Source organism: Larus michahellis, chromosome 2, assembly GCF_964199755.1.
Source record: "Larus michahellis chromosome 2, bLarMic1.1, whole genome shotgun sequence".
NCBI classification, from domain to species: domain Eukaryota; kingdom Metazoa; phylum Chordata; class Aves; order Charadriiformes; family Laridae; genus Larus; species Larus michahellis.
In genome coordinates this window covers 88,440,637-88,512,725 of record NC_133897.1, presented here as the reverse complement: position 1 = coordinate 88,512,725, position 72,089 = coordinate 88,440,637, and the positions used below count along the sequence as shown (strand labels likewise).

General features: G+C 40.6%; 1 protein-coding gene and 1 long non-coding RNA gene across 2 annotated transcripts in view; one reads left to right on the top strand and one right to left on the bottom strand.

The window, feature by feature from the left end:
* The window catches only part of LOC141738350 (uncharacterized), a 5,226-nt gene extending 1,799 nt beyond the window's left edge, over positions 1-3,427 (top strand). Inside the window, exons 2-3 of the long non-coding RNA XR_012585372.1 lie at positions 2,408-2,476; positions 2,843-3,427. This is a non-coding gene — a long non-coding RNA (uncharacterized LOC141738350). The remainder of the gene's footprint in view (positions 1-2,407; positions 2,477-2,842) is intronic.
* Positions 3,428-14,448: 11,021 nt separating this feature from the next.
* MARCHF11 (membrane associated ring-CH-type finger 11) lies at positions 14,449-46,612 on the bottom strand. The gene is made up of 4 exons (XM_074573546.1): positions 46,141-46,612; positions 44,832-44,987; positions 22,183-22,375; positions 14,449-15,167 (listed from the first exon to the last, which is right to left on the bottom strand). Exons 1-4 carry the CDS (start codon positions 46,432-46,434, stop codon positions 14,845-14,847), a joined length of 966 nt encoding a protein of 321 aa, XP_074429647.1. The 5' UTR covers positions 46,435-46,612; the 3' UTR covers positions 14,449-14,844.
* Between the last annotated feature and the right edge of the window lie 25,477 nt (positions 46,613-72,089).

The window sequence follows — 72,089 nt, the reverse complement described above, 5'->3', positions numbered from 1 at the left end:
GCAAAGCTCATATTTACACTACCTAGCGTTCAAATGTCTATTTAAAATAGCTGGTTTATGGAGGCAGGGGAGGAAGGCTGCAGCACATCTACTCTTAGGACATTGTTCTCTCTTGCTGTCTACTAGTTCCTCTCTTCCTCTGCTGAAACTCAAGCTTGGTAGGGACAAATCAGCCTCTGAGCATGAAAGGACAATAGACTTTCAATGCCAGAACAGCAATTACAGTTTAGGTCTAATAAATTTGATTTCTAGAAAAGTACTGTAAGTAGCCTAAAAAGTATAGTATAGTATAGTTGATGTAGCACAAGTATTTCACTGTCCCAAAGTAGCTGGTATACAGGTGGCTGGATTTTTACAATTGTTGCTTGGTAAAAGTCATTAAGGCCTGAGCTCATCGCCACAGGGGCAGCTGGTGCCCTCTCTGATGCTTAGAGATGACTGACGGGGTTTTTACCAAATAAGCCAGACAGGAGCATTTTCTGGGTTAAATAAACCAGAGCTGTACCCTGCATAGCAGACTTCTGCTCTGTGGGTTGTAGCATTCTCAGTGCTCTGGGTTAAAATAACGCTATTGCCTGCTTTTGTACAACAGCAGCATCCTCAGCTTTAGCTCTGCAGAGGAAACATCTCCATCACTGCCGGTGCTGAGATGGTAAATACCCTGTAAGTCTAAGACTTGTAGCCGAGAGCAAGCGTGACTGTAGAGAAACAATGTACTAAAGCAGAGGAGGAAAGGTTGCATGGAAGAGCCGAAGTGCTAATGTTTCTATGATTAATAATCACCTACTGCCTGTTCCACTTTACCAAATGCTACTGTAAATAACAGTGTACCTTCAGCATAACGAATTTCCCCCAGCTCATCTGAAAATCTCTTTATCTGGGTATTTTGGCTTTCCTCCATTTTGGCTGAGTAGAACTGTTTCGTCACTGTGAAACCACTTGAGAATTTCAGTTGAACAGGACAAAAGGAAAAAACAAAAATCTGAAAGAGCAAATGGCAGCTCAGTTTGAAAGAGACTTCATGTAAGCAGAGAGGCCCAGGCTGGCAAAAGCTAAAACGTGACAGGGTCTTAAGTTTCTTTGTACAGTCTGGATGACCATTTTTTCAGAAATATGCCTTTTCTTTTGTAAAGGAAGGCTCTATAAAAATGTTGAGGGCTTTCTGCTTACCTAATCTGGCCTCGAAATCTTACTCACTGGCTTTATTATTTTCTTTTTAAAACTTTGTATAGAGCCAGGGTTTATATAGCAGGGAAATATATTCAAACCTAAAACCATACTAAGATGAGTTAAGGTTTTGGGTTGACTCTAGTGGTCTGTAAACTTGTGATTCTAGCCAAAGCTCCATCCTCACCTCATCCTACTCTGCTCAAGCACCTGACTTGTTTGGTTTTGCCCTGCCATTTTTCTGCGCCTTCGTTCCCAAGAGATATAGGAGAGAGGTCATGGGCTGTCACACAGGTCTGAGCTCTCGCACCGTGCCTGGCCAAGCTCTGGTGGGCACTGGGACCGCACTGGTGGTGGGCTGCCTGGCTGGCAGCTTTGGTACGCGCACACACACCCCTACGATTTTCCCCCTCCATCACAGTGATGGTGTGTGAATGCATGCAGTAGAACCAGAGTTTTGGTACTCCCATGTGTTTCTGTAAATGTTTTCCTAGAAACAGTAAGTCTGTGTTCCTGAGTCTGCATATGTTTTTCTACACTCTGTCTTTACTTATCAAATCAATTGAATTCAAGCCAGCATCAAATACTGGATTCATATTTAGTACAGATTTAATATTATCCTGGAAATTTAGAGTGAGGATACTGTTATATTATAAAAGGCCCTGTGGAGAGCAGAGGCTCCTTGTGATCTGCTGTGCATGATATACAGCAAGGAAGCTGTATATTAAAATAAAAAAATCTAAGAAACTAAAATCTAATCTATCTACATAAAGGGTGAGGGGGATCCAGGCACGGAGAAGTAAAGCAAGTAAAAATCCATCAGCAGAACTGGGTTGAAAACCTAGGACCCTGTTTGCCAGTGTCCCTTTCCATCAGTAACTTTGCTTGTCCTGTACTACCTTGGCCACTTACCAACAGAAGAGTCTTTGGGCTTTATTTGTGATTTTTTTCAACGAGTTAATGATTCACACCGTCAACGTGCTTGAGTTCTTTTGGTAAATACGCAAATACCAACCTTACTGGAAAGTTAACGATGGAATGATTTTATTTTTTTTTTTTAAGAGTAATCAGATGATGAGCATCAAATTACTTTCAGATACAAATGGAAGTACATCCTAAAGGAACTGTAGCCAAAAAGAATGAAACCCAGAAAAGGCATTCTTGTATTTTTTCAAGGAAAGACTGGCACTGATAAAAATCCATCACCCAGTAATTTTCTGTTTTCTTTCATCTGATTCAGATTTAGGGTGAAGGAAGCTTCTGAGTTCTGGTGAGGATAACCAAGAAGATAAACCTTATCATCCCTCTTGTAAGTGGGGGAGATTTTTGCATGGGTAGAACATAGCATCCTGTACACTTGGGACTTAAGAGTTTTCACATGCTTTCTTGCATCATATCCAGAAGGTATTGGATAAGCTCTATTATGGAACATGGTGAAAACTGTGCACGTGGCAACATGAAGTTGTTGGTTATAAATGAATGCAACAATGACACAGGGATATTGCCTCTAAAAACTGCCCCGGTTTTATATGTACTGAAGTATTCAAGAAGATACACCATAATAGGCTTAAATATTAATATTTCACTTCACCATAAATACATTTTCTAAAACTGTGTGCTCCTCATCCCAGGTGTCTATTTTAAATTGTGTACTGTCAATGTATTTTTCACTCAGGTTCTACTTTTGGAAGTGGTTTCCAGCTCTGTGGTGTTGAGATCTGCGAACCTTTGTAACAATACCTATAAATACACGAAATCGATAATGTCGTTCTTCTGGGTAATGTTCTTACCTAGAAAGATGTGTAGGGAGTATTACTCACCATGCAGTTAGTGCGTGTTTCTCAGCTGCAAACACAATCGGGGTAAAGAGATCATCAGCAACAAAAACTAAGTTACAACTGGACCTGAAGATGGATCACCCTGTCTTCCAAAGGATTAATTTTATCATACATGAAGAGGAAACAAAGAAAATGGGAAAGGGAAAAAAAACCAGCAATACAGAAATATAAAAAGTAAATATAAAAGGACTAGGAATCTCACAACTTTGGCCTGCCTTATACCCCACTCAAAAAAAAACTCTGCGTCTTTCAGGTAGCTCTGTATACATACTACACATTGGAGGGCTAGGGCCACACAATAAATCAGGTTTGTAGCCTGCTAGTTCATGGAAAACCCTATTTCAAAATAAATTTTCCTGGGTGTGATTTGGTAGCTTGCATCTGTTTCCCATGGAAAAATCTTTTTATAATGGAATACCTAACAAAGCTTCATTTCCTTGCTGAGAGCATACTCAAAACTACACAAGGAATTGTTTCTTACAGTGTTAAGGTAGCAATGAATTGGAGAATCCATAGAAAAAAACTCCTTACATATCTGGATTAGTTTCACAATAAATAGTTGTTCAAAAGATCTGTCACGACATTGGGGGTTTCTTGTGGCTGAATACTGGGATGGGTGCACGAGTTGCACGCATCCTTTTCATGGCCTTAGCACCTCCGGGGCAAAGAAGGACAGCTTTGCGGCATGTTGTCATGGAGCTGCTGTCTCCGAGAGGTGATGCAAAAGGACATAAAAGGGTGTTTGCGGAGGTGGGAGGGGAAAAGCTCATCCCCAGCTGCCCGCCAGGTTGCCCAGGGAAGCGGTTGAGGCACCATCCCTGGAGGTAATTAAAAGACGGGTAGACACAGTGCCTAGAGATATGCTTTAGTGATGGTTTTTGTCAGAGTTAGGTTGATGGTTGGACTCGATGATCTGAAAGGTCCCTTCCAACACAGGCAGTTCTATGTTCAAGACTTCTCAGCGAAAGAAGGAATTGAATCCCAGCCTCCTGTGGCGCGGAGTTGTCAGCTAACGACGGAGCTGCTGGCTATCTCACCCTTTCCTGGGTTTTCCATCATGCTCAATCTGGCAGAGAGACTTTGAGAGTATTTACTTCACTCAGCCCTGCATGTGAGGGAGGGAGAAGAACAGCGACCTGCAGTCTGTGGTGGGAATTATGGATAAGCTTTTGCTGTCTTGCTGCTGTTATGTGATGCGATTTGGGCAGCTCGCAGTGTGTAAAGGGACCTCCCTGGAACTGACCGAGGTGGCTCATGACCCTCCTATGGTGGCTGAACAGAGACATTTTAGACTTGTATTAAAACAACAGTAAGGACTTACCTACCCACTGTGACAGTATTTAGGCACCTGAGATAATTAGTAGATTCTCTCAAAGCTCATTATGAGCAAATCAGGTTACCTTCACCGTGGATGAGGCTCAAGATTTAGCACTAAGACCAGGGACTCTCCTACAAACCCGAACACCACAACAGGCAAACTCTTCGCTGTGGGGGTGCACTGTCCCTCGGGCCAGGCAGCCACCAAATCTGGGATGAATCTGAAAAATTGAAAGGTTCTTGTAAGTGGAAGAGAGACATGAGGAAAGTAGGCTTGTGCTGGCTGTTAGGAAGTTGCATGTGAGCAGTAGTGGAGAAAACAGAAGAGGAGATGATACATAAGAACAATATACTAGGTAGAGAAAAAGAAACAGTTATAAAAGATAACATGACGTAGCAAATGCAATGTACACAGCTAGAAAGCCAAAATAGGTTCTTAGGATCAAAACCGCTGTCTCAGACCACGTCCATTTCCCACCTGTGTAGGGTTCATTTACTATGGCCCACCCAAACAGACCCTGTTGAAGTGTTGGCTGCTCTGTATACAGAGGACAATGAATGGTCAGGAATGGTCTGGCTTGATCCTGATTCTCCCAGTTCTCCTCATGGTGATGATTCAGATGATCCAGGACATCGGGAGGCCACTGTGATGACCACGTGCATGGGCCACCCCTGGGAGGCCCTATAGACTCGACGCCTCTGCTCTTGTCCTTGGTGTAAAGGCAATCGCTACCTGTAGGGTCAGGAAGGAAATTTCCCCAAGTCACAGTGGCTGGGACAAGGCAGACTTTTTCCACCATCTTTTGCAGCACGGAGCACCAACTGCCTGCCACCATCATTTGTGTCCATCTTCATCCAGTGACCTCTCACGTAGGTGGTCTCCTTGTGCCCTGCTCCCATCTTGCCTCTCCACACCTCCCACATCTGCCTGGGAAGAGACTTTTCTCTTTTTTATATCGTAGTTTTATCTCAATAAAAATAGTTTTAAATTTGATTTGAACTGTATCAGTTAAGAGTTTTTACATTCTAGGAGGTATGCACTGTCAATATAAAACAGTGTCAGAGCTTAGACATAAGAATGCGGCTGGTAGTGCCAAAATGTCATATGTCCTTGCAAGCATTACCACCGGGGGTGGAGGGAGCTGCTGAAGCTTTCCCTCGCTTAAGGGAAGAGCTACCACGAATGTCAGGAGAATTAATTTCTTGCCCTCTGATGCCAGAGGAGAAGGGTGGGAGCACCATAAACCCGTGCGCCATAAGGGTAGCGGCATGGAGCTCCTCAGGAGAGCCTCTGCCGTCTCACTGCAGGTAGGGAGGGGGTTGAGCCCAAGGTTAGGAGGTTGGGTGTCAAGTAGGACTGTCTGCTAGGTTCATCAGGGCCCACCTCATTCAGCCCTTTTCCTGGCAATCAGGAGGCTTCAAACAATGGGAGAATTCATGTCATCCCATGGGTCGCTGGCAGAGGCTTGTTCCCGCTTCCTTACACATTTTCCTTTCAATAAAGGAATGGAAGATAAATCAAGTTTTCCAGTTTGGACAGCTGGAGGATGTCTTTTCCAGGAAGCAATCCTGTATTTGAGAACACCTTGCACGCAGCAATGCCTTTTGCTCTTGCCAGGTTTATCTCCATGGGATAAAAGTTCCCTTGAACTTGAGGAGGGAAATGGTCAGTGAACAGCAAAAGATCCTAGCGCTATGCCTATGCTGAGTACCCAAAGGTCTCCATCTGATGACTGGCAGCTCCGCGTCCTTCAGCATTTTTGAGCCCTCAGAGCTGGCATTGGGAGGGAGAAAGAAAATATAACAGGGGTTAGCAGGACAGCGTTGGGGACAGACAGTGTCTGCGCAGTGAGCTGTAGCTTAGAGGTGATGCCAGGCCTGTGTTCCCATGTTACACTGAACACACAGTTCATCCTATGCTGGATGCTGGACGGTGCTTTCCCCACCCAGAAGTGAAGGAAAGGGCAGGCAGCACCCGAGACCCACCAGCGAAGGCGCTGGGGAGATGGTTGTGACGCTTTGCAAACAGCTTCGAAGAGAATAGCTGATCAATGCCGTTTCACCGCCTGTTTCCACTCGGGACTAATCCCAATCTACTGCATGCAGCCTTGTCTGAAGCGGCTTCTGCTGGGATTACTTCATGTCCCTCCTGCTGTCCTCCTGCCTCTGCCTGCCCAGACGTGGCCTCTCCTTCTCTGCACACAGACTCATTTCCAGGTAGGAGTTTGGGAAGTGACACCTGTGTTTCCTGGAAAGCTGCACTAGAAGAAGAGGGCGAAGCTCTTTCCCGTCCTGTTGGAGAAAGCCACCGGGCTCAGCCGACCGCCGTGCCCCAGAGCAGGGCAGCAAGGTGTGAGGAGGTCCCTGGCACCAGGGGGAAGGCCAGCAGCAGAGGAGCTGGCCTGTGTGGGGAGGGACCAAGGGAATATTTGGGCATCCTCAGGCTTGGAGTCTGTAACAAGGTTAAGAAGCAGTCTGTCCGCTGCCAGGGAGCTCAGTTTGTCCTTCCTGGCAGGACATGCCTGGCTCCAGCTGGTGGTGGTGGTGGTGCAATCAGATCCAGCGATGTGCCAAGGGCTGGGCTTTAGATGCAGCCCTTTTCCTGAGGAGCATCATCCTCACAGGCGGGTTTTCTGAGTGCAGCAGTAAAAGGATGCTAAAGCGCAGTATCTCATGAAGAGCCAGGACAGGGGAGGGAACAACCTCAACCTCCAGAAAATCTGGTTACAAGTAACTTCCCTTTTTCCTTCTAGCGAGCCTACTGCATTTTTCCACCCGTGGGGCAAGACGAACAAGGTGTATCGCTGAGAAGAGAAAGGCAGAATGGGGAGACTTAGCAAAAGACCAGAGGCCTGTTCAGCTGAATTGTGCAGCGGCTGGTCATGTTTTCCGTGCACGTAACGGGAGAGCTGCTGGCCTCCGGTGGTGTTCACAGGGCACAGTGTGTCTCGGCTCTTGAGGTCGCTGTGGCATGAGCAGAGCCCGTGTCAGCTGGGAAAACAGGGGCAAATGCTGACATGCAGCTCCTTGACGACAGCATTTATCCCATCTGGGTGATGTTTGGGAAGAGGCTGACTGACCTCTCCCCCTTCCACCAACAGGGGGAAGGCGCAAGAGCTGAATGCTAGTTTGACCTCAGTGATGAGTTTAAAGCTGTCCTACCATGCGGAGCAAACACCTTTCAGTGTGCGAGGCATGGTGTGTCTGGGGCTTTTCTTGAGTGATGGGTTAGAAACTGACACAAAAACCCATGAGAATTTGGGAAGAGGACAGGAAAATCAATTTATCTTTATGAATGACTGGAAATAGTGGATTGGTCATTAGGGGTTGTTACTTACCATGAGATTGTGTTTGCATTTTTTAAAAAGTGTTTTAATTAATAAACAACATGAAGCACACTTTTCTCTACTGCAGTAAATGGGTGTTTTATTAAATATGTAAAACCCAAATTAATGTCTTATGAACATGATAAACACTCGATGTGAGGGTAAATGTTGAACAGGTCTCTTAGAAACTCTTGTTTCGTGGACAAATGCCAAATTGTCATTAGCGGCGAAGTGGGATGCGGATAAATTACCGTAATGTCTGGGTGTGAGTGATAGCCCAGATGTGTTTAGTGGGAACGAACAAACGCCCCACCCCACCAGTGTGTGCTGAATGTGAGGCACGTAGCAATACATTGAAATGTATTGCCAATATCTGCCCGTGTACAGAAAAGTTTCCATTTCAAATTGCGAACGCTTATATAGATTCTTTTCTGAAGTTCATTCCTACAAGCTGAACCTGCATGGAACAAGACACAGTAAAGTCTAACAAGAAACACCACCCAGATGGAGCCAATTTGTGCCTGGATTATAGATTTCCTTGTCTTATTAGATCAGTAGATCAGGGACCCACTGCATGGTTTGAGAAGCCAAGGGGACAGAACACGTTCTATTAAAATCGTTTGGGCCTTTCCTGGATTTAGTTGCTTTCTTTATAAAAGAGATGAAAGAGTTATATTCAGGGATGCTCTCTGATAGGAGAAATGCAGCTGCCACTGAATTTCCATCCCTAGACCAGATTTTTTTCAAAACTGGCAGGGCAAAAGTTGCAAACAAGGGACGGGAGAAGTACTCTTTCCTTGAGACTTAGTGGTGGTTAGGCCTAGAAAACAGGACCTGTGGACTCATTATTCAACATAATTTTTCCTTTCACAAGTTTGACTGTTCCTCTTTCAGCCTCATCTGTAGGACATAGTGAGGTTTGGGGCCAGGAAGGAACTGTGGGAGCTGGAGGAAGTTCTCCAGGTCACCAAGCCACCGCTGGCCAAGCCTCTTTCATTCATCTTAACTCTTGTACTTGGGGTGAACTCAGCAGCATTTCTGGTCTCTGCCCGTGGCTGATCCTGAATTCTGGCACTCGGACAGACTTGCCATCATGGACCTGGTTGAACACGATTTGCTCGGACTGGTGTTAAAACAAGTTCTGTGGTTGGCTCCAGCCAGCTGCTTCATGCTGAAAAAGTCATTTCATGAGGCTTTTACAAATTTTCTACCAGCTGATATGTCTTTTATCCTTTAGAAGACAGCCCTCAAGCCTGCTGCTAAGGTCTCCTAAACTAAGGGAGCAAAGTGTGACGAGTCAGGGTCAAATTCAGCTGGAGTTAGTACATGTGGAGACTCCAGGGGAAAGAATTGTTTCGGGCTGTCAGGCGAGAACTCATTAAGCAGGAGGATGATCATGGGTTTCCACATGCCTGCAGGATAGTTGACCAGCCACAGCAGGAGAAAATTATGCTACTGATTGCTATTTTTCTATTATCTGCGGGTGATCTTTGAAAAGTGTTTATGCTTCTCAGGAGCCCACCTCCTAGTGCTTCCCTTTTATTTTTTTCCACGCGACTGGTTTTAATGTACGCGTCACCTTTAATTCAGGCTGTGGTTGCAACTCTGCGATGCATTATAAATATCTCTCCTTAAATGCAGGAGAAATGTCAGTATCCACCTGACAGATTTCTGAATTTAGAAAGATCTGAAACCCCATTTCTGGTTTTAATAAAATGAAATACAAGTATTAGTAGTTTTTAAAGATTTCTCCGGTGTCCTCTCTCAGTCCTGAACGCTGCTTTATCTCCTCTCATGCAACAGCTAAGAGCTGATTCTGGGAACTGGTAACTCACTAGGGGTTTTTTGAAATTGTTATGAGGTTTATGAAAATGAATTCTGTCACGTAAGGCAAACAAGAAAGATGAAATATTTTAAAGAGCATCTTCATTTCTCTTCAGCAAACCTGTGAAAAGTTCCTATTTTTCAAGCACTAGAAAATGTTCATGTTTCTTAGTAGATAATTATTGGAGTCACAGTTCTGACAGATAGTAAGAAACTATTTTCAAATTTAGTCCACTAGAAATCTTCAGTTCTCTTTAAAACACCTGTTAAGGCTTCAGAGGTAGAAGTATGCTGCTCAGTATAGTGGGCCCTGCTTCTGCTGTCCTGTGCTGCCATAGGTAGATTTGAGGTAGACTTCAATATTGGTAATCATTCCTTGGATATGTCGTTTACACAATAATGATGCAATAAACTGAGATATTCTGTAGTTAAAAAAAACCCAAAGCATTATCAAGCAACAAGTATGAAATGTCACCAACCAAATCACATACATCCTTTCCTCAAAGTCTGAGTAGCTCCTGAGTAGCTCACACCAGTTCGCTTTGCAGTCATGATGGGTTCAGTGGTACCTTATAGAGTCAAAAAAATCCTGTGAAACTGTTGTGGTTGGTCTAGCGTGCAATCAGACTGGCAGAGCTCAGTAAGCGTGCTGCCTATTTCATCGCCGGGCTGTTTAAAATGCTAAATTTGATTTACACGCCAGAGCAGGCTAATATTGACGATATGCAATTTCAAGAGTAGAGTATGTGAAAAGGGTTGCTTTAACTATTGCATGACTTGTTTTAACAATAAGTTGAATTTTAAAAATAATTCCAAAAGAAAGAAATGAGAATCCAGGGAGCTATTCTGTAGAGCTCTCATCAGATTAGCCTTCTGTGGTCAAGAAATTATGAAGCAGCTTTATCTTACATAATTATTTCTATATTTTTAAAGTAAAAATGGGTTTCTATTGGTTTTCTTATTGATATTAAAAAGGGTTCATATTGATATTCAAAAGCCCCATCCAGCCTGGCCTTGAACACTTACAGGGATGGGGCATCCACAACTTCCCTGGGCAACCTGTTCCAGTGCCTCACCACCCTCACAGTAAAGAATTTCTTCCTGATATCTCATCTAAATCTCCCCTCTTTCAGCTTAAAACCGTTACCCCGTGTCCTATCATTACACTCTGTGACAAAGAGTCCCTCCCCATCCTTCCTGTAGGCCCCCTTTAGGCACTGGCAGGCTGCTGTAAGGTCTCCCTGGAGCCTTCTCTTCTCCAGGCTGAACAGCCCCAACTCTCTCAGCCTGTCCTCAGGTGCTCCAACCCTCTGATCATCTTCGTGGCCCTCCGCTGGACCCGTTCCAACAGGTCCATGTCCTTCTTGTGCTGAGGACTCCAGAGCTGGACACAGTACTCCAGGTGGGGTCTCACCAGAGCGGAGCAGAGGGGCAGAATCACCTCCCTTGACTTGCTGGCCACACTTCTTTTGATGCAGCCCAGGATATGGTTGGCTTTCTGGGCTGCAAGCACACATTGCTGGCTCATGTTGAGCTTCTTGTCCACCAACACCCCCAAATCCTTCTCCTCAGGGCTGCTCTCAAGCCATTCTCGGCCCAACCTGTATTTGTATTATAAAGCTGGATCTTTTTACTTAAAAAATTTTAAAACCTTATATGCCAACAGGCATAAGTGGGAACAAGAGAAGAGGGAGGATAGAAGGAAATACTTTTTCACCCTGGGGACAGTCAAGAACCGGAGCTGGTTGCCCAGAGAGGTTATACGATTTCCATCCTTGGAGAATTTTAAGACCTGACTGCTTAAAGCCCTGAGCAACTTGTTCTGCCCTTGCAGCGGACCCTGATGTCCTTCCACGGGCCCTTCCAACTTGAATTGTCGTCTGTGATTCATTATATAAATATTTTAAAACTACCTTGAACTTCCAGCTAAATTTATTTGTGATCTATTTGTGTCCTTGAGTTCTTTTGCTTCTTAGGCTTGTTCTTTGCCTAAAATAAATTTTATTCTGCAAGGTGTTAAGTGAGAACAATAGCATTTGCTCTCAACTTTTGTTAAGCAGAACAAGCCACGCTCTTTTAATTTCCTCATGTGAAACCGAGTCCTTACTCCTTTTTCATCCTAATATCCCCTCTCTGCACCTGTTCTGATTGGAATTCATCCATCTTGCATGTAGGTGATCACAGCACTGCAGTACCGCACAAATCCAAATACAAGGTCAACAGAGAAATATTCATATCCTGCACTAGCCGCTGAAAACATTCCACAGCACAATGCAGCCATAGATCTAAATTAATATTTTTTTTCACAACTGCACCCTGCCCATACTAATCCTGTCACTGTTCATCATTTCCTAATCTTGCTTTATATATATAGAAATACATAAATGCAGACATATGCAAAATGATTATGCCATAGAAATGATTAATGATGACAAATCCTGCTTATAAAAAGGTTTTTCTGATATTTGCCCTGATAAATTCTTTCACTACTGATTATTTTTCCCTCAGAAGCTGTTAAGTGTTCTAGACCCAGGTGTCTTTCAAATATTTGCACACAGAAATCTTGTCCTCTTTTAAATTACATCTGTTGATCTTTTCTGGTGAGTCATTTTTTTCCATCACCCTAATTATTTGTATGTGAATGAAAAAAGATTTCTTTACAAAAAAATGCTTTCATACAGTTCTCAATTTCGTTTTTAGGATGCTGTAAAAAGATCCCTGAAATATTCTTTAAATCTCAGAGATCCCAAGTACCTAAAAGGTGTGAGACAGAACCTTTTAAGTGTATTGATCACAGAATGCCTTATTCTCCTTGTATTACAAGTGCTTTTGAGATACTAACTCTGGTTCCAATTTGGTCATGTGGAATTGTGGTCCTTCTGGGAAAGCGGGCTTTATTTAAGTAGTAATTAACATCAAGAAATTCCCAGTGATATAGCACATTTCTCCAGTCATAATTTCTCTTATCTTCTGTTTCTCCACAAATTCCTCCTTTGGGAAATTGTTTAAAGCTAATCTGGAAGTGAATTCTCATAGTTTCTCAATGCGATTGCCAGTCATATGTTGGTAATTTGCCACACAAGAAATAAACTGGCTTTTTTTGAGATAGCATTTTGTTGTTCATGGCTTACGTACTGCTTTTTCACATTAACTGTTTCAAGAGCAGTAAGTGATCTGTAGATTTAGTAAGTGTAAATTTCAGCTTGTGAAACAGTAATGCAGAATGCTGGGCCCTGTGTAGGGTTCATTGGCTAAATGCTTATGAATATGTAAAGAGCTCTTAGCTCCAATGCTTAAATTATTTCTATCTATCTCCCTTCCAAGTGCAGACGCAGAAGCCTCTGGTGTCTGGTCGTGGCACAAGAGGTTTTCATAAAGGGAAGGCACGCGCTGATTCCAGCACCATCCTGTTGATCCCCGAGAGGGAATTGTCCAGCCGCAGCATTACAGCTACTCCACAGAACAACTCTAAAATGTCTCAGCCATTGCCTACAAACTTACTTTGAAACAGAAAAATGTTTAACTGTGTACTGGGTGCAGGTGCCCAGGCAGGGGTGTGAGCTGTAGAAGCAGCCTCTGTGAGGAGAGGCTGGGGCTGCCCCGTGCAGGACACAGCTGGTCCCAAGCAGAGATTCCCCTGTAGCCCCTGGAGAGACCACGGTGGAGCAGGTATCTCCTGCAGCCCACGGAGAGGACCACGCTGGAGCAGATGATATTCCCACTGCAGCCCCTGAGGACTCCACACCCCAGCAGGTGGACATGCCCTGAAGGAACTGTGGCCAGTGGAAAGCCCATGCTGGAGCAGATTTGTCCTGAAGGACTGCAGCCCCTGGGAAGGGCCCAGGCTGGAGCAGGGAAAAGTGTGAGGAGGCAGGAGCGGCAGAGGGGAGCTGCCGTGGGCTGACCGCAGACCCCCATTCCCCATTCCCTGCGCTGCTCGGGGTGGGGGGAGGTAGAGGATTTGGGGGTGAAGGGGTGAAGGTGAGCCTGGGGCGAAGGGTGGAATTAAGATGGTTTAGGTTTTGTCTTTGTTTCTCACCATGCAACTCCATTTTAATTGGCGATAAATTTAATTAATTTTCCCCATGTTGTCTCTTTTTTGCTCATGACGGTAATTGATAAGCGATGCCCTTGTCTTTGTCTCAATCCACAAGCTTTTTCATCTTATTTTCTCCCTTTGTCCTGTTGAGGAGGGGGAGAGAGCAGCTGGGTGGGGATCTGACAGCCAGACACCTTCAACCCATCACAAACTGGTTTAAGTAATCTAGAACGCTCAGAGTCAATTCAGCCCTACTTTTTCATCTTGATCTTCAATGGCCTTAATTATTAACTTGGAAATTATTTCCTTTTCCATTTGATTACATGATGTTAGAATTTTTGCCATGAGACAAAAACAGAGAAGCAAACTTCACAGCATCGATTAGCTATCATGATAAAGATGAATATTGGCTCATTTTTAATATGATGATTCGTTACCTGGCAAAATTAAGGCTCTGCATTATTTCTATTTCAGTTTCCATTAGGATTTATTATTATTCGAGAACTTGTAATATACATTTCTTCTTTTTTTTTTTTTAAAAATTGAATGTCAATGTGCTATAGTTAGAATGGTACGAGAAATTCAAAGGCTGCTAAATTGAGCACCACTGCGTGGAAGGTAAAGTCCTTTCTGTGCACAGGCACAGCCCCAGCACCCCGCAGATCTTAAGAGACTCGAGAGAAAGTGCAAGACTCTTCCCCTGCCTCTGTCATACTTGTGTCTGACATCTTGCATGTCCATGTGGGAGAGCTAAAAGAAGAGCTGGCATCTTCCCTCGTGTTCTGTAGAACACCAAAGGGGCTTCTGCTTAAAGGCAAAGGACAATATGTCCTTTACTTACTTTCATACACCTGAACTGAGCTACAAACAACAACAACAAAATAAAGACAGAAAAGGAAGAATACTTCACTTGTGTCAACGTTGTTTTTCTTTTTGGAAGAAGGTTGTTCAGTTTAATCCTCATGAAAGTGGGAAAAATAACAGTAGTGGATTAAAGCCAGAGTTTAAGAAAATACATTTAAATATATTTTTGTACTTAAAAATGAGATTCCTCATCATTCAAAGACCTAAGAGTTAAACTATATTGTATACACCTCAGGTACAAATTGACAAAAGATCTAATAAACCAGACTATATAAAAAGCAAGAGACTTTTTTTTTCCAGAAAAATGTATTTGTGTTTTAGCTGATCATATAAAAAGCATTAAATTTTTAAAAAATTTGTATATATTTTTCAAGTGTTAATGGTTTCACCATTCATTGTAACTACATTCCAAAGTCCTGTAACATCAGGGCACATTATCCTTATCTGTGTAGCACAGTGAGCATAATCTTTACACTGAGGTGACTCTCATCACTACTTCCCCAGAGCCATTATCTTCTGAGGAATCTTCCTGAGGTCTCATGCGGTTGAACAGATGTAACAACACATAGCCACACTGGAATCTTGGTGAGGTTAACTGTGTTGGATGAACTAAACTTCTGTTTCTAAATGCAGTCAGTGGTAACCACAATGTCCTTCCTGCTGAGGGTTCTCCTCGATTGCTCTCTTCTATGTCTGTGGCTTTATCATAATTTAACACATCCCAGTGTAGATTCACAGCCCTCCAGCGCTTAAACACTCGATAAACAGACGCACCTTCATGTACTATCAGTCCTGAAATTAAGGAAAAAAAAAATTAGTTTGTACAAAATGTCACTGGATACCACTTTGACAGCAAATACAGATGTAACACATTGTGATGAATCGGGCAATTGCCAGTGCCTATTAAATTACTTGTAACTCTGGTAATTCAAATAAATTGTACATATGCAATATAACTGTTTATTCATGTGTTTAAGATTGTGAGGCAGGAACATGTTGAGGAAATAAAATTGTTCTGAATGAAAGCGCAACATAAGCAATACTGTAATAATCTAAGCATGCCTAACTAAATAAAGTATTTAGGTTTAAGTAAACCAATAAAAAAGAACCTTACTGGCAGATTTGTAAATTGACAGTTTATGCTAGTATTATCCTTGTTCATGGTAAGAACTATTTACTGAAATTTGTACTGGTGTAAGTAGATCTTTAAGTAAGTTAGACCTTTGAACAGGATGTTCTTAAATTTTTTTAAGAGTGTTTTGTAGAATTCAGTACAGATACAAGCAAATCCAACTATTTCACATTCTTAGTTCAACTTGGGAGCACAGAAGATTTATGAAAACTTGAAACAGCTGTAAGCATAATGACTTTCCTGTCTTGCTTCAGCAGAGCAAGAAGAAACTAAATGTTAATATTAACTATGATGAGCATGGAAAGGGTGATAGGCCATGCTCATTCTCTTCAAAGTTCAGTAGACAAAAGTTGAGAAACATCTTTTTTGTTGAGACCCAGGAAATCTTTTAAAAGGTACTTCAAAGAAAATATAGAAGTATTTGGAGTCCTCAACAGACCAATCTGCTGATGAGCTTCCATGTAGTTAACATTTATGCTTATTGTATGCATGCAATTTTTTTACTTAAACTCTTCATTTTTCATATGTATATATGTATATGTATTTATACACATGCTCTTTATGTATAAGTATTTCATATATGGGTTTACTGGGGAGAGACATGGGACTTCAGCCTTCTTATTAGGTTTTTCCTCTGTTTCCCAACCAGCCTGGTAACATATGATTCTGAGCAATGTCACATTTTCAGTCTGACTCCCTGCTTTGGGAGGAGAGCAATCTGCCTAGCCAAAAACATTTATAAATTTTTTGTCCAGTGTGTCTCTTGACTAAAATTTTCCTATACATGGCCACATGTACAATGCGACCTGTGGAGTCACAGGCTACAGTGCTTTATTGTTTTTACACAATGAAATTGTTATTTAAGTGTCTGAGGTCTCTTAGTGTGGTTAACTGATACCAGAAAGGAGACATTCAAAGAAAGATGACACAAGCAGAAAGGATGATAGAAACATTTATATGAACGGCATACCTCAGCTTCAAGTGCAATGATTTGTAGATAGCAATGCCTACTCTAACACATTTTTAAAGATCATTATACTGAAAGATGGAGAAACAACAAGATTGCTTTCAGAAGGACATGATAGTAAATGCAGCACCTCTGTAAGGCTTTCAAGTTGCCTAGAATTCATTGAAGCATCTGATACAGCAAAACTAATACAAAATAAACTTAATTAAATGCTAAATACTCTAAATGTATTTCGTATCAGCATAGCATTTTAGTGAAAAATTTTCATGATTGCAAGATGTATATCTTCATCTTCTCAGATATGTCCTAAAAATTTAGCAGCCATGTTAATACATAAATGCACCTTCAAGACTGGCTGTATTGTCTTAAAAAGAATAAATGTGTTTGATCACATACAAAATCCACAAACCAAATAAGCCATGGTTTTATTGCTGTGACAAAGATTGCGCCTTTTTTTGTTCCGTTGGATTTCCTATAGAATGATAAGGGAGATGAGCGTAATTTTCCCTCTGCTTGTCACTGGATTGTAATATTCTTTGGCTCAATTTCCCTCAAGACGGTGATGAAGCAAAATTGAGAGAACCTGTTTACCCCAATGTAAAGATTTTCGATACCTGCCTGCGCTCCATTGGAACCTGAACAGCATAAGGAAGCAGTTGAGAAGGGATCATTTAGGTACACGAAGTACATTTAAACAGTCAAAAGTATCCTCTCAAAATTATGACAGAAAAAGTCATACAACTTCTTCTTTTAGGAAGCTCTTTTTTGCTTTTTCTGAGCTTTCAGGATTTACTGAAATTATGTTTTCAAAGTTTTTTCAACAATAGCAAGGAAGAGATCTTTTCTTTAAAATGGAAGCTGTTATTCACAGATGCTCCAAAAGAGTTAACAAACAAAGCATCAAATATTGCAAGGCTTGAAATAAAACTGTCAGACTTGGAGAAAAGGAGCACTTCCGTAGTTCCTCCCATAAAAAGCTTTATTTCCCATCTGACAAAACTACAGATTGAAAAAGACCTATGTAGAAGAGGCAAAAGAATTCCAATAGATCTTTTGTCTCTTTGAAAGATATTTTCCACAGAGTGGGGGAAAAAAAGGCTCCCAGCATTAACAGTTCCAAGACCACAAACAAGGGGAAATCTGGGTAAGGTTTAAACGCTGGATATTTTCTAGTTCCAGAGGGCCTTTGATGCTGAAAATATAAGTAGTTAGTCACTAAAGTAAAGCTGTAAGAAAGTGGTAAAGAATCTCCTTTTTCTTAAAAGTTTCACAGCAATGAATGAGGGTATGAGAGCGAAAACAAGGATAAATCCATGAATAATACTGACTTGTTCCAAATACCACAGAGGACATAGGTACACAGTCCTCGGGAAAAAAATTACTTGTTTACCCAGATGATCCCAAGAGGAAGTGTTAGAATTCTCCACTGTTGTCCGTTCTGATATTCTGTCCAATTAATAGCTACAAGGAACAAAGTTTTGGGGTGACAGACCTGGCAAAATGTCCTAAGGCTCTAAGAAGACTTTACCTTCAGGATTTATTTCTGAGATGAGGGATTGTCATGGGATCCAGACAATAGGATTATAGAGAGATCATAATTTTCTTTTCTTTTATCGCCAAGTACTATGAGATTCTTTCACTCTATCCAAAGGATTTCTTACCCCGACTCACAAGACCACTTGAAATTTTTCATACTGAATGTCTTTACAGGCAGGCAACTCATCTTAGTTCATTAGGATTCGGTGGTATTAGGTTCCAAAGTTGTCTTATTTATCACACCAATCTTACTCATTTAGGAATGGTCCTCCCAGAAACATCACAAACTTTTACCAGGGAATAAAAAACCCTTTTCAGAAACAGACTTTACCACTGGACAAAATTCCATCTCTTAGTTCTATTCTAGGGACCACAGATATAAAAAAATGCAGTAAATTGCTCAAAGCACTAAAGTGAAACATGTCCACTCTAAAAATAGCTCTCTCTATATAACTCTTTCTAAACTATTTAGAATTAGATTAATGTGGAAAAAACCTACTTTCTGAGTAGAGGAGTATTAAGTGCAGCTAGATGCGCTCATTATAAGTAGCTTCAGCCTGTACATTTCTAAAACTAAGGAGTTATATGAATGTCGTTAGGCATCAAGTTCCTCAGCAGGGAAGAAAGGCTTTCAGAGGGCTATTCACACCTCACATTGGCTCCCATCTCTTACTCCCTTGCTGCAGTGCTGATGGCACCACTCATGTTTCTAGTGCAATGTTACAATCGCTTTTCACACTCTAAAGGAGCTGCACTGTTGTTCTGGGATTGCAAGTGAGCTGCTATCATTTGTGAGAAATTTTGTTCATGTTAGAACCATCTATGACTAGTAGTTATGATTATGTTCCAGTGAAAATATATAAGATTATATGACTTCACTGTTATGAGAAACGATTGCTAGGTCTACAAAGTAGAATGGCAGAGGCTTGGTGTACCCTCCTTCAGTGGTTAAATAAGGGATTTATATTATTTATTCCTTTCCTATTAGCTCATGAATTTACTTCCTTTGGTAATCCCTGCATGGATGGTCTGATCCTAGCACTACCACTGCCGTAGCTCTGGGTTTCACAGGCAGTAGGTCTACTTGATTAAAATGTTCAAGGTTTGCCTTAGGAAAACTTCCACCATCAGCTAGAAACAAAAGAACAGCTTTATGACCAGCTTAGATGCAGAAATGTACAAACTACTGACTTGTACAGTTGAAACTAACACTGATAATTAAAATGATCCTGTTAGGAAGAATTCTGGAAAAATTTAGAGTAGAACAAGAAGAAAAATGGGTATCAATAAAATATGTACACTGGAATGAACAGAACTTATTATATTGGTGATCTGTAATCTTTGGGATCTTTTTTTTGGTGAAAAGCAAAAGACCAAGAATTAAAATACAAGTTACGTGTATTTTAATTGAGAAGAAGGTGGGTGGTATGCTACGTATGGTATATAAATCAATCATTGGGAAAACAAATTAATATGCGCAAGTTTTCAAAGATGTCATATAAATTTGGCAGTACCTTTAGGCAAACTGCTTTGCTTTTAAAAAAATACAGATATTTACACTCCACAAATGACCAAAAATATTCATATTGTTTATGCAAAGCTATAGGGAGGCATAACCAAAGGCAGTTGGAGTAAGTCTTGGTCATATCACCAGTAACTCAAGCACTTGTCTTGAAATATGTGCTGCACATGAAAACCCGTATGTCTGCACAGATTTTTCACCGAAATAAAGACAGATTCCAGTGGGAGTACAGGTATTCACTCACTGTAAATCCATCTGAAAACTATGAGAATGCCATGGATGACTAAACACAAGTAAGAGGAAAGGGGATACTAAGTAAGAACTGTGGCTGGCTGTAAGCATTACAAGCTTTATGATATAAGAGATTATATATAATATGCTATGGTAAAATCATATGTTAATGCCTTTGGGAAGTCATCAGCATAATGGAGAGTGTTGGGTTTTTTTTTAAATCATTCATGAGTAATAATTACATCTATCTATTAGAGAAATTCATTGCAACATTTTAAATTAAGACTATCAATCTAAAATCCCTCACTTTATCATGAAAGAAAAAAGATAAAATTGAATAAAGTTGAATGTATTACTAAAGATTTTCAAGTGTTACAAGAACTCCCAGTCTTACAAGCGTACAGAATTCAGATTACTTGAAGTTATATACAGAATAAGTGGGCTGAATGAATCTGGATCGTTGGGATTCTACAATTACCAAACCTCCTTAATACAGCATCTGCATCTCCAGATACAGTTTAGTAAACTGCTAAGTCATATCTGTACTGAACTTTGTAATTACAAAACAGTATCCAAATGTTTAATTATAGTCAGTTTTACATAAAGATTTCCACATACTACTTGTAATGGGACTATAAAATATGCATTTATGTAATTACGGGCAAGTCAGTTTATCTGGTGGGTGAAGACAGCTGCACGTCCACTTTGCTCCTACATGGTGCCAGTTAGGCTAGAAGCTCCACAGCCACATGAGGTACATGTTCCGTAGCTTCTAGTCCAGAGGTGGCTTGAGCCTGGCTGGCTTAAAAGGCAGCTACATAACTGCATGTGCCAATGTATTGAATAGTTTACTTCTACAGATAAATACACTAATATTTCTGATCACCCACAGATGTTCTCAATTGATTTGGACATTAATGTGGTGATTAGGTATTTTAACAGTCGAACAAATGGAAAGAAATGGAAATAATTCGAAATAAGTGGTGATTCCAACCAGCTGATGCATACCAAAGTGAAGTTTTTACAATTGTAATCTTTGTGAAAAAACAGAATTCCATATAAATGAAAAGTTTAGAATACCTGAAGTACATTTTGTCTTCACTTAGTGTTTTTTTAAAAAAAAGCAAAGACCTCAATATTGAGTGTTAAGCTTGAAAAAGTGGTACTCAGGAATCAGCATGTAAGAGGATATGTAGATGAGCCTTTTTTTCATTTAGAAGCTGAACACTTGTCCAGAGTACTAGAGACCTAGGCTTTGCTCATTTTTCTGTCTGAGAAGATCTGGGTTCACAGAAGAAAGCCTGTGTTCTAAAATATTCCAGAGTGGGCTTCTCAGAAAAAATCACAGAATAAACAGAACTGCTGATCCAGCTGAAATAGAAATGCTCTTGCAGTAATGGGATGGTTTCAATAAAAGATGACATGGCTTTATGGTTGGAGCAAGAGCCTAGATATTAGGAATCACTCTCTTTTTTTTGCACCTTATTGAACAGAATTCAGCACTGTCCTGAATTCCCATATATGAGATGGGGATAACATCAACATTTATCACCCAGCAGTCTCAAAGAAAACATCAGAGAGCATTTGACTTCTGGATTTTCTTGGAATTGCAATTATAAGAATGTGGTGTAATGTTTACTGCAATTACTAAATTTTCTCTGCAAATAATCGTAGCTATGCTAACAATCCATTCAAGGTAGCTTTATCAAATACTAAAGGGATTTCTAATTAATATTTCTGGGTCCAGTATATTTTCAGAAATTCCAAAACTGTCCGAAATAGCTTTGCAGTAAATTGCATTTTCTTTTATAAGATTTCATCTAGAGTTAAATGACTTGAAACTTTTTAATATTAATGTAAGTTATTATAGTTAGCACTACTAGAGTGTTTCATAACAGTTTATGATGTACAAGGAACTCACGCCTATCTTCTGTGTTCTTTTCTGTTACTAGCACAGTAACATATATTAAGCCTGTGCAACTTAATTTTGGACATGTAGTTCAATGACATCCTCAAGGGCTTCTTCTGCGCTTCATGATTGTACAATCTAATGCAAAGTGGCATCAGTAGAAAACTTGACAGCTTGTAATTTTACTAATTATTTTAATGTCTTTGTTATTTTCATCAATTTAACTTCCTGAACTTTGCCAGCCATCTATTTTTTCAAGAAATCGAAACTGATTTTATTCTCACCACCAAGATCTTGGGGAGACACTTGATGAATCTGAGAGCAAAGTTTCTTTGGTTCTTTTCTCTTTGCAGTATTTTTAACACTGTAAAAAGCAATATTTGCCGAAGGTACCACCTGAGAATAAATCTGCAAAGAACTGGAGTGATCAATTAGAGTGACCAATTAGAAAAATAGATATAGTCACAGTCTTAAACCACAGTCTGTGCTGTTTAAAGATTTTGAGCTTACCTATGCATACTAGATCCATAAAACCATACATTCCATAGCAGATTTGAAAAAGGATGTCCTTTCTTTGCCATACTGCATAAGGGCTGAAGGCTGACCATAGAAGCCAAGTCACACTTGCTACTAAGAACAGAGATCCTAGGATTACAGCAACCATCTGCACTTTCTCAACCAGTGTTATAGTAATGCTTTGCCACTAAAAGAGAAACAGAGTTGTATAAGATAAAAATGTTATTTTCTGTGATTGTACATTCAACTCCACTTTTTTCCTGAAATCAAAATTATTTTAATATTTGTACATATCTTCATAAATCTTTACTAATATCCTTGATACTGGCATTTTATATAAACTTTTTTACCTATTTCACTTTTAGTTAAAGTGAAACTTATAGTTGCTTCCCCCGCCCCTCCAGCATCACTATCACCACCATCTAGCTGTGAACTTCAGAAGAGTTAATAGTTTTATTTCTGGTTTGAATACATAGGCAAAAAAAGATTTAGTCATAGGAATGGAACTCAACCTTTCATATTTGTAGGCTAATTAAGAGAATAAAAAAATGTTGGGAGGACAAACTTCAGTAGGTGTGACAAGTTGAAAGTGACAACTTTCCTTTCCATCCTGGCCCCCTCAAGTCTGAAGCCATTTTCCACTTTCCTGCTGCTCATCAAAGAAGTTCCAGGCTATCGCCAGACATACCAAAGGAGTTGGGTTAACCAGTGATAAAATTACCATGAGACACCTGCAGCTAGGATAGAAGCAACCTGAAGACTCAGGAGCCCTGAATATAGGTACCATGAATATTTCTTTTCAGTGTACCTGAACTAGGTCCGCCTTTCCAAGGAAGGCTGTATTCTCTGTATGTGAGGTGATTCTTATTTATGGTATGACAAGATTTAAATATAGAAGAGCACACTTACTGAATTCTGTCAAGATAAGGATAGAAATAAAATTTTGTCAAAACAAATAGTCGCAAAAGCAAAACACAGCATAAGGAAAAAACCATTCTAGATTACTCTTTACATATATGGTATACAGTTTTTCTTGGCCATAATTGTCTAAATTAGCTTGGCAGACTCCCCAGTCTAGCCCCATCACCTATTCCAGAGCTAGAATGCAGACTTCATAGACTACCATCTTTCCTGTTCCTAACTTTGAACATACCTGCCCCTTTATATGGTTGCAATAGAGAAAAAGTGGAGAAAGAGCTACTGAAGTAGAGGCTCTATTACCTCTTTTCCCATCTGGCAATAATTTTTCCTTTTTGCTGTTACTTTATGAAGGCTTTCTCTTTTTACCCAGTACTGTATGATCATAGGATGCTAGAATAATTCAGGTGGTAAGGGGCTGTGGGAGGTCTCTAGTTCAACTTCGTGCTCAAAACAGGATCAGCGATGACCTCAGACCAGGCTGCTCAGGGCTTTATTCAGTAACACCTTGAAAACCTCCAAGCACGGCGACTGGTCAGCCTCTCTGGGCATCCTTTTCCACTTTTGACTGTCCTCAGGTTGAAAAATGTTTTCCTTGAAAAATGTTTTTCTTATATCTGGGCTGGTCCTCTTTTGTTCCAATTTATGTTCTTTTCCTCCATCAAGTGCCACTATGAAGAGCCTGAGTGAGCAACGAGGTCCTCTGGCCCTTTCTTCTCTTTACAGTTTTTTCCATTAACTTTTCTACTGTTGCCTGCCTAATTTGCACATCTGGTGCTGCATTGCCTTCTTGTTGCAGCCTTCTGAATATAATAGTACAAAAAGATAGCTGGGTAACAATTTGTAAAATATCTCCCTTGAAATATTATCCCTTTACAATGAACTTACAAAACTCACGCTAGCTATTCCATTGAACTTCAGAGTTTGGAATAGGGCTATTCATATTAAATAATACCTTTTTTATGGTAAAGAAACTATGGTTATTCATTTTCTTTGTTACAATTTTTTTTATAGAGTCAAGGAAGGTCATTAACAAGTGATGTATGACAGAATAGTGTGAGCATCTCATGACTCAGCTATTACTTGTATACAGGATTTAAATGTCAGGACTGAAATTCATAGAACTCTCATTAGACTCTATAGGGATATGTTCAACAAGATTATTTTTCATTTCGCAGCTGAAGCCACATAGTGCTACTTGGCAGAAAACTGTCAAAAATGCTATTGGTTATGTATCTCTTGCTATCTTCTTTCATTATCAGTGTGAGACAGACCTGTAATAAATTTGTTTGGAATGCCTGAAATCAAAGTACATTTGCATGAAGTAAAGCTTTAACTGTCACAAAATATTAAACTGTCAAATTCATGGAAGAAGCTGGCAATAAACCGAAAAAAAACTGTTATATCACTGAAATAAACAGCAGATCTTTCACAGTGCAATTTCAACAATTCAGAAGTTCCTAAACTCACTTCAGTTTATTTTGATTTTCTTTTTTTAAAAAAACCCTTAGATTACTCATAAGTATTCTGCAAGATAGCACTGAACAGAAGGAAAAGTAGTCCAAACATTTGGGCTAAGTAATGTAGCATGCAGCCTAGATAGAAAGCCTATCCTATATTCTGGTGTTGTCTGACAACCAATTTCTATTCCTATCTCCCAATCCCAACCAGAATAACCACTCCTACCATCTTTTTCCATCTCATAAGGGCTTTCATTGGCATACCCAAACTACTTCTTTCTAGAAAAACTTGACCTTGAAAAGTCCCAAGAAACAGAGATATGATCCTCACCTCTTCCTCACATCTTCTCAAGAATGTGTTCTAGTTATTTTGCTGTTCTCCTGATCAGATGAATTGTCTGTCAAGAATGCAAGCAATTTAATCTCTCAATCTCAATCAATTCAGTAATTCCAAAGATTCAGCATATCAGCATGCTACCAACCAGGAAGAAGAGGTACGCCAGCTACTGAGAAAATACTTAAGCGTTCCACAGGTTGTAGTTCCTAACTCCTTTGCCTTTAAAAATCAAAGAACACTTATAAAACAAAACAAAACAACCAAGAACCCCAAAAGGGGGTTGAATGTTTTCTTCTATTGCTCATCTACTTTGGCCTTTGTGTTATTCACTAACTTCTACAAATGAAGCTGTAGTCCTCTGCCTTCCTCAAGATAAAGGTCAGCAATAACCAAGCAATTTAAACATGTTAGGAAAGTTACCTCCCTATTAGCGTAATCTGTAAATTAAACTAATTGATGAGATCCCACAGTAGATAGAAGAGGAAGAACTGCATGCGTAAAATGGAAGGCATTCAAGAGGCCTGGAAGGTTTTACGCAAAACCGTTAACTTGCCTCCCAGTGCTAGGCAGTCTGCAGGAAGAATCCAACACCATAAGAGTGACAGGGTGGGATGGACTGGGATTAGCATTAACATGTGATCAGTTTTGGGACCTTGGTTTCTGTGTATGTCTCTTCTTAGAGCTAATGGTAGGAAGACTGTGGATATTCCTGATGGCTAACTTACCTCAACTGACATTTCCTCCTCCTTGTCCTCCTCCAATCAGTTTAGATTCAGAACAGTTTCAGATCGCCTCTTGGGAAATGAATGTCTTGATTTTTTACCCATAAATTTTACTGAGTCTGGGTACAAATCATAAAAGGTGAACAGATCTTACTGAGACAGGCATATTTTTCACATAATGAAGAAGGTAGTTATGACATTATTTGCATGTAAATAAGTTTGGAAGATTCAGCCATGGACACTATTAGCCATTAGGCAACAAGAGGAACTACATAGGACAGTATCGTTTGGTGGCATCGCATTTCACAACAAGGCTTGCGAAGACGAACTGGACTTGTGGTCACACTATTTTCTTCTACCTGAAGTCTTACTCACAGCGTAGCTAATATGTGAGTACACACTATGACAGACACCCAGGAAGAGAATAATCTAAGAGTAAGATTCTTTTTATAGTACCAAAGGCCAGTTAAACTTTACTTGTTTTCTCACAACCATTTACCTTACAGCATGCCCTGTCGCGTGTTGTTATAATTGCTTCACCTTTTAATGTCAAATCAATGGCTTAAAATAAAGAGTCACAAAAATAATGTAGTAAAATAATTCAGTGATCGTTAATGTTGAGAAGTTGCATTTAGAATTTAACAGACTGAATTATTTAACATTCCAAAATGAATGATCTCATTATTAGTGTGTCATAATTTAAATCCTTTATTTCAAAAAAAGTTTCTCATTTTCTTCATATTACTTGTCTCACAACTTGTAATTGCTCCTATTATAAATTGACTTCCTAATTTGTTTTTGTCATTTGTTGGCTATACATTCCATCAGCAGTAACAGCTCTTTCAGCTAAGTATTTTGCCAAGTTAGAAAAGATCTATTCAGCCTTTTAGTGTCAGCTTCTGTAAAGTACATGACCTTAAAAAATAAATATTATGAGAAAGATTACCATTTTTGCTTAAAAACTAGAAATTGAAATAAAATTTTAAATATTGTGTATCTAGATAACTATAATACTACTCTGAGCAATTTTTCACAGATTCATTAAAAATTTTTCATTTACATTTCTATGAAACAGGACTCTATTTCATATCCCTTCCCATCATATCTGTAGTGTTATGATGTACCATGCCATCCCTGTTGCCCACGAAAAGAACACATTTTACTTTAATATACAATGATGATGAAATCTTCCTTTGAAAATGGTGCCTTCATAAACAAAACATAATTCATGTTTCTGATTTTAATGTAATACTGTCTGTCCCTTGATAACTTCCTACACTTTTACTTCTACTGACACTTCATTATGTTTGGCTCTTTTAATCTTTTATTTACCACTGGTCTTCCTTTCATGAATCCTTTGGGAGTCTAATACATTAATGGTACTTTATAGTTCTAATGTTGACCCCAGAAATATTGTTCCTCTTTTCTTCTAAGGGCTCTGTCAAGCATAAATACCACATAATTTCCTTTTTTTTTGAGGTTGAGACTTTCAGAATTTGAAAGAAACATACTGCTTTGATGGACTGTTAAAGAATAAAGTTAATACAGTTATATGCATGTTCTTACTAACATAAGGATGAATATAATATTCAAAGATCTGTCATCTTTGAGATACATCATTATTAACTTGGCTTTTTTTTAATGGTGCCTTGCAAAACCCCACTGATTATTGTAAAATACATGACAGAAAAATGATCTAAAAAGTACTGACTGAGACTGTGCTTGTACTTAGAATACATTACATCAAAAAAGTCTGCAATGAAACTACAGGTTTTTGGTTTTTCTTATATCCTTAATAAAGAACATAGGAAATTTCCTTATGGCTCCCCAAATGTGTACCTGTTTCAACTATCACAGTTTGTAATCCACCAAAATTCCTTAAACCAAAGAGCTGTTGGGCATTACCCCTCTCTTTTCTCTCAGAAACACAGCTTCTTATGGACACTGCTGACTGAAGCCTCTCACTCCCTCTAGTCATTCTGGAACGCATATTTTATATAAAAGTAACTAAAAATAGCTGGCAGTGACCTATTACAACGTAACATAATTAACCTGAAGACATATCAATTATATGACTTCAAAAAGTTTTTGTTAGATTGCTCTAATTGCTCGAATCAATCAGCTCGGACAAGAAGTTGTTCTTTCCCACTGTCATTCATTATGCATAGTAGGATTTGCAATCCACGTACATATGAACAAAGCTCCTACAGAAGCAAAAGAACACCATGATTTAGGTCCAACAACATTTTTGAGATGTCTGTTCCTTAACTTTATCTTGTTAGTAGTTGAGATGATTAGATATTAAGTTTTCTAACAAGTTTTGCCGTAAGCACACATTGACTGCATGATTTAATATGGAGTGATATTGTTAACTTATTGACCAACCTGGATAGAAAATGTAAAGTTTTGAGCGCACACACACACACACATATTTGAGATGTCATTTTTGGCTATAGGCTTCTATTACTATGCCTTTTTTTAAAAAAGAATCAATACCACAAAAATTGCAGCTCACCATTAATGCTTACCTATTTTGATAAATTATTAACACATAGAGTGCCTGTAGTCATAATGCCCATTATCTTTTCATTTATTAGAGAGCTCATGAATACAGATAGTTTGGCTTGTATGTAACTTATCAGTCTGCTTGGAAGGCTGTACCAATATTTTCCTTGCGACATTCTGAAAGGATAACATTTACTGTGGAGATACTGTCCATCTGTGCACCACACAAGCTATTTAGTTGGGACTGAGCAGAACATCTACACCTACAGTGGATGCATCTCAGACTTCTGAGTGCCCAGAAGCCTGAACATCCTGATCAATGTACAAAATCCACATTCTATTATATTCACCTTTCAAAATCTTACTATTTATTAAGCAGAATAGTTCAACGTTCTATCTTATGATTTTTTAAATGATGTTTGAATCAAGATCTGAGAACACAAGCAGAGCTGTGATGAAAACTGTATTAGTCTCACATTATTTTTTAATCTGAGAAATTATTAGTAGTTATCTTATGCTGCTGCCCAAAAAAATAAAAGGAATGAGGCAGGACTGCAGGACTGTGTGACCGTTTTCACTCTCTTAGAGACAGAAAGTGAATATTTAGCTTTAACAGCATATGGAGGTGAACTACGTCTCCACTTGATGAGGCATTCAGAGTTTCTGCAAACATCAATTCCTATTGATTAAAATAAGGTTATTAATCCTGTGTGTTAATCCTCCTGTTATTAAAGTAAGGATTGTAATTTTATCCAGTCTCAAAAGAAAGGCTGGCCCTTCACTAATGAGCATACCTGAACCAGGAATCACTCCACACTAACTAATATAGTATTCTCAACACCCAAAATCATAGGAAACAAAAATATGAAACCTGCTAAATGTCCTATTTGTACCAAGTAGTATTTTTTTTTCTAATTCCTGATTTCCGCTTTTAATTTAGAATTGCCTGTCAATCTACCAGGATGAAATTCTGCCCAAAACAGATACCACAGAATACTTAAAAGTCACGGTGTCTTGTAGAGATGTATCTGTGAGAAACATGTAAGGTGAAAGTGAGCTTTCCTCAAGGCAGCTTTTAACTCATATAAGACTCCAACCAATTAAGTTTAGCTTAGTGGCTTGTTTCATCAGTATTTTGAACATTCCATGGACATGTGTAAATTTGGTGAAAGCCAGTGAATGAAAATTACCACTCTAAGTGAACAAATACTATTCCTGCTGTAAAGTACGAACTGTTCAATTTCTGTTGCAGCTTTATTGGAAATACTGAGTTTCATTGCAACCTAGCTGTGCTCTAAATAGCATTACCTGAAATTTAAATATGAATGCATGGAGGAAATGAAAGCCTGCCATGGTTGTTGCATTCTCTGCAACTTAAGGATGATCTGCAAAATTAAACTGAAAACTTAGCTCAAGCATAGACTGTCATGTTATGGATAGATCCACATTCCTGGAATAACACTGAGAAAAAGATAGTTATTCTGATTACTCAGAGGAAGTAAGTCTCAGCAAGATTAGAAACCAGCTGCGGGAAGGAGGTATTAACAGTTTTCATGCCGTGTAGTCACTTAACCATGTTTTGCCTATACAACTCTGCACTTCTCTTGGGACACAAACAGAAGGTATCAAAAAGGGTTCTGGAGTTGCTTTTTCCTTCTCTTCTGGGAAAGGAACTGTTTGTAAATTCTAGCTAAAACTGTTGAAAAAAAAAAGAAAATTTTTTTCATTACATGAAAAAAATGCTGAGCATGACGCTAAGATTGTGCAGCTCATTAGGATATTAATGCACTCACCAAAGATATGCAAAAAATTGCTCAGCATGGAGGGACAGAACAAACCTTTTCCACGAAAATGCCCTGGCCACCAGTCAGTATATAGAGACATCATCTGTTCTTGACTGGTTTTGTTGATGTCTTCTGGTCTATCTTATTGGAAGTATTCAAGTATTAATTCCAGCTCATTTACTGAAACTCACACTTCATCTGCTAGCTGGACTTTGCGAAAGTGCTGGCTACTCTTTCTCTGTCTTCTTGACTCTGTGAATAATTAAATAATTTTTTACAACACATACAAGAGGAAACACAGGGGGTTTATCTGGGAATATTCTACAGCCTAACGGTTGATGCATTCCCTTGTGAGAGACCTTGACTCAAACCTATTGTTCACCTGAGTTAAAGCAAAGTTTTAAACTTCCATCTCTAAAATACTATTTTAATAATTGACATTTACATAATATTCAGGATATTCAATAGTAGAACTCCTTCCAAGTAATTTATTGGAACACTTCCAGTTCCCATACAATACATAGATGTTCACTGAACCAAAGAGAAAGCAAATGAAATTGATTCCTCTATTCACATCACCTCCATAGGGAAGAATAGGGAGATGATTTTAGTACGGTACAAAGCATCAGGAACTATTTCTGACACTGGCCTATTTCAGTGGGTTCTGGATGCTGAAACAGAGGCCATGGAAAGGCCTTTCCTGGAAAAGAACCATATAAATGATGCGAAGGTGGAAGAAATGCCATGTAATTGGAATTTTACAGTTCAAAGTTCCCAGTTCACTGAAAGAGGAGTCCTGTAAAGCATTTAAGTACTGTAAAAGGGGTAGAAAATGCTAAGTTTTGATGTGTTTTTCCATTCCAGGCACAATACAAAATGATGGTTAGGTCATGGAGCCAAAGAATGTAGATGTACAAACAAATTCAACTAGATAAGCACAGTTAAGAAGTTCTAAAGCATCAATTACCGACATTTTGTTTAAAGTACGCAGTATTTACCGCTTTCCACTATCTGCTTCTAGGCAGTCTATGAATCCACAGACATGAAATCAAGTTGTGCCTCACTGTCTACTGTCACTAGATTCACCTACATCCTGCAGCAACATTATTCACAGCTGAGAATCAGGGACTTCACCATAGTTCTGGCACAAAACAACTCTGTACCCTTGGTTAGGCACAGGATCTGAAGACGCACCTTCACTGTCTTGTCTTCTTCCTATTGCTATGTGGCAATGATGTGTTTCAGCAGTTAAGTCACAACCTCACCAGAAAACAACTGAGTAACAATATTGGCCTCTGGCCTTTTTGGCCCTGAACAAAAGCTAATTCACAGAATGGGATGAGAATTTCCACGTGAAAATCTGGAAGATGCACAACAAGGGGGAAGAGACAACCCTGATTTCACATGCTTCTTTGTAAGATATAAAACAAAAGAAACTTCAGATTTTGAGGGCAATAAAAAGACTAAAGAAACATATCCTGAGTTCAGAGGTAAGGTTGTTGCTTTATCTAATCCCTAAGAAAGATTATGGGTATCTTGGGCAAAGGTTAAAAGGCAGGATAATACCAAGGTATTGTCTACTAGCACTACTAGCACGCAATCATGAAGAAGACAATCCTGGGTTCTGGCTTGTACAAAATCTGGCAGAGCCTGCTCTAAAAGTCAATTAGAATGCAATTTATTAGATTAGCAAATCAATTAGATTGATTCTGTAATCAATTAAATGAGCAATAAATCTTCACTTGAAGACAATTTAGTCATAATTATAAAATTTTAGACTGTACAAATGAATACGGTAAATCACATATTGCTTGAAAATTTGGCTTAATGGAAGAATTAACTTATTTATTTATTATAATTGTTTTATATATTACATATTATGTATAATATATATAATTAAAACTTGATAGAAAAAGATGCACAATACATGTAGAAGAATTAATATAACCTATGCTTACTGAAATTATTAGTAACTATTATTTTAATTATTAAGTTATTATATTAGTTATTATATAAGTTATATTATATTATATAAGTTATATTATATTATATAAGTTATTAATTAAAAAACCTAATAAACAGCAAAATTTTAAAAGTCAATTGCCATAGTTTTTTCAGGTACTGCTGCATAATCACAACCGCAAACTATGTTTGAATCATTAATCAAATTTTTACTAATAGTTTGGGGTAGCTATGGTTTTGATCACCCAGTTACTTATAAGAATCATTTTTAAGATCTGAAAACATATAAGATGTAGTGCTTAATTACAGAAAATGGCAATTTAGATACTAAGTATCATCAAATATGATAGGTCTATCTGTAAAAAAATAAAATAGTTGCCTTTATAGTATACAGTACACCAGAAACTCTATATTTCTCTCTAACCATATCATGAATATGTCTGAAATCCCTTAAAGTAATTACATTATATTGCACAATATAAATGATGCTTTTGAACACTGAAAGTACCTGGCTTTCTGACTTGTTATATTGTGCATCGCAATTCATAGTACTGCAAGAAGCAATGGCTGTAATATCCAAAACTGTAATATCCATTCATATCATTGTGTTTGAAAGTCCCTAAACTATAAATTGTTCTTGGCTTAATGGTGCTTATATGACTTACACATAACCCATGTACCATCTCTTGCAGTATAAATACAGACATAAAAATAAAATTAGCCTCAGTTTCTCTCAAATAGAAGAAGTACCTAAGAGAATGAAAGGTAAGTACACACCTATCAAAGAACCACTTACTCTTCTGCAAATTGTCGCTTTTCAAGTTCACGTCTATAAACATAGTCACATTTTGTTCCGTCTACAAAATAGTCCCCTCTTTACATTTTCTAATTATGTATGACAGAGGTATTGGTCTTCCTTTCAGAAGAGCAGCTCTCAGATTGCTCTGCCCTACAGTCAGCACTATTTCTGGATTCCTTAACAATATTAACAATAACACTTGGGCGCCGATGAAACTTGTTTAGGGCACGCTTGGAAAAACACCCTAGTGATACTATAGGATAGAAGTCCCGAAACAACTCATTACCCACTTGGAAATTTTTTTGCACATAGAATGCTGCTCTTTTGACTTCTCTGGGATGGATAGAAACAGAAAAGTAGATCTTCAACTGGCCCTGGTTCTGCCACTGTCTGACTTCTGCCTTACTACAAGACAAAAATTTCTTGATATCCAAAGTTTGTGAGCAAATTATCCTTATGAGGACGATGCCTAATGAAGAAAGCAGGGAAGGTTTCTCCATCTTAGATTGAATTCTCTCTCACTCACTAGACTCTGAGAAATATCAAGACCGTAAGCTGAGAAAACAGAGCATCTAAGACAGGCGACTGCAAACAGAGATAACGGAAATAGCTAGTATAAGATCTCATGGCTCAAAGCACACAGAGAAATAACTGGCTCAGACATGTGGTAAGGGGAGGACCTAATACTCTTTTTTGGGTAGGTTTGCCCAGTAGACCTGACTGACTGTCAGTAACTCACCCAGCATCCAACTCTGAAGTACAGAATATCAACTGTGGCTCAATACCCTAAAAAACTGTATGAAAAAAAAAATAATCAGGAAAATCGCCAGTATTCTGACACTGACACCAGACAGCTTTTGCTATGCTGCAGTGAAGAGAACCATTTCTGCCATATTGGCCTAGGGGATTCTATATAGAGGATAATAGAGAATTCTAAGGGAGAAGAGAGATTGAAGAAAGGAATGCATCATTTCTCCAGTCTGGTAACTGGGAATGAGTGGGCAGCCTCAGTGCTGAAGGAGAAAGGTTGGTATTTTTTTGTGACTATGAAAACAAGCCTCGGCAACTTTCCAATAGAAGAACAGCTTTTAGAATGTCACTTTTGAATGCCTGCTCATGGTCCACCAAAGTGAAGCAGCTCAGGCTCTCAGCCAACACATTAACCAAGTCCAGTGGTGGAATCTCCAGCAGACAGCTAAAAAGCTGCTACTCTGCGCCCAGAACACCCTGCAGAGATGCTGAGTGCCACAGATAGACTGAGCAGTAGGATTGCGGCCTTCCAACACATATAGAAATTTTCAGAAAGTGCTTTTCAGAAATTGTTCAAGACCAGGCTGGAGAGGGTCTTGAGCATCCTGGTCTAGTGGGAGGTGTCCCTGCCCGTGGCAGGGGGTTGGAACTAGGTGATCTTTAAGGTCCCTTCCAACCCGAACCATTCTATCATTCTGTGATCCTATGATTCCCCTAAAGTGAATGGAATTAGGCCTTGATTACCAGAAGGCAAAAAAAAAAGATAGTGTAACTCCTGCTGAAGCAGGTCTTCATCCCAAGAATCTTCCTGACTTCTGTCACAATACTGGGAAAGGATTAGACAGCATAGTTACTGAGGGGAGTAGAGAAATAGTCACAAATTTAATGTCATAACCAAGAGTCACATCCTTAGGGATTCATATGTCAGAGACAACAATGGTTCAGTACTTAGATAAGCCAGCCAATTCATCAGCTAAGTTAGGGAAAGATTAAAAAGGAGAGAGTGACACTGGGACAAAGACATGGCTTCTTATTCACACTTCAGATATGCTAATTCGGGGTCAGAGGACATAGCACTGTGGAAATGCTAAGTGATTTTTAAGTAAACAGACTTGAAGCCTGTACCTCTGAACCCAAACAAGGAAGAAAAGAACCTTTTGGAGGTTATCATGAGGACTTGATGTACAATGAAGAGTTGTACAATGAAGACAAAGATTCACTTGTGTCATGTGATAAACACCAATACATCTGAGAGTCTCTTTGAATTACTGAAACTACCCTCTCTTCTGAAACAGCCTAGACTAGAAGACCGAAGTCCTTAGATCTTGTAGATCCTAATTGCTGTGGCTAGGTTCACAGCAATTATATCAGCGAGATCTACAAAAGCATGAGGGAAAGGCCCAGAGGAAAGACAAGATTCTAAAATCCCCACAACCATAAACTCTTCCCAGCGAATGCACAGCAGATTTTACACAAATTTCTAAACACACTCAAGTACATAGTAACCATATCAACTATCAGTGCAGAAACTCTAAAGTAGACACATTTCCCTAGAATAACCAGCAATGCCACATATTTTCTAGATCTTTTACCCAAGGGTATAGGAAGGAAAGGACAGGCTTAAGTAAAGGATTTTGAAATCCCCAACATGCATTTCATGGTCCCTCTCCTTATACCAAGTAGTGGATGATATGAAGATCTTTCCCTTAAATTTGACAGATATTAGAAGGCATCAGTAATTAATTGAATTACTATTTGGTGCAAGCATCCAGAAAGCAATGAGATGATAGGCAATACTCTGTAAATGCTGCCTGAGGAGGAAGCGACCCTCTTTACTAAGCCTCAGGAGGTTTTTAAGTCATCATTGTACATCTAAACGCAGGCAAAGTGTCCTTTTTGGAAGATGACATTGAATGATTCTTGTGGTCGCTAAAGAAGGAGGTTATGTGGAGGACGGTGTTGCAAATGCAGGGAAAGTCTGCGAGTGTAAGACTCTTGTATTCTATTTGTGTTATTCTAATGTGAGCCAGTGAGCTCACATCAGCTGTTATGCTGATTCCTTCAAGTAAAATATGTCACATTGCTTGCCTCCTATGAAACAGCAGCCCTGAAACTGAGATGCAGAATTTAGTCACCCAGGGAGGAACACAATGTGCTGGGAGTAACCACAGGTTATAGTAGATTGTAAATTCCAGATTGCTCAGATAATAGCAATGAAAGATACATAAAGAAGAGGACTCTATCTGTCTGTTCTTGCCCGATCTGCAGAGAGAGCTTCCTTAGCACGAAAGCAGAGAAGGCATACAGAAGTTTACTCTCATTTTCTCCAGATACAGTTTCCTGGATGCCAATTTTATGGAATTTGCCTTTTTCGAGACCCTTGTAGTGCTTGGAATAATTTTCTTCCAGTGTCAGCAGAGTAGCTGAATACACATGAAGCTGGCAAGTATTTCATCTTGGTGGTTTGGTTCATGACTTTCTGAAACTACTAAGGAATTTTTTTTTCCAATTATAACTGTTGTTTGGGCATAAACGACCCACAAAAATGAGCCTTAGCTCAGGAAATGGCCTCATCCGATAATATAGTTTGTATGGATACCGATACAGTGTATTCCTGTACTGGGAATATGCTTGTGACAGAAATGGCAAAGTTTAATGCTGCCAGGGAGGGAAGACACTGCCAGAAAAATATGCAAAAATATAGGAGGAAAAAATAATAAAGGGAAAGGCAACAGCATGTGGCTAAAACTGGAATACTCATTCTCCATCGGCTTCACTGAAATGTAAACAAAAGTAGCAGGAAAAAGGAATGCAGAAATAAAGAAAATAAAAAGGAAAGATGAAATAAATTAAAACAAAAAACAAAGAACCCTATGGGAAAAGAGTCGTGCAGGCAAAACTCACGATGCAAAGAGACTGTTCTGACTCAGACAAGTACTTCAAAAGAAGTGAGGCCAAATTGTTCTTTCGCTGTTGCACTACTGGCATGAAAGGAGGCAGAGGCCGTCCTTTGCACATTGCTGAAGCAATAGGAAAGAGTCTTCAGTCTGAATACAAAGCATACATTTTGGGATACATACGTACGTCCCATACATACGTATGGGACAAAAATGAAAAAAATGTAAGCGCAATACATTGAAAAGCTGTCTCCCCAGTTGAACAACTTAGGAAAGAAGTGGAAAGAAGTGCATGAAGCACTGAAGACTGCAGTGCAAACTGAACAACATTCAAAACCAAGGAGCATTAAAGCGAAGTTTCAAAATCAATTCAATAAAGCCAACTTTCTTTGACAAATTTCAGTTGTGGAAAAAACTACAGTGGCACTTCACAGTTGACACAGCATAACTGGTAGAGAAGCCAGGAGATTAGGACGGTATTTGGTGCCCAGGGCAGGCTACTTACATTGCCAAATAAGCATGAGCTAAGGAATTATAGACAAGAGGTATAAAAGGAGTACGCTATCATTTATTAACAAGTTTTCATATTGAGAAATAGAAGAAGCCTGCTGAAACAATCAGTACTTGGTTGCAATGTTTTTCACTAATCTGTGTTGATAGGAATTAAAATCTAAATCATCAGGATTTTTGACATAAGACAAAAAGACAAAAATTTGTGTTTGAAAAACTCACAAATCTTTCATCGCTAAATAAATTTCATCAATTTTAAGCTAGAAGGTCAAGACACTGGGAAAATATCCAATCAGGAAAAAAAAATGACAAAATTAGTAGCTCAAAGGTTCTTGAATGTGGGCTCCACACTATATTTTCAGCCTTGCATTGTTTACTTAGATATCCTAAGCATTTAAAATCGTAGTAACTACATATATGTAGCAACTTTGATTCCCATTCACATTTCTCTTAACTTTTGGATTTATTTTTCTTATGGAATCTGTTGCAAGTATGTAATTTATGCTTATAATCCTAGTAATAACTTTTATTCAAGATATTTCATCTGAAAAACAACCTGGTGCAGTGTCTCATGCTAGCCAAATCTTTGGCTCAAAGGAATCCATTTTTTTTTTCTGAAGTATTTAACCCACTATTTAATACACCAAGATAATGACACTCTTTAAATCTTTCTATCTATACCTATATTTCTTACCACTAGATCAGGACAACACCTGTAATTAAAACTTTATTTCCAAGTACAGTTCACAGTTGTGCTAACTGTTGTTTCACACCATTCAAGCAATCAAACTGCCCTGAGCACAATTTGCACATTTCACAAATGAAACAAAGAAACAATTGCTTTTTTAATAAGCTACAGGAAATAAAAGAGTAATGTATGCGGGGCACACACCTACGTATTTTTGATGCTTTTTTTAAAAACAGGCTCTGTTTTATTCATTGTATGTAGATACTTGATTACTTAGTATACACTTTGGAAGTCCAACAGAACTGCCTAAGTGAACACAAGCAAACTAGTTTAAAATCCATATGTTAGTACCTATCCATATGCTAGTACAAAATTGTTCTCCATGCTATAATCACCATTTCTTTGCCTAATCTATTTTTTACTGAAAATCCCCTATCTTAAATAGACAGATGTGAGCGCCAGAGTGGCTTGTCTAGCTCCCTGCATGCTGTAGCTGATGCTCTGATGAGAATAACAGATTTCCTGACTTCTATCAGTTGACATGCCAACTTTGACCAAATGTTCCATCTAGCAAAGCATGAACACATAGAGAATCAGGAAAGGAGATCTCAGGTGTTTGCCGGTGACACTCCAACCGCTGTAGCAAAATCACAAATACTATGTACACCTTCTAGATCACCTCTTCACTCTTCATCCATTCCAACCAGTGAGAAAGCTTAATTTTTGCCATACAATGTTTAAATCCTCACTAGACTAGGAATATCCAAGTTTCTGAACTGAATCATAGGTTTGAAACATTTGGTTTCCAATTTTTGTCAGTTCTGACGTAAATCTCCCCCCCTCCTCACTCTCAGTTCTTTCACAGGACTCTCTAAAACAAAATCAGTCTCCTTGCCCTCTTTCCAGCGTCTATGTTCTGTGCATTTAACCCCTTTCTACTTGATCCGCCCAATTTCAATTCTTAACTCTCTTTATAATCTCCCATGTTCCTTCCTGATGGATTCAGCTCCCATGTTGATGACCACTCTGATCTCTTAGATGAATATCATCTCTCCTCATTGGACTTAGAAATATGGTTCAGTGTTCATAGTCAACAAAACAGCCATTCATTGCTTTGATTAGCTTTTCACCTAGGTCTATATCTAGTCTTTCATTATTAGTTCTTCTTTATCCCTACCGAACTATCACTGTGATAACACTGTGATAGGATCAGTTCATTTGTTCACATATTATTCTTCATTATTTCGTGACTTTCAGATCATTGTTACTAATGATTCTTCTGTCCCCTGTTGCCTCTTACCTGTCATTAGCTACCAATTCTCTACACCATTCTACAGTTTCTACAGGTTTTTTCCTCCTTTCCACTGTAATATCCACCTGGCACTCCTTCAGCTCTGTATGCTAACAGCCACATATTTTGCTCCTAAGATACTAGTACTGTACCAGTGGCCTGCTCCCTTGTTCCATAACAAATTTGTTCTCTCATTTGAATGGCTAACCAAATGCTGCCTTTATTTTCCAACTCTCTACTCCTTTTTTCTACAAGTCCCTCTGTATTAATTGCAAAAAAACAGACAAAAGATAACACAACATGAAATTCATTATCCCCTTAGCATTTTTTCTCTGTTGCTTTCTATATTTGCAATTCCGTCCTTTCCATCAGTGGTAAAATGTTTACTGTCCTCTCTTCTTCTATAACCTCTCTACTTTGCATCAGTGACTTCATTTTGCCCTTCCTCCTGATCCACTCACCCCAATTCTCTTTTTCAGTCTCTCATTCAGAGACTTCCCTCTTCAGATCTTTCCCAGAAAGTACACAGGAAATGTATTTTGCCTTTTCCAACACAGAAAAGAACTACAGCTTTGACACCACTGGCCTCTCCAACAGCGCCGCTATCCTTCTCTTTCTAAACTCATTAGGCACGCTACATAGAACTCTGATCGTAATCACCAGCTTCCACCCAGGCATGTCACTGAAATGACTCAGAGTGTACCAAATCAAAAGGTCTATCTAGTCTAGTAACTTGTCCCTAGAAGAGGCGAAAAGTAGATGCTTAGGAAACGAAAAACCTATGCTAATGACTGATAGATCTACTTTTCTGTTTCAGACTTCTCTCTCCTGTCAAAACTAAAACATTAATCTGTTTCTACCACTTTTTGTATGGATCTTACCATATATCTAAGTTCATTAAAATCTCTGGGATTTTCATGTCCCAGCCTTCCTCAAGCAGTATGGATTCACCCTCTAATCCACGAATCTGTTCTGTAACCCAGGAATTATCTTAAATTTAAATATTTGTTTGGATCTTCCTGTTCACAATATTTCTAAAACTTGGGGGTGTTTTCTATGTAGCATATCTAAGACTATTCATATATAAAAATATAATATCTCATCACTTTTCATCTTATGTCTCCATTACTGTAACACAGCTTTTAAGTTCATGACAAAAGTAATTTTCTCAGTGACCACAAGACTGCTTCAAATGCAATTTTTTTTTAGTCCCCTACTTCAGCCATGTTACCGCCCTTCTTTCTCCACTATCCTGGTTCCTCTCTTCCCCAGCACATCAAATAATAAAGACTTGACTTGATTTTTAAAGTCCTTCCAGGCTTTTACTGACACATTAATTACCCTTTAATGACTACTCAGACATTGAATCTCATCTCTGTTCAGTTCATGATACCTATCTCAGCCAAGTATTTTATTTTCTAACAGCCCTTCCATACTTCCTTCACATTCAAAGGGTGCCTGCAAAGCTTCATTATTTTCAAGAGGCATCTTAAACTCATTTGAGATGCCAAAACCTCAGTGATAGTTACAAATGGTTACTGTACAGAGACCACTGGTTGTCCAAGATTGGGACAATCCTTTCTGTTGTTTGTGTGTTAACATAGTGAATAGCACAATGCATCCTCCTGGATCTTCATTACAGGCAGTGTAACGGCAGCAAGGTCAGTTGACTGTTGTTAGTACATAGTATAGTTTTAAAAGAGCAATTGGAGATTTGAGCCTTCTCCCTTTCCCCTTCTTAGTTATGCCTACAAAAAGTAAATGCTTTCATCCAGCTGAGCGTAGTAATTAGCAATAACTTTCACTAAACATTTACTACACATTTTTTCTGGACACTGGCCTCCATACTGAAGTATCTGAAGAACTTGACTTTTGCACTTTCTAATATAACATGCACATACATACATGCAGTCTGCTACAAAGTCTTGCTCATACTTATCTTACTGATGCCAGTGAGATTACTCAAATGAGTGAGGAGCACTCACATTAACAAGACTTCAACCTGTATTCAACAAATTCAACCTGTAATTCATGAAAACTGTTGAATATATAGTAATTTTTATGATGAATATTTCAAATGTTTAGAATCACAGTTTGGGCCACTGAAAACCACTGAACTCATGAACCACACTTCACCTCCAGTAACTACATACTTGCTTAAATAATACTAAGTACAACCTTAATTTTTTCTTCTATATTAAGAAATCAGACCTAACAATTAAGAATTCACTTTTTTAAGTAACTGTTTTGTGATTTTCCTGATGTCAGAAAACACGTTGAATTGCCATGCAATAAGCTTTTAAATTAGCACACCAATCTACTGTATCACTTTTGGAATAGGTCCAGTTCACCTAAAGTACCAGAATATAATGTTTTAATGAACAGAAGCACAGGGTATATTAAACATCTAACATAATACTATTTTATGAGAGAGTATAGTAACAGTCTAGAAAAGGCTATTCTCTAATTATATTTATTGCTCACTTTTACAGAAATTATGGGTTTTAGCACCAAAATCTATTTTCTCATCCCTTGCATGACTATATTCCACTTTTTAACATAATTTCCGAATCTTACAAGAGAATTGACCTTCTCCAATATATATTCATATTTAACTGCAAGTCTAGCAAGCTAATTTGCTAACAGCTTAGTAGTTAAATAGCACCAACAAAAAATAAAGCACTCTGTTTATATTTCCTTCAGGAAGGAAATCTGTACAAATTATAAAGCTTAACAAACCAATATAAAAAAAAAAAAATCCGTTTGTGTTTTTTTTCTCTTTGTTAATCTGAAATATAATTCTAAAGGGTTCAATTTCCAGGTCAGACATTTCAAGTTTCTCCCTCCTTTTTAATTTGTTTCAAAAGCCTTCCAAAACTCCCTGCCCAAGCCAGTATTTGTTCCATCTCCTCTCATTATAGCTTGGGGTTTTTTCTAGTTATTAACAAAACCTTGCCTATTATTGGATCTAATTTCACCCCACTACAAGGAGCAAGTCCAGCAACGTGAGTATGTACTTTCATTAATGGACTAGTGAAAGGTTAAATGTCTTTGTGATTTGTTGCTGAGAAAGATACTGAAAAAAACCCCAAATTTGCATTTCTCTGTGAAACATCCTATCAAAGATCATCAAGGTGTTTGTGTGCTCATCTTCTACTGTTAGTGCATCGGTTGATTTGTTATTTTTTATGTTTTAAAATCTATTCTTATATTAAAAGTCTACATGTTTCCAGAATTGTGAATTAAGTAGTAGTTGCTGAAACATACAAAGTGACACTGGAAAAATTGCTATTGGAATAGTCACTTACCATAGCAAATTTTGTTCCTTGAATGTATTGCCTCCAAAGAGGCCCCCCTTTGGGATTACTTTCCCTGCCATGAAGCAACAGAAACCATAGAATATGTTAGATATTAAATGGAATATTCACATCTATTCCAATGTTCTGGAAGAAAACGCAGAAAAATCTACTTCTTAACTCCCTAACCATTGTTACATTCCATAAATACCTGAAGTAAAAGTAAACCTGAGGAGCTGCTGTACATCTGCGTAGACAAATCACTGGAGAAAAAGTTATTTTGGTAAATAGTATCCTTTTTGTCTCTTATGACACTGCCTACACAGATCTAATAAGGAAAAGACTGGTAGACGCAATTCTGAGAACATGGACTGAGGCAGACTACTAGTTGTAGAGAGAGCAAACTACTTCTGTCCAAATATTCTATCTAACGTAATGCAAAAAGTCTTGCTTGCTTGGGAACTTTTAAGTACATTAGCTACCTCAACGAATGTGTTGTAAACTACTTCCATACTGAAATGGTGTAACTCTTAGCTTTTTATCAAACCTGACCAAAAAGCTACCTTAAAAAAGGCTTTTGTGTAGTCAAACAAACGATTCAGAACCTATCCAAAAGCTTAAACCAAGACAGCTGTTAAAAATGGACAATACTATTATAGTCAAGAATACGGGAGAGGAGTGAGGGCATTTTAAGACTTATCACCCTTACAAAAATACACAGACAAGTGCAGTTTTGAGAGTTCCTTTTAGATTCTGTAACTACAAGAGGAATATTCAGTGTAGGAGAATGAGAAAGGTACCACTGAGTCCCTCCAAAGAGATGCATGACCCTTTGAGTGTCGAGAGTTTGACCCTAGGAACGTATGGCTAACTTATTACTTGAGCATGCAACTCCATGAAATCTTTTTTTATCCTATTTTGTCAAGAATAAAAAAGGACAGACTTAAATAATTTACATTAAAAATGAAAGATGGAGTTAAGAATAAAACAAGGGGTTTTTTAAGAAACATGAATCTAGTTCTGCCCTTCCCCCAAAAATGTGCCATAAGTCATGAAGAGAATGGCATTTAACTTTTGACTCTTCAGGTTTTTTCTACTTGACTTGTAGCTTCACCAAACATTTTCTACTGTCACCTACTGACACTTTCTTTCTTCTTTGCTTCTGTTTTCCACAGAAATTGAATAGTTGTTCTTCAAACTGGGGCTTGATTCTGTTGTCCACAGATAGGTGCCTAATCACATTTCCAATGTCCTTTAATATCCCACTTGGCCTCCAGCTGCAGTTCCAAAGTCTCTCGTAAGTTGTGTCATATCTGCTATCCTGTGTAGATATTTTTGGCTACCTTGGGACATCTCAAATAGTACTAGATGCCTCTTTGCAGGCCACTGTGTCATGCCCTTGCTGTCAAATGACTATTTTCAGAGACTATCATTGTAGACTGTTGATAATGATATAACCTTTGCTAGGAAAAGGATGAGATTGCTGTGGACATACAGGAAATAAAGATTTTTAAAAGGTTCAAAAAGCAAAAAGGATCAAACAGAATCCCATGCCAAACTGCCAGGTAAAGTCTATGTAGAAACAGAATCTACCACCTTCATTTTTTGGAGCGTTTTACAAATCCATTACTTTTTTACATCATAAAGGTTCTATCCAGGAAAGCTTATAAGAAAAATTCCTTTGTGGATTCATAAAGAAAAAAATTGAAGTCGCAATTGGCTCTGAAAGTACTTGCACCTAATCTGAACAGCTGTAAGCAAATACTCCAGATATCCTACATCCAAGGAATGCTTATCACGTTCACACAACTGCTGTTACCATCCAAGCATGTCTTTTCTATAAAACTTCCGTCAAACTCAGGCACAGAAAAATGACCTGAGTGCTTTGGCCTTTGAGAGCTCCATCATCTCTGAGCTCATATGATCAAAACTAAAAAAAAGATACAATTATCTTACTAAATGTGTTCTTCAGATGTATGAAATACAATTTCTAGGATGGAATTTTAAGCCTCTAAAGAATTCTGATATGCAAAGCGGTATTAAGGCTTCCCTAACAGATCTGCTAAAGCTCTACGTTTCCCCTCCCCTCTCCCTGAACATGCTACCACTATAATATTCTAACTTCCAGCTGCATGTTGTGATGCTGTTAAAAGGGAGCTGGGAAAAATGTTACTGCACATTTCTGCTTCTGAAACAGCTCTTGGTGGACAAAACTTAAAGAGCGTTTTGCTACTCTGGATTGTACCCAGACTGAAAAGTCACCTCCTTTTACATTTTTACAGTAGGTGAATACACAGGCAACAGAAGTTTTTTTGCCCCTCTTCTCTGGACCCCATGCTTGAAGAATGAATGAGATCAACCTTTGACTGAGGCTTTAACAAAATATAAAGACATGTTTAAAGTTTAGCAAGTGAATCAGGAAGATCCAAGTTCTGTCATGTCTCAGTATGACTTATCTAATTACACAATTTAACAGTCTCTGAAGACCATTTCTATGGCAAGCCAAAAGCTAGAAGAACATAACAGAATCAAATGACTGCACGTTTTAATCTGTAACTGTTCTTAAAAACAAACTTCAAGTGGGTGCAAGTGCTACTGGTAAAGCATATAGGCTCTTCCACTGTATTTTCCCAAAACCTTGAAATAAACTTAAGTACCATTTTGTTTTTAAAAATTACTGGAAAGACATATTTTTTTAAACAAACAAACAAACAAACAAATTACCTGGCATGGCGTCTTCATTTTAATTGCTATAACATGGTATCTGTAACAGCAGAGTTCACAGGTCCATGACCCTCTTTCACTTATCCACTTTAACAGGCAAAGCTGATGCGTGTATCGTACTGACCCATCACAGCGGCAAGGATTTAACAATTCCCCCTGAAAAGGCAATACGGGAATGTTAATTTTAAAGGTACCTTTTATGTACATGTATGCTCAGTACCAAAATATTTACAGGTTTGTAACAATGAATTGGTCTCAATTTCAATATGTGAAAGAGCATGTATTTTTGGCTATAAAAATACCCAAAAATTAAACTGTCTTAAAAACATCTAGGTGCTTCTAATGAGAGACAAAGACAGACAACTGTCTATGCATGTATATGCACGTATGTGAAACAAGTGAAAGATCACCATGCATCAAACAACAGTAGTATTAACCCTTTCAAATATCTCAAATGGTACCTAAAGTGGTTCGATGCATTTCTCCAACAGTTATTTGCAGTCATCTCTAGGAAAGAAATGGGTGACGTCACAGAAAACCGTGCTCTTGGAGCAGGGTTCTGCGCTGTTCAGCTTGCCAGCTGTCAGGCAGGACCTCAAATACCGTCTGAAAACTTCTCCCGGTAGCTCACATATTTCTGTATTATACATCGGCATTCTCTTCTTTCTTTGAAAAGATTTCTTTTAGCTAAACTACAAGACAAGCTATAAAATGCTGGTTATGGATCCATTACTAATACTGTGTCCAGTAATGTAACGACAGAGAAGATCCTTGGAGGTCTTCTCAACATTACCTGTAAGCTAACACTCTCATTTTGAAGTCTAATAGAAACCCGAGAAATTCGTATCGTTTAAAGTCCCTGAGGGGAGAGCCATCGAGTTTGATGGCAAGAAGATGTACATACAGTGTGCAAGCCACCCATGGCAAATCTCTGATTTCCCCTAAAGCTCCACGCCCACTCGGAATTGCCCCAAGCGTTTGTCACAACGACCTGGCACAGCAACGAGGCTCGCTAACACCCCTCTGGCCGCCGACAAACAGAGGAGGGCTGTTCCCGCCGGCGGGCAGGTCTGCGAGGGGACGCCGGGCCTCCCCGGGCGAGCGGGCAGCAGCGCTCGGCCCCTTTCTCCGCCGGGCAGCCGGGGCGGCGGCGGCGGCGGGGGCCGGGCAGGCGGTGCCGAGCCCTGTCCCTGGTGCTGATCGCTCCCCGCCGCCGGCGCGCCCGGCCCCCGCCGCCTCCGGGAGCCGGGTGGTTGGGGGGTGTGTGTGTGTGGGGGGTCAATCCGCCCGCCCGCCCCTCTCTCCTCACCTGCTCGGGCCCCTGGAAGCAGATCTTGCAGATGGGGCCGGCCCCGCCGGGGTGGCTGCCGCTGCCGCTCTCGCTGCTGCACACCGAGCGGGTCTCCGTCTTGTCGCCGCCGGCGGCCCCCGCCTCCGAGCCGCCCCTCTGGCCCTCGCCGGCGCTGGGGCCGCCGCTCTCTCCCTCCTCCGGGGCGTCCCCGCTCGCCTCCCCCGCTGCAGTCGGCAGCTCCAGCGGGGCGGCGGGGTCCCGCTGCGGCTCCCCGGCGGGGACGACGACGACGCTCCCCGCGGCGCAGCTCATGCCCGCGCCGGCCCGGGGCACCCGCTCACCCGGGGCGGGGACGGCCCGAAGGGAAGGATGGCGGCGGGGCGTTGGGAGAGAGCGGGGAGGGCACCCCTTCTCGCTGCCGGCGGCCGGGGGGAAGGTGACCCGGCGCGGCGGCCGCCGCCTCCCTCCGCCGCGCTCCGCCAGCCGCCCCGGCGGCGTGTGCCCGTGAGGCGGCGGGAGGCTGTGCGTGGGGGAAGCGCCTGGGCGTGGGTCTGGCGGGGCGGGGCGGGGCGGGGCGGGGCAGGGCCGGCACACGCCGGGTGGGCTCCAGCCGCCAACGGCCGCCCCCGGGAGAGCGCGAGCCGGTGGACCGTTACTCGGCGGCGGTTGGCAGCGGGAGGGACGAGAGTCCGTTACCGCAACCGCCGCGGGCCTCCCGCAGCCGCCCAGGCGCCCGCCCCGCCTCCCTCCACTTCCTTTCCCCCCCAGTGCGGCGGGGAAGCGGCCGCCCCTGCCTGCACCCCGAGCGGGATGAAAATCCTTCCCCTCCCCTGGGCGGCAGGGTCGCCCCTGCCCTCCCGCCGCTCCCTCCCCTCAGCCCCCCCCCCACAGCCCCAACGGCTGTGGCCCCCAGCCCGCCGCCACCACCCCCTGCCCTCACGGGTAGAGCCTGGCGGTGGGCGCCGTCCGTCCCTTCATGGCCACCCCCTTGATCCCGGGTCTGGCCCCGGCCGTGCGCAGCGGCAGGGTGTTTTCCTCTCCTCGGCCGGGCAGAAACCCCACATTCCCGCTGCCGGGTCACGGCCCCCCGGGGCTGAGAGGGCTCCTCAGCCCTGGAACCCCAGCGGAGGACCCAGCCCCCTTACAGTTCTTTTCACTTTATTGGGTTATTTGTTGCAAAAGATTGCACCTGTAAAAGCTCAACAGAACCAACATTCAACAGTTGTTCTTTGAGTGTGAAACATTAGTCCTCCCAGTCTTCCATGGCTAGCTTTTTTTTTTCTTTTTCCAACTCCATTACATCACCTCATTTTCAAAATTAAACCTGCTAAAAGCATCATGATCAAATATCTTCTAAAAACAAACCCCACAGTGGTTAGAAATTCTTTAAAGTTTGGCTGGGGCTGCCAAAGGAAAGTATGTGTGAATTTCAGCATCAAGTATAACACCAGTGCACATTTCATCTCGTGAAAATGACAGCAACTGCCTGTGCGGGGAAAGAGAAAGGAAAAAAAAAAAACAACCACCCTCAAAAAACAATTGTGAAGCCATATGCTCTTCCACAGCCACATTTATAGTCAAAGTGTGATGAAATCACCCGTCATCTTCGCCGGCTGGTTCATACATAGTCTCAAGGTGAGGGTGTACCTGGATGAGCTCAGCCACTGCCTTCACCAGCCGTGTCACTGCCTTCACCAGCCGTGTCACTGCCTTCACCAGCCGTGTTTTGATAACAGTGGCTTTCTTGGTGTGGATATTTTATTAGAAGACGGAAGAAGTACAGAGAACCAAAGCACCGCTCCTCGGTCCATGATCGAGCTCTCTGGAGAGGCTTGCTGAGTATACACCAAACACCTCGTCTGACCTTTCGGCCTGGCTGGAGACCAGCTCAGGCACCACGCTATCTGCAGAAACGCCGCAGCCCCATATTGCAGGAGAGTTACATTCCAGCTAATTGGGGGCAAGGCACAGTTAAAGCCCTTTTGGTCCTCCTACAGCCTGCATCTATTATGGAGGCCATGCGGTAGGTACATTAAGGACAAAGAACAACACTGCAGTTTACAGCATTGCTCTAAGAAAAGTGCATATTCCGAGGTTGTCTTCCTGTAGTGGAGTAAGACATATGTATCATTATACCTTTTCTCATGGTCCACTAGTGCCCATTCTCATGAAAATCTTCATTCTGAGAGCTCTGTATTAGCCAAGCCAGTGCTGGCCATTTAGCTTGGTGTTAGATGCTCCAACCCTAAAATTAGTTTTGTTCACGGGGTGGTTGTTAAGTAGGTAACTAACATGGATTTGTCTAGGTTTAGTAATGTAAAACAAAAAATGTCACATTGACAGTGACACTTTGATGAACTACAGATGCTGTGGAGTTACTAAATTCTTCTACATATAATTTTTTCACAGCAAAGTAATACCTGAAGGGGTTGCCAGAGAGACTAAACAGAAATAGAGACAGAGTTAATCAAGTAGACTAATTATAAGGAAAGAAGGAGCAATCGCAGACAATGAAAAAACAGGAAATGTCAGAACAAACAGATGAGTCCAAAATACTGGGTAAAAGAGAACTAATGCAGAACCAGAAGGAAAAGACAGTGGAACTAAAGCAGTGGAGTGAGAAATGAATGCTAAAAAGTTACTCATCTGCATCAGAGGAATACAGCATGCCCTTGCCATTTGCCGTATGCAGGGTTTTATGCCATTTTTCTTACTCATCCTTTTGTTTGTCAGCAAAAATTCAATAAATAACATAGCTTTTGGAAAGGAAATAAAGAGAAGGTAAAAATGTCAACACAGAAATGGAACAACTTCTTAATGTCAGGAAAAGAATGAAAGATGTGACTATAGAGAATAATAGAGTGTGTTAAGAAGGTCATTCCTTTTGACTTAATCTTGCCCAAAATAAATGGGTAACGTGACTCTTAAAAGGGAACATGTCTAATGCAAATTGGAAGCTTTTTTCACACATACGTAATTTGGAGCGCTGATTGCGAGTGGATATTTCATAGACATGAGTTTTTTAATACATCACCTGTTTGCATGTCTACCAACAGCTACTGGCATGCTAGCTAAAATGAAATTGCAAAGGCTATCGATCCCTGCGTTTTCGAGTGCATTAGCCTTGTTCGGCACGCTGGGGGTGGGAGGAGATGTCGACAAAAGAGCAGAAGGGGTGGAGAGCATTATATGACACAGCCCCCAGCCGAGGTAGCGTTCAGCTGTCTGCCGAGGGAGAGTGGGACAGGAGCCAAAACCAAAGATCGATACAGAAAGAAGAAAAATTTAAAGCAGGAAAGGATATTCTGCTTCGTAACAGCAGTAGTGTAGGTGGTTGGGAGAAGGAAAAAGGAGAAGCCGAAAACAGGAAGAATTAATTTGTGATTAAGACAGTGAACTGGAGCTCAGGGATCTATGTTCAAGCACAGCCTTGCTTCGTGCTCCTTGAACAACCTTAACCAAGGGATCTCAAGCGAGCTGAACCCAGGCACCTGGTTACCTACACACAGGCAGGTAGCCATACTCCCAGCTGGGTGTCCAACAGTCTCTGGAGGACTTGTGGCTGTCACTTCTGCCATCTCTTTTGGGAACAGTGGGACACCCAAACTGGCACGAGACCCCAGATGCAGGCACATCTCCCTTAGTCTGTCTCTGTCTTGTTTTCTACATAAAACTGAAACAATAATATTCGCTTTCTCTGTTCTTGTTCCTCCCTTTTGCATTAGAATTTGCAATATTTTACTGGCAGATTGAGGCCATATTTGTACAGTCTTGATCTTGGCTAAGGTATCCAGGCATTATAACAAGACAAATAATAAGGAACAGTGATACTGATAAAAATAACACTGAGGTAATAAGACTGTGGGACAGTGAAAGGAATTGCATTTTCAGCAGGCAATGGAAAAGGCAGGAGAAGTACAGCTCCTGAGGGAATGGAAGTTGTCTCTCCTCTATTTTCCTCTCATTTCTGCTCCAGGTACATCCTTTTTCCCACTACGCCAGCTCAGCACTGCGCAATTCTTTCCTCCAAATAAACTAATGGAAACTCAAGCACAGTTTTTTACCTGAGGATGATCAGCTGTAGGTGGAACATGCCAGGAAGAAAAAACAGAGGAGGGCACGTGAACGTAAGGGAAATGTTCAGGGAATGGACAGAAAAGGTTGGGGTTTTTTTTTAAATTATTATTTATAAGGATAAACACTATATGTGAAATTTTACGTACGGAAGAGGTTGCACAGGAATAATGTATGCAGGTAACAACCTACTCTGGGGATATTATAAGAACGGAAGCACTGTGTTACTGCACATTTAGAAACCAACTCCTGCTCTTTCTTTTTTCAAAAAGTTTCCATAATGCATCAGCCTGTACCATAAATACAGTAACAGAACAGCACAGTGATGGGTTTGTTCCATTCTGCTGCTTCCTGTATCTCTGAGGAAAACAAGATGATATAGTTTTAAAATATTAATAAAGGAGTAAAGAGAGTAATTGCCAGTGTATTACATTCAAAACAAAATACTAATGAGAGAGTAGAAAGTGAAATCTTCTTAAATAATAATACAGGTGCATTATTATCCTATTTACTGAATAGCATGTATATGTCCCTTTCAGAATAAAACTGATGGAGATCACCTGTAAACAAAAATAAGGCATTTTGGCTGTAAGCAAATGCTTCTGTTTAATTTGAAATGCGCTTTACATGTTTAATGCAACATAAAATGTGCTTCTGAGTAATATCCCCATCTGTTAAATTTCCATGTTCAACTTTATTACACTAAAAGATCTGTGCAGATGGTTAATAGCCGTGCTAGTGACTGTGTGTTATTTGCTGGTTCACTGAACGTGCCCGATTTTTGTTATGAACACACAGTCGTCCTGCAGTCAAAGCTTTTACAGTTATGTCAACCAGTTAAAATCTCATGCAGACAGAAACCGATTGTCTAATGAACAATCTTTGTTTTCACATTGTTCTCTTGCTTTTTTGGAAATGCGTACCTAGGTTCCTATCCAACCCAGTACTGCTCGACTCCGATGCATCTGTACGTAGCAAAAGCACCAGTCTTAGCCGCTACTGGCGTTTTGTCCTCAAACCTTCACAGGCATTTCCCGTCCGTGTTGGGGCCCTGACTGCATCCCCCCTCCCAGAGGGCTGGCTCCCGGGGTTCAGGGCTAGCTCAGGGACAGGGCAGCTGCAGGCTGTCCCTGTCCCTCCTTCCATGACTGGGGGTGGCAGGGGAGCCACAGCCAGAGACAGCCCCTACTCGTGGGAGCTGCTCTTAACCTGAGCCTCTGCCTTTTGTCCCCAGCTTGAGCTACAGCTCCTACTGTGTTGTAGGCCATGGCCACACCAATACGGGCCCACCCATGAGACCACATCCCATCCTGGCCTCATCCCCGTCCCCAGGGAGGTGCCCGATGCATGGGGCTGGGGCTGCCCCGGTGCCCCCGGCTGCCAGGCCCTGCCATCACCCACCCAGAGGCCACCCGGCATTCCTGGCACAGGAGCCCACGGTGCCCAAAGAGTTCTCTGTAGCGCCTTTTCTCCTGTGTTGTCCAAGAAATGGCAATTGGCATCCTTTTCCTTTTACAGGAGAGTTATGAAAACATGCATTGCATCCATTATTTTAATGTGCTTTCAGATGCTTTCATGGATGATGATATAAAAGTTTCAAATTTTTGTTTTAATACAATTTTTCTTCTTGGAATATTATCATGCCATTCATAATTACTATGTTTTACTTACTGAGTTCCTGTCTTATTTGCCAGCAGGCTGCTTTAATTCAGAGCTGCTAATTTAGTTTTAAAAAATTTGAAACTACCTATGATTAATTCTTCTCCACCGTGAAACATAGCTTTCTGTGAAATTCAGTCTCCCTTTCGATCTTTAAGTATTTTTTTTACATTTTTCCTTGTACCAGTTGTTGAGGGGGAAAAAAAGGCTTAGCATGGCTTCCAGAATGAGGTAATCTTTGTTTGCAAATAAATTTAGTTCCTTGGTTTATTTTGGAAACAGATCAGCTGTCACAGATTCTAGAGGGCGGCATCACTGAGTTCAGCTTATTGAAACTGAAATGACAGAATGTCAATTAGCTTTTCCATTACATGTGGTATGAACAAAAGCTACTGTGCAAGGCCAAAGTGAATTTATTTTAGCATCAGCTGTACAGATCCCTTTTTATCTGTTTACAAAGAAAAGAAAAATAAACCTTTTTTTCTTTTTAATAAGCATTTTCCTTGGATTTCCTGATCTATAAGGAATGTCTATAAGAAATGTCTGCAATATGCAGCACAGGCGATCTCAAACCTCAAAAGGTAGTGGTGAGGCATCAAAAATAATGTAACAGCTTCCCAAATCCCTACCCACTGGCTTTTGGTCCGTTCCGTATGCCTCCAGTATGTGTCTAACAACTTAAAAAATTGCAAACTGTCCAACATTGGTAGCAAGGAAAGTGAAATGTGGCTTCTACTACTGAAACGCCTTCTGGGGATACCACCACGATCTGAAGCCTGGTGTGGTCAGCACTTCAGTACACACAAGGCAGGAAAGAGAACTTCCCCTAAGCAGCTGCAAGCAAGAAGGAACCGCTACAGTGAGTTTGTGGTGGTGGGAACTGGAGGTCATGAGACTTACATCATGGTATCAAAACTCACATCAGATACCCGATAAATGAGAATGGATGTTTTTCTTGATAAACCAAACCACAAAGGGCAACGAAGTATGTATTTTGCTGAAGTATTTTATTGCTATTTATGTGGCGAAAGGAAAAGAGCATGTGTCTAGACCTGAGATGTTCATTCCTGGCTTAGCAAGCATTGGTCTGGTTGTTTCTCACACCATAGGCAGTTCTTGACTGTTTTGTCTCCGGGGGCTCAATCTCATTCTGGAAATAAAAATGTGAGCCCCTGTTATTTGAACTAAAGACCAGATCTTCCACCCTTGATGCAGCAACAGTTGTAAACCTCTCTGTGTGGTCTAAGCCACAGAAGGTGTCACAGCTATGATGACTCAGTGTTAACTTACAGGATTACCTAATCTAGTAAGTGTTTTCTGAGAAACTGCCAAAAACGCAAACTGCCAGGTTTGCCTCTGGTTGGACTGAGAGTTTTGCAGCTCTACCAGAAGTGACCTGTGGAAGTTATCAGTTATCTGTTATACAGCTGCTAAAAAAGAGACCAGCTCCTGCAGATATGAAACTTTGCTTCCTAAGAGGTTTCAAAACATTGATGTGAATCGATAGAAAAGCTGGAGATAGAATTTATAATTTCAAGGTTGCAGCTTGAGTGTGCTTTTCTGTGAAATAATCTCTTGTTCTCTTTATCTTGCTACCCACCAGCTGTCTCAAAAAGAAAAAAAAAGAAAAAAAGAAAATACTATCTCATGAGATTTCCCATGTGTATTGGGAGCCAAAATTCTGCTTCTTGTGATAAATTTGTAAGAAAAATATATAATAGTCACCACGGGCCGTGCTGGATTAGATTAGGAAGGTATTACATCACTGAAGAAGGTCTTCTAGTTCTTACAAAATCCACTGTATTTGCCAGTCAAATAATCTTGTTGCAGAAAGACAGTTATATAAACCAGAAGTGACATCTTTTATACTTCTTAAAGGGGAAACAGTAAATACTCCATTCTCACTGATCCCACAGTCCTGCCACATGACTACCTTGTCGAACTGAGATGTTAGCTAAATCTGTTATTTTAGCTTTTTTGTCATCATTTTCTTTCTCTGCAGATATTTGCAGAAAACGTGAGGTAATGCAGGAGCATATCATCTGGTGTGGGAAAGGAAAAGGAAATGGTTGGTTTTGGTGGAAGCTCACGAGTGTTTAATCAAGGTCTGTGGCCTGAAATCTATAGTAAAGGAAATGTAGGATTTCCTTTAGTGATCACTTCTGGAGGGGAGTGTTGAATAGAGGTTTATGCAGAGAAGGGAAGGTTTAGGAAGGATTCTTTATTTATGGCACTGTGATACTTTGCAAGCAAGGTAGGACAGGGCAAGGACAAAAAAGGGAACCATGGACATGCCTACAGTGCAATAACACCCAGAGCTGCCATGTGGCAAGACTTACTCTCTTTCATCGAACTTCTTTCACGCGTGTACTCCCAACACACAAAGTACACAAAGGGCAGAGCACAAATCTGTTGGATACCTGCTTCCTTCACCACACACTTCGTTTTCACTACAGGAAGGCATGCTAGGGACAAGTGTTCTCGCTAGCAGATGTAGCTTCACACTGAGAGTCTGCGAGGTTACTGAGGTTACTGCAAAGAGAAATTGGACAAAATATGCTAAAGAGCTGCAGAACTGGTGGCTCATTAACTGCCCCTCCCTGGTGAGCTGTGTATTGTCCAACCTGAATCTGAACACTGAACTGAATGAAATCTCCTGCAGAGATCAAAGCATGTGTTAACTACGTACGTGACCCTTTTGAAGCACAGCTGTAGGAAGAGGATAGACTGCAGGTAAGTCAACCAGTTTGAACATTCCCTGCCTGCTAAAACTGCAAAATGAAACATGCCGGTGTGATACTGGACATTGTGGAGGCACTGGGACAGGGGTGGCTTCAGACACTGCCAGACACTTCAGTGAAAATTTTAAGTGTGCTCGTCTGAAATCAGGGCCCTTTGGATACAAGCTGTCATTGCATTCCTCTGAGACGTTCACACAGAGCTTGCAGATACACCATAGGACCTATAAGAAACCTGTGCTCTGCTGGGGCAGCATCTGGAGGTCTGGAGATCAAGCAGAACACTTAAGGGCATTCAAAATGGCACCAAATACCTGTGTGCATGCAGCTCATTAAAAAGTGAATCAGTCTTTTCTAGAGAAATGGGAGTGGGGCAAATTCAGACTGCACTTAAGTGCATCTCAACCTCTCACTGTTTCTCTGGACTTCTTGAGAACAAAAGCATCACCACTCCCACCTCTGTTTTGGCACAGTTCCTTTTCTCTCTGTCATTTGCGGTGGTGATGGTAGAGAAAGAGGTATGTGGGCAATGCTAAACTGGATGAACAGATCCTGGATACAACTTTAAAATGTTCCTAGATTGAGCCTATTGCTAATCATGAATCTCCAATTAGTGAACTCGACCCTTGTTCTCCTGGTTACAAACACTTCGTTCTGGAACAATTGCTTGAAACAGCAAGCAATTACCTCTTTCTGTACATTTGATTACTAATTTCTTACCAGAACAATAAAAAAAACCAAGTCACTTCTCTTCCAGTCCTCATATTATAATTTCATTTCTGCTGCCAAAGCATGCCTGGCTTCTGCTTTGTATATTTGATGTGCAGCTGTGGTAGGAAGCCACAAATAGCAGCACAGCGTCTTTAAGAGCTGTGCTGCCAAGGGTAAAAGGACCCTGCAGGGCAGCTATTCTGAGGGAGCCATCCTAACTGTTTGGAAAGCAGCGACTCATGTTGTGATGAGAAAGGTGCAGAACTAACTAGAAAAGCGTTCTTTTTCCAACTTTTCCCAGTGCAGGAAAGCAAGTGGCTTTTGGCCAGCATACACCAAAAAAAAAAAATCAGTACCCTTTCTTGCTAGTTTGAAAGGCAGCCATAGGCTGCTCTAGCTGCGCTATATATTTATGGAGGCATGACGCAGTATGGAAGTATTATACCATATATTGCTGTTTATTTTTTTACCCGCTGTACTTACAAAGCGATCAATCTGTAGGATGCCTTAGGATTAACTAAAAGGGTTTTTTACATCATTTACAATAAGGAAGGACACGTGCCCTTTGTTTAACTGAAGAACCTTATACACTCAAGAGACAAAGGGAAGTGTTCTTGAGCTGTGCATACTAGAAACTAATTGCTCTCCCTTATTGAATTAGAATGCATGAATATGCATGGGCAGCCACGTCTGTCTTCATGTGAGATAGGGCAGCCTTTATAAAGCTTACATGACTGTCTGTGAGCTTTTCAAATTCTGCATGTCCCAGAGCCTCCTGTCTCTTTTTAGCCAAGTGCTTGAAGCATGGCACTACTTGAAAGATAAGTTTGGATGTTTAATTAAAATCTGAAGAAAGATGTTTGAATATGTTACCTTAAATTTCAGCTCCGTATCTATTTTCTTCTCATAGGTGCTCCTCCTGACATCATCACCTCTTTTGAAATTGGTCTGTCCTGCTTTATTTGTAATAAGCATTCCTAGGTCTCTCTTGGTAATATTGCAATGAATCATTCAGAGCGGAGCAAGTTGGATGATTTGGCCCAGAGTAAATAATAATACCCAGTGATTTTTACCTTTTTATGTCTTGGTCATGTTCACCTGAATCACAGGGAAAATGAGCTTTAGCATCTTTAATAAAAAAATATTCCTGTGGGATGTATACCCAATTTGCAATGATTGTCAGTTACAACAGCTGATACAGATATAAGAAGTTACCAGCTAACCTTAATTAGCACTGTAAAGCTGTAGATCATGGGAACAAAGTTCAGTAGTACAATTAACTGATCTGTCTGCCTATTTATGTATTTTGTCTTCTGATGCCCCATGTACACTCACTAGTAACTTTGATATCAAACAAAAAACATAGTGCATACATTCTTATCCAATTGAATGTCATTATTGACTTTTTATCGATTTGATATTGCATTCTGAATAAACATGAAACTGCAGCATAAAAATCTCTAAGGGATTCCAGGGCAAGTACATGAACAGAAGCCTGAGGTAACTGCAAATATTCATAGGAACATAGGTTTCAACAAACCAGAAAAGATCAAGAGTCTAAATGTTGAAATGTCATGGCTCTGGCAACGTTCTTTAATAATCTTCGAAAGAAAGTTTACATGGCTTATTTCCACACTGGGTCAGGCCTATCTGTGTAAAAATATATGTTAAACATTAAACTATGTTAAATATGGGTGATCTACTTGTGCCCTAAAGCACTAGACTTGCTTTCCTAAGTCATTCTACAATGAGCTTGCTCTTATTGCTCCCGACCACACTCCTTTAATCTCATCTCTGATACTTTGTAGAAAAGTCAATCCAAAAAATGAGAATCCTTTAGCTGTTTCCACATGATTTCCCTCTATTTATTTATTTATTTTTCATTAACTCATTGGCTTCATTATAGGACATGAAAAATTCTAGTGACATAGAGTTTAATTACTGTACTTTTTCTCAAGGGATCTTCATTGTAGCCTGTATCACTACTACTGTATTAACTAATGTGTATCACTAATATTATATTAACTAATAACTAAAAGAGGTCATGTTCTAGATTAATAGCCTGCGTCTGCAGTGTAGAGGAATCTGCAGTACTAAATGCTGCTATCTAAATAAACTAGATATAGCTAATAGTGCTATCCAGTGATGGTAAGTATTTGCACACAGACGTTGACATTAATCTCAAGTGCCAGTTCATTTCACTCTACTTGGGTTTATTGTATTTGCAACTACATTAAAAACCAAATCAGGTCCGGAAACAGCATGTTGGTCAAATAATTCTTTCAAGCTGAGGAATTTCTGAAGGTGTCCAGCTGGAGAGAAAGGTGTTCAAACCAATGAATTACAGGTGGTCTCAGCCACCTTGATAGCCTTCACTTTAGATAGTTTTACACTCACTGTCAAAATAGACTTTGTGAAGACTTCTTCATCTGTCTGTTCGAGGCAAAGTAAATCACGAATCCCACTTTGACTTCAATAATACTTTCGAATTTTTAACAGGGACACTGACAGTGTTCAGCCACTCAAGGGGAGCTTATTGACGAAGCCTTCTTACTCCAGCTACAGGAGGCACTGCACTTGCAGGCTCTCGTCCTGCTGGGGGACTTTAACTGCCCCAAAATCTGCTGGAGAAGCAGCACAGCAAGCTGTAGGTAATCCAGGAGACTCCTGAAGTTCATCATGGATAACTTCTTAAGCCAGGTGATAGACAGCTGCACCAGAGGGGATGCGATACTGGACCTATTGGTCACCAATGCAAATGAGCTCATCAGTGACATCAAGCTTGGAGGCAGCCTGGGCTGCAGCGATCACACGCTGGTGTAGTTCACAGTCCTAAGGGATACAGGTCAGAGGAAGAGTAAAGTCAGGACCCTGGATTTTAGGAAAGCAAAATTACAGCTCTTCAAGGAGTTAGACAATAGGACCCCTGGGAAACTGCCCTCAGGGACAAGGGAGCAGAACAGAGCTGGCAGATCTTTAAGGATGCTTTCCATAAAGTGCAAGAGCTCTTGATCCCCAGGTGAAAGAAATCAGGAAAAGACAGCAAGAGACCAGCATGTCTGAGTCGAGACCTGCTGGTCAAACTAAAGGGCAAGACGGAAATGCACAGGCAGCAGAAGCAGGGACAGGTATCCTGGGAAGAGTATAGGGATGCTGCCCAGTTGTGTAGGGATGGGGTCAGGAAGGCCAAGGCACAGCTGGAGCTGAACTTGGCAAGGGACACAAAGAATAATAAGAAGGGCTTCTATAGGTATGTCAGCCAGAAAAGGAAGGTCAAAGAAAACATGATTGGCAAACTGGTAACAATGGAAGAGGAGAAGGCTGAGCCAAAAAAGTTGTTGAGTACCTCAATCTTCACTGTCAGCCTCTCTTCCCACACCTCTCACGTGGATGAGCTACAAGGCAGGGACTAGGGGAGCAAATTCCCTCCCTCTGCAAGAGAAGATCAGCTTTGTGACCACCTGAGGAAAATAAACAAACAGAAGCTTATGGGACCTGACAAGATGCATCCCAGAGTCCTGAGAGAATTGGCTGATGTAGTTGCCAAGCCATTCTCAGTGATATTTGAAAAGTTGTGTCAGTCAGGTGAAGTTCCGAGGACTGGAAAAAGGGAAACATTGCACCCATTTTTAAAAAGGGTAGGAAAAAGGACCCTAGGAACTACCAGCCTGTCAGCCTCACTTCTGTGTCTGGGAAGATCATGGAACAGATCCTCCTAGAAGCTGCACTAAGGCACATGGAGGACAGGGAGGCGATTGAAGACAGCCAGCATGGCTTCACCAAGGGCACGTCCTGCCTGACCAACCTAGTGGCCTTCTATGATGGAGTAACTATATCAGTGGGCAAGGGAAGAGTTACGGATATTGTCTATCTGGACTTCTGTAGGGCCTTTGACATGGTTCCCCACAACATCCTTAACTCTAAAGTGGAGAGGTATGGATTTGATGGGTGGAATGTTCAATGGATGAGGAATTGGTTGGATGATTGCATCCAGAGGGCAGTGGTCAATGGCTCAATGTCCAGATGGTGATTGGTGACAAGTGTTATCTTTCAGGGGTCCATCTGTATTAGGACTAGTTCTGTTTAGTATCTTCATCAGTGACATAGACAGTTGGATTGAGTGCACCCTCAGCAAGTTCACAGATGACACCAAGCTGAGTGGTACAGTTGACATGCCTGAGGGACAGGTTGCTGTCCAAAGGGACCTGAACGAGCTTGAGAAGTGGGCCCATGTGAACCTCATGAAGTTCAACGAGGCCAAGTGCAAGGTCCTGCGTGTGGGTCAGAGCAACCCCCAGTATCAATACAGGCTGAGGGATGAAGAGACTGACAGCAGCCCTGCCAAGAAGGACTTGTGGGTGCTGGTGGATGAAAAGCAGGACATGAGCCAACAATGTGAGCTCACAGCCCAGAAGGCCAACCGCGTCTTGGGCTGCATCAAAAGAAGAGTGGCCGGCATGTCGAAGGAGGTGATTCTGCTGCTCTACTCCGCTCTCGTGACACCCACCTGCAGTACTGCATCCAGCTCTGGAGCCCTCAGCATAAGAAGGACATGGACCTGTAGGAGCAGGTCCAGAGGAAGGCCATGAGGATAATCAGTACCTCTCCTATGAAGACAGGCTGAGAGAGTTGGGGTTGTTCAGCCAGGAGAAGAGAAAGCTCCAGGGAGACCCTATTGTGGCCTGGCAGTTCTTAAAGAGGGCTTATAAGAAAGATGGGAACAAACTTTTTAGCAGGGCCTGTTGCAGTAGGACAAGGGGTAATGGCTTTAAACTGAAAGAGGGTAGATTTGGACTAGATATAAGGAAGACATTTTTTACCATGGAGTATGGTGAGACACTGGAGGAGGTTGCCCAGAGCTGTGGTAGATGCCCCATCCCTGGAAACATTCAAGGTTAGGTTGGACGGGGCTCTGAGCAACCTGATCTAGTTGAAGATGTCCCTGCTCATCACAGCGAGGTTGGACTAGATGACCTTTAAAGGTTCCTTCCAACCCAAACAATTCCATGATTCTATGAAAATTATGCTATACTGTAGAGTACAGCATAGTCAGTCTGCGTTTCTTTTCCCGTCAAACCTAAAAGCCAAATATCTGTACATGTATGCTCAGATATCAGGAGGGGGCTTATAGTGAGAACTTCATGGAATAAAAAAGTTGTCCTCCTACATCTAACATGCCCATCTTGCTCAGTCAAAACAATTGTCACAGTCTCTTGCTTGTGCCTTCACAATTCATTGTTATACAAACAAATGGAGCCTCTGTTGTATAAACTGTACAGCATGGCCACACTAATATAGATGATAAAGCTACTAATGTCTCTTGCATTTGCATTTCATACCTGAGAAACAGATGTAGGAAAGTACAAGACACTGGCTGGAAATTTCAAAATAAAACTTCTATGCCCATTAGGTTTTCATATTTGTACCTTTTAATGTCTTCTGAGGAAGAACTGCCACCATTTCTTTGTTTATACAGGTATTTTGCAATCCACAATTCCAACCATTTTACCTAGCGGTGTGTCCAGAAACTGTTACTGAGATGAGAGGTGGAAAGGTGCCAGAGAATGCCACTGAATTAAGAAAGAATGAGATAAGAACGTAAAGACTGGGAGCCATGTTGACTATGGAGAGGGAGTGGGATATTCTTCACACCTTCTAACAATGGTCCCAAATGAGTCCTGACACTCACATGTCCCACAATTCTGGATGTAAGCTTTGATGATGATCCCTATGCAAGCATGAGAGCCTTATTACTACAAGCCTCTCTGCAAGTGTCTAGCTGAGACTAACAAACTTTGCAGCTCACCGTTTCCCCACACCCCTGCTCAGCTACGATGTGTGTGACTTGGTCAGAGTTTGGAACTACCTCTAGTCCTGTAGGAGAGACAACTCCACCAGCAGCTGGTGGGCAGACATACCCACTGCACAGTTCCCACTCCACAGCAGGAAAAATATATACGAAATGAAAATAAGGGCACTGCACCACTGATTTTCCTTGCCTCCTGTTTTCAGTATGTTTTACAGGTTGCATTTTGTTACATAAAAAACATAACTCATTACTGTTTGCAGCCAGCTGATCTGTCTGCCTTGTTCTTTTCCTTTCCTTCCAGAAAAGGCACACAAAACTGTGATTGCCTTCCACCAAAAATTCTACCAAAAATTCACCCAAAATTATTAAATTGGCATTACCCTCTTTGACAAACGTTGGAAAAGACCAAATACTGTTAGAGCTGGTTTTGTGGCATGCTATGTAATCAAGGAACATAATATATGAGATTTTATTCAAGTAGACATTAGCATTGTCATTGTCTGAGAGGTTCAGAAATGCAGCAGAGAGAATAACATATCAAGAGTGTAATTTTCCCAGGCAAAGCATACAATCGCAGTGGATTATTCATTAAAATCGTTGTACCTGGCACAGAAATTAAAACATATGGCATTACAAATTTTCCTTGCCCCCCCCAGATCCTAGTGTAATATTATTTATATGAGTATTTCCTAGTTGTACAGATTAGTCTGTCAATTTCCAGAACTTTCACCATATGGAAAGAGTCACTTACAACTTTACAGATGTTGCACAGAGCACAGATGGCCACACACGCAAAAATGGCGTTTGTAACATTTACATCTCAGGTTCTTTAGAAACACCACCGTCTTGCCTTTAACCTTCAAAATGTGCACTCTATTATCACTGTGCAGCTACTAAGAGTGTAATTAAATTTTCTGTGTGTCTTACAGTGCTACAATAAGATTTTGAAATCAGTGATAGCAGAAAATAGGAACACAACACGTTTTATTTCATAGCTTTTATCCTACATAATAGTCACGATGCTTACTTACATCCTGTTGCAACAAGGTGAGATGGAAGACATCCCAATTTATCCGAGCATGTACGCGCCTCATCTCTTCCTCATCGTGGTGTCATTCTCTTTAGCAGTGAATTACATGCGAGAACTAATGAACCTGCCCCTACAAGGTTTTAGCAGTATATTCTCAATCCCATTCAAGGGCTCAGACAAAGGGCCTGAATTTCCTCTCACGTTCCCAGCAGAGTTGGAAAACCCTGTTCTCTCAATGGCAGCTGTTATCGTCAGTTCAATGTGCCCCAGTCTGGGAGTAAATGAACCTCACTGTAGCTCCACGGACCTCCACCATCATCAGATTGACTTACTACTGCTAATTAGCTCATTTAGCTGAGTGGTCAGAGCCAAGGCAGGTATAGCACCTTCGTGTCCTAGGACACATACCAAACTGGCTGATAAAATTTCAGCGCTGTTAAAAATTACCTTTGACAATTTATGGAGAATGTGCAGCATTTCAGGTAATGGGAAGAGTAAACATATTGCAAGCTTTAAAAAGAAAGGAAGAAAATGCAGCCAGTCAGCAAAGCTTCTGTTTCTGGAAACAGAAGTACTGGAACAAGTAACTTGACAGACTTCTTGAAGGATAACAAGGAGAGAGTGAAAAACAGTGTCACTTTTTTGTGAGAATAGATTATATCAGAATAATCCACTTTCCTTCTGTGATGGGTAACAGACGCTGCAGACAAAGGAAAAGCAATTGCTATTTCTTGACTTCAGAAAGGCTTTTGATGCGGCTGTTTATGACATTCTCCTTAGCAAATTAGAAAACATAACGTAGATGAGTCTAGAAGAGAACAGACACAACCCACGCTGGAAAAGCCATTCTCAGAGACAGAGAGGCTACTGAAGGGCACAGTCAATATGGAAGTTTGTATTCAATGGGTTCCATGAGGTTCAAGCGATATTCTGCAGCAAGACACTGCAAATTAGTTCCTTGGGAAATCTTTCCTGGTAAGGGTAAGGATAAAGATGCTAAATGCCTCTCAAGACAGTGGCATTCTCATTAACAGAGCTTTTAAATGACAAACCAGAAAAAAAGTATGTTGAAGAAGACACAGGTAAGAAGCTGAGTATTGTAACCTCTCTTAACATCCCTTTTAACTGGCTGTTTTGGTACTCAGGGATCTCTGCAAATACATCTCAAACCCTCTTAAAGGTTCATTTAGTTTAATTCTCTGACTCTAACCATAAGAAAAAAGGTGCATGTAAGCTAATGCATAGTCTCTGTATATGCCTCTGTTGCAGTTTCCCAATTTCTGTCAGCTGTTTAAGGGTTTCTCAGGCTGGAGGTTACAACTACGAGCTGATAGCTTCTAATGCATTCATGGATTTTCCAAGGCTCTCATTGACCTGCTTGTAGTTTTGACCTGGCAACACACAGAGTTATTGCAATCTACAGTGCAGTCATATGTGAAAAAATATGTCCTTTTGTTTAATTTTAAACCTGCTGCCTGACACTTTCACTGAAGTCATTTAAACCTTATTACATACAGTAAATAATAGAGGCATGACTTACCCCAGGCAGAGGTGCTGGAGTTACTGCTGGCAAGGAGAGAACATCCCTTGTGTGGTGTCTGTTCAACCTTTCAAGAAATGTTAGTGCACACCTGATGGCAATGTCATAGTATCAGCTAAAATTGTCCCTAATTGTCCCAACCTCATTCTTTGAATTTCTTACTCCTGTGTCTCACAAAATGAGGTGTCTCCCTATCTACAGTGTGAGTGGTTCACCTGCTGACTAGAGCAGCTCATCTAATGGAGTCACGAGCAGCAAGGAGGATCAATTGTTCATTGTCTTTTCCATGGTAGAAATCAGGGAATATCAGATGAGAGTAGTGGGTAACAGTTTCAGAGCAAACAAAAGGCAGTGGTTCTTCACACCAAGTATTTACACTGTCTGTGGAGTGCCTTCCGGTGGGATTTTGCAGATGCTAAAGTTTTTACACTGGTTTAAGAGGAAATGAGTCTATTTCATGGAAAAGAAATCCCATGAGGATAACTAAATACACAGGAGACACATTTGGCTTTAGGAGTTCCTGATTGTCAAATGGTTAGAGGCTAAAAGTAATACTAAGAATTATCATATAAGCTTCTCTAGTTCTTACAGCCTTTACAAAGCAGCTGCATTTGATCATTAGCAGAGAGGCTACTGGGCTAGATGGACCTTTGGTCTGACCCTTTATGGCTGTTTCTGCTCCTGTAAATTGATACAAAAGTAAAGTATCAAGTAGTGTGAAAATAGGTCTACTGTTGGATTTGTCTAAAGACAATGTCTAATAATGCATTACATATTATTTCTAGAACAGCCTTGCTGTTATATTGATGAGGCGTGTGAGTCCTGCCCCACAGATCCCAGACATGGCCACTGACAGACACAGTGGTCGTTTCTGTGCCTAAGAGGGCAAACGCGCTCTGCAGCGTGCCTCATGGTCTTGGTCTAGTGCTTGTTCAGATCAAGGGGGTTGCTGGTGTGTGCCACATCTGCCTTCCTGCCTGCACTCCTGGGTCTTTGCAAAGGAAAACAGATGTAACAGATGTGTAAGAGGGGAAAGGGATCGCCCGTGGCTCATCCTGATACGGAATCAGGCTGCCCCTGAGAAATTCGCCTTATATATCCACACCACGTTGTCAGCACCAGGCTTTGTAAGGTGATGTAACCATTCCTTACCACGTATGACAGTGTGGTCTAGCTGGTTAGAAGCCTCCCATCAGCCAGAAAGTGCAGATATCTTGCAGTGTAGACGTATCCATGGTTTTTGCTAGCCACACCTATGAGGGTGTTAACATTTCTCTTTGCAATTATTCTGTCTTGGCTTCATTGTACAACTAAATTAAACGTAACCAATTTGTCACACAATTGCACAAATACTTCTGTACATGCCCTGGAAATATACTGTCTTGCAATGCTAAGCTGGTGTACGGAAGAGTGACTATGCTGCTGCATATTATCCTTTCTTGACAGTAATTTCAGCAGGCCTGTACAATGGGCTTGGAGACAAGCCTTTTGCTCCTGTGTTGCTCCAAGTGTTTTGCTCCTGTGCCAATCTATGTGAGGTAGCCATTCACATCGGTAATGCTTTGCCAGAGGCTGATATCAATCAATGCACTTTCATAAACTTTGAATTATGACTATACGTGGCAGATGTAGGACTGGGTCTGTTTATGTTTGCCGTAGCTTTTAGCTAAAGTACTAACAAACCACCATTGTAACATCAAACTTTTACGTTCCAGAAATTCCTTCCTGCTTGTAAGAATACAGTGTTATAATAATCATAACAACATTCAATAATGCGTTCAATAATCTTTTGAGAAGTCAAATTTTTCCACTATTTCAATGAGTAGCTACTTCTCTAAGAATGGTCCTCTTTGGTTTCATTTTCATGTTTTCGTTTGGAAATACTGACAGAAAAAATATGACTCAACAGCACTGGAATATCGGAATCTGGACCTCTATAATTGATAAGAAAGCTAAGCTTATCAGGAAAAAAAATGATAATCAAGATTCGGTATCAGGATTGACTTTCTCTAAAGCTAATATACATGGAAAATCTAAATGTGACTGACCTTAAGAAAAAAAATGCAGCTTTTGTTGTTCCTGCACCCTTAGACACCACAGTTTTGTGGAAGGGTCCCTTATAGGCAGAAGCGCTTTTCCTCCACACGTGGAACACGGCTGCTTGGAGTGCTGTGGATCCTGCGTTGTTGGATGGCCACCCAACTCTTAGGCATTACACCACTGAGTTTCACAACATCATGTATTTCAGCCTAGCGGCCTGAAATCATTAAAAAGACGTTACATTATTGTAATTGTTTTGGATCATCCCTCCTTGTTAATCATCATCTGACTAAACCAGGACTACCCATGTAAGAGTTTGCAGGATCTGCTTTACACAGCTCCTGCAGCACCAACCTTTCGAGGACTGCTGTTGTCAAATGCTGTTCCCAGACAACATGGAATAATTCAGTGAGAAATGATGGAGGAATGCCAGATGACATAAACATAAAGTATCACTGATTTTTCATTCCAGTCTTTGAACCATGTGTTAATTGCAAAAAGATGTGCAAGATTGGTGAAAATGTGGAAAATGCAGTCTGCTGGGCTATTCTGTACACTGATAAAATCTATATAGAACTAAGACATGTGTCTTCATTTAATCTTATAATTGCCAAAGGCAGATCGTGGGCCTTCTCCAGTTCTCTTCACTTCTCTCCCAAAATTCATGGGCTGCAAAACCTGGCATGTTTTCTGTTCTGCCAATCAGAGAAAGACTTGCAGAACCTTCATGTTGTGACTGGCAATATCATCTCATGTTACACCAAAGGTACAACATTTATTAATGCTAGAAGAGTGTTGTATTGTCAGATTACATCCTAATTGAAATACAGATCTTGGTATGTCAAAGTTCAAGGGTGAGTTCTTCCCATTTGGCACATTCGTATCAAGAGAATTGGATATAAAGCTACCAATCTGACATGACAGTTTTACACAGGCAGCAACGACTAAGGTAAGCTTGGTCAGTACTCATAACTCTTCCACCAGGGAAGTTCTCTCCCAATTGTAGTAATACTGGAAATTAGTATGGAAATGAAAATCAAATGTTTTTACCAGACATCTAAGCCTAATCTGAGCAGAATAAGGTGCAAAGCAGTGGAAGTCTGCAGCAAAATGTCTTTTCATATTCCTGACAAAATTCAAAAGCTTCATTTTTATCCTCTCATTTTACCCCTCTTAATCATCTCACTGAAACGGGTCTTCTCATGTGTTTGCAGAACCTTTTTTATGACACCCCTATATCACTGACCCTTTGAAATATGGTGTTGTTAAATATGGTTTCAGATCAGCATGAAACAGCTGCCTTGAAGGGTCCTGGGACTGGATTTGCTTTTTTTATCTTGAGAATAACTAGTGCAACACTCTTTTTTTTTTTTTTTTAATCAAAAGAAAATCTTGTCTCCCTCATCATGTCTTCAAGGTCTACTATCTTCTGTCACCTTCTCCTTCAAGTACTGCTTCTACAGCATGACCCACAAGTCTTTCCTTTCTCTGGCACTTGCTGGTCCTTTTATTACTCTACCATAATCAACATAGTGAAGAAACGGCAAGTATAAAGGCAGTGACCCCCAGGAGATCACTCAAACGTCAAGATAGTGCTCTTTGGGAAGGTATAGAGAAGCGGTGTCTGATCTCACTGAACCACCCGCATGAGAGAATATGGTTTAGCAATAGGCCTTGCGGGCAGACTCTACCCAGTTCTTTTTATCTGATCTTTAGAGCTGCTGACAGTTATCATGATCTCTCCCAGGATCCTTCTCTTTTCATTCTGACTCCTAGAGCCAGATCATTTAGTGTTCAAACATGTAGACATTCATGCAGTCCTAGATCTCCTCCTCCCTCACATTCTTCCTCCATCCATGGGCCCTCAAGCAGAAGTCACCTGCTCAAATGAGATGGTAGCCAAGGGGCTGTCTTGGCATTCTAACTGGGTCAGTCTGGCCTGTGATCCTCACAGAATCACAGAATGGCTGAGGTGGGAAAAGACCTCTGGAGGTCGTTTCATCCAACCCCCCTGCTCAAGCAGGGCCACCTAAAGCCAGCTGCCCAGGATTGTGTCCAGATGGTTTTTGAATATCTCCAAGGATGGAGACTCCACAACCTCTCTGGGCAGCCTGTGCCAGTGCTCAGTCACCCTCACAGAGAAAGCGTTTCCTGATGTTCAGAAGGAATATCCTGTGTTTCAATTTGTGCTTGTTGCCTTTGGTCCCATCACTAGGCACCACTGAAGAGAGAGCCTGGCTCCATCCTTTTTGCATCTTCTCTTCAGGTACTTATATATATTAATAAAATCCCCCCCGAGCCTTCTCTTTTCCAGGCCAAACAGTCCCATCTCTCTCAGCTTTTTCTCACAGGAGAGATGGTCCAGTCCCTTCATCATATTTGTGGCCCTTCATTGGATTCTCTCCAGTATGCCTATGTACTGAGGAGCCCAGACCTGGACACGGCACGCCAGGTGTCACCTCATCAGTGCTGAGTAGAGGGGAAGAATCACCTCCTTGGACCTGCTGGCGATGCTTTGCCTAACGCAGCCCAGGATACAGTTAGCTGCTTTTGTGGCAAGGGCACGTTGCTGGCTCGTGTTCAACCTGGTGCCCACCAGCACCCCCAGGTCCTTTTCTGCAAAACTGCTTTCCAGCTGGGTGTCCCCAAGCATATGTTGGTGCATGGGATTGGGTCCTTTTTTACTTTACTCTTTTTTCATCCAGTTTCCTTAAAACGCATAAAAAGACTTTTAGCAACAAAAATATGGACAGGAACTACACAAACGTGCTCTCTGAGATATGCAAGGGTAGCTTCTAAAAAGTTAGAAGACAATATTAGGGCCTCTGCTAAATCTCTGCAATTTCAGTATGTATAAGATTACAAGAATAACTGTAGTGATGATGAAAATTAGTAAACCATATAATTATTGCTATTTATTTGCTATATGTCATCCTGCTTAATTCAGTCTAAGAGTAGCACATCTAATTCTGCTAAGCCCAGCTAGAGGGACAGATGCCTAGTATTTTTTTCTCAGAACAACGCTTTAGAGAGGGGCTGTGTGTTCCAGAAATGAAAATCAATATTATTAGTTTAAGCTCAGTAACTCTCTCTGCTACCTAGCTTTAAATTGCCGCAACTTACTGAGGAAATAAAAGCCTATATGGCTTCCTCAGCTTTTCTTCCAACTTTTCCTCATCCAAAGGGAGAAACACAGTCATCACAATCAGTTTACCCACATCCCCAGACGTGGCATCATCCTGCCAGGAAACAAACAATTTCACATGAATTATAACTGATCCCATAGTTCAGATAATAAAATCTCAAGTACTTTAAGGCAGCTACTCCAATAGCAATAGGAAGAAGAAGGAAGCACTGTGATGAATAATTCTATCTAAATTTGACTCTGATGGAGCTGGTCACTCATAGCCATAGCTTGTTCGTTGTTAGCAATTCTAACAGTGTTGGCTTACAAAGTAAGGTGAAATACCACCACAGGGAACTAGTTGCTTTAAGGGGTGAGACTAAATTAACCTAGTTTGTAAGTGATCCATTATAAATCATTTTCTCAGCTCAAACCCCGTTTTTTATTAGTGCGTCTTGTTAAATCTATTAGAATATTGGGATGATGAGTGCAGCACAGAGAGGAAGCAATATGTCTGGTTTTGTTTGTAAAATAAATGCTTTCCAAAGCTCTGTATGTGAATGCTGGAAAAGAATGCTTTTGATTTTCCCTTGAGAAAAGGGCTGAAGCATTTTTGTCAATAGACGTCCTTTTCAGATAGAAACCTAATTCATTCTGGCCCTGCTGAATGGTTTCAGAGCCATGCACCCTGGCAGCAATAATACTGTCAGCTTTAGTCTCATATTAAATTCACACTTGAGGAGCTGTAAATGATGAATTTCAGATTTCTCTAACCCATGATGCTGTTTTCAGATTTTGAGTAAACTGAAGCAAAAGCTGCTTGCTGAAGCAAGTTGATAAAGAGTCAGTCTGTCAATAAAAGTCTGTCGATAAGGGTCTGAGCCTTGGGGTCATATAGTAAAACATTAAATATATATATATATAGAGAGAGTATCATTTAATCTATAAGTAGCACAAAGGCCTTCCTTTAGGCCAGCTTAAATCAGATACTTTAACACCCCCCCCCCTTTCCTTTTAGGAATATATATGTACTATATTATATATTACATACATTTTATATATACACACATTGAAGACTCCAGGGAGACCTTATAGCAGCCTTCCAGTACCTAAAGGGGACCTACAGGAAAGACAGGCAGGGACTCTTTATCAGGGACTGTAGAGATAGCATGAGCAGTAATGGTTTTAAACTGAAGGAGGGGAGATTTAGATTAGATATTAGGAAGAAATTCTTCACTATGATGGTGGGTGAGGCACTGGCACAGGTTGCCCAGGGAAACTGTGGATGCCCCATCCCTGGAAGTGTTCAAGGCCAGGCTGGATGGGGCTGTGAGCAGCCTGGTCTAGTGGGAGGCGTCCCTGCCTGGGGCAGGGGTGTTGGAGCTAGATGATCTTTAAGGTCCCTTCCAACCTGAACCATTCTGTGATTCTATGATACATACAGTTCAGAAATCCTTAAAGAGAACTTATGTTAGGGTCAATTAAATAAACCAAGGAGGGATCTGGTAGTCCTACTCCAAGACAACTAAGACATTGAAGTAAACTTCAGTTTTAATCCTAAACTTTAGAAAAATGGTATTTTTCTCCAGTCTGGTATGCATTGATCTCTGTGGGGGGTGGGAGGGAGGCAATTTCTTTGCCTTGCATATTTATACAATGACTGACTTGAACATTTAAACTAGAAGATGTGACTATTCAAGATGCAAGCATGATTGCTTTACACAGTGGCCTTGAGCTCTGCATTTACTTTTCAGGAGAGAGCATCAGAATGAAAGCCCAGTGGCCAAAGGTTTGTGAACCGAGTTGGAACTGGCATGGAAGCACAGTGTTCAGCTCTGGTGAGGAGTCAGAAAAGTGAGTAAGGGGCAATTCTGGCACAAAGGGCTCAAGCACAGTTCAGAAACAGAGGTTTTCCACAGGAGAATTTGTATCCTGTTTGATGTTTTTTCTTGAGCATATTGGCATGGCTAGTAGCCTGTATACATCTTTCCTAGCTCAGCTGGCATAATTACTTTCTCTTGAGCATAACTAAGTTATGAAAACAAAGGTAAGGTTTGGGGTTCTCCCATTCACCAAGGAAAACAGAAAGAAAATACACATTGAGAATATACGGTTACTTTACAGTCCTGCTCAGCAACATGTTTTTTTTCCTTCTCGGTACAAGCCACAAACTCCCCCCAACCTTTACAATGGCCGTTCAGCTGATCTTGGCACCAGAGATTTCTTTAGAACTAAACACTGCAATTTATTTCTGGGGAATGAACTTCCCAGCCTTGCCTCACCATAGGAACGTGGCTGGATCTCAAGTGGGTTCCACCTAGAGGTTTTCCTTTCCTCCTTAGGCCTCTTTCTTTTCCTAGAGCTTTACCCTGTTTCTGATTTACTGGCCCCAGCATTTAGGTAGAATACATGTACACCTTAAAGTCATTACGATGAACAGTAACAAAATGTTGGTAGGTTTCAGATTGCCAATTAAGTCTAAATTAATTAATCTTACAATATGCACTATTTAATATGATTTGTTCAAGAGAAGATTAAAATAAATATGACAACATCATTGCAGCACGATCGTGGAGAGAATTATACAATTTGTTTCAGTTTTGAGGAAATTAGACTCAGTGGGAGAAGAAAAAAAATCATCAGCCATAAGAACCAGCTGTAGCACTAAAACATGGACAATAAAATCAACTCCCAATTAAAAAAAGAAATCATAAGTATGTGGGAAGATGTTTCTTTGGAGTTTAGGGCAGGGAGGGTTGTAGATCTGTGAAGACTGGTCTTTTTTTGCACATCAGAAAGATTGTTGAAATGATCCCCTTTGAAACTGAAATAAGCAGAGTGGATGCTTCACGTCAGCTTCTGGGCATCAGTCTTCGTATCTTTCCTTTTACAGTACTCAGTCCAAGCTATGATGCTACCTCACAAATCCAGCCATGAGAGGCACAAACCCAAGGTGTTTCTACTCATTTTAGCCCTAACGTCATAGAATCTGGCTCCTCACCTGTGTGTCAGAAAAACCTGGAAGTAGTGTTGGAAGATACAATGTTTAGCCGTATTACACATTAAAATGGAAAACATTGCAATTCATTCAAGAGAAAGTAGAAAGTACATAGCAAAGGCTTCCCTCAAAGCACCAGATTCAGCTAACGCCAAGTTAACCCCAAGCACTGAAGAAAGCTGAAGTATGCTCGATTGCCTACACCTATGTCTTAAACTTGGTACCAGCCAGGTTTTCTATACAC

Bases quoted from the DNA above. Each gene is read 5' to 3' on its own strand.
- MARCHF11 (XM_074573546.1), bottom strand. From the start codon at position 46,434: ATGAGCTGCGCCGCGGGGAGCGTCGTCGTCGTCCCCGCCGGGGAGCCG. The intron at 22,376-44,831 runs GTAATTTGTTTG...TTTCTCTTTTAG, and splicing joins AAATGAAGACGCCATGCCAG to TGGCAAAGCATTACTATAAC. The intron at 15,168-22,182 runs GTAAGCTCAAAA...CCTTAATTTCAG, and splicing joins TATGGATCTAGTATGCATAG to GACTGATAGTACATGAAGGT.